At 42.3% G+C, this 72089-nt stretch overlaps 2 protein-coding genes across 2 annotated transcripts; both read left to right on the top strand.

Moving 5' to 3' along the window:
* Positions 1-534: 534 nt before the first annotated feature.
* On the top strand, positions 535-12482 carry LOC140905823 (natural killer cells antigen CD94). The gene is made up of 6 exons (XM_073329323.1): positions 535-628; positions 1828-1920; positions 3228-3407; positions 8806-8957; positions 11328-11434; positions 12362-12482. The coding sequence occupies exons 1-6, from the start codon at positions 535-537 to the stop codon at positions 12480-12482; spliced, it is 747 nt and encodes a 248-aa protein (XP_073185424.1).
* Positions 12483-21713: 9231 nt separating this feature from the next.
* Positions 21714-40020, top strand: LOC140906823 (natural killer cells antigen CD94). The gene is made up of 5 exons (XM_073331601.1): positions 21714-21840; positions 26301-26399; positions 28712-28863; positions 39231-39334; positions 39846-40020. The coding sequence occupies exons 1-5, from the start codon at positions 21714-21716 to the stop codon at positions 40018-40020; spliced, it is 657 nt and encodes a 218-aa protein (XP_073187702.1).
* The last annotated feature ends 32069 nt before the right edge of the window (positions 40021-72089 follow it).

The raw sequence follows: 72089 nt of genomic DNA, 5'->3' as shown, positions 1-72089 counted from the left end.
AACCCATCTGAGCTATTTTGGGTCTGCAGGGTGAGCAGGAGTAAAAACTGTGAAACCTTTTTTTGGTAATAAAAACAGCAGATAAATACACACAACAGAATGAATTGGTTGGGTAACTGCCATTTTTACACATTTTTTGAGAGTGCGATCATCCTTTACAGTTGTGTTTTTTGGTGGGGTGTTGCAGGGAATCCGGTTGCTTTTTTTCAGTATACATAAGGTTTGTTTGGCTTTAGCTATTGATATGTTCTAACAACTTTTCTTTGCAGCTTAACTAAATTTTCTGGAAGCAGATAAAAATGATAAGAAGTACCTACTGAACTCCCTGCTTAATATGAAATTTTAACTCATCCCAATATTCTGGCTTCCATAGACCAATCTATTAGGCCATAATAAGGATTGTGATTTATTTATTTGTTTGCTTTCTGTGGCAGAAATACACAACTCTGTCAGGTCAATTCCTCATTCAACCCCATCACCCACCTCAGTCCACCAAAGAAGAGTCTAAATTTTCTATCCTATATCCCCCCCAGAATGAGCGAGCAGGAGGTGACCTACTCAGAACTGAAATTTCACACTCCTACTCAACAGCAAAGCAGACAGAGAGCTGTGATCACCAAGAACAAAGGTACCTTGCATCACAAGCTATTACTCTATACATGCTGGAGTGTTAATTAGGACCATATTAAGACATAGGCACTAGAGGCCCATGCCTAGGACCCCATCTCCTGGAGTCATGTGATTACAGTAGAATCCCAGCTTTAATTAAAAAAAAATTCTAGCTCTTATGTTTGTGAAAAAAGAAAAAGGCTTAAAAATGTGAATTGGCCATAACCAATGCACTTACACCTGCCTGAATCCTCAAAGAACTTGAAACAATGGCTCTGAGAAGTGTGAGCTGCCCTATTCATTTCAATGGGGTGTTAACTTCAAGGCCCACTGCTCTTGGAAGATACACTTCAACCCCACCCCTGCCGCGGAGTCTACATGTGCCAGAAAAGAAAGAGTGAAGTAGGGCTGGCTGGACAGCCCATCTAAGCAGATGCACTAGTTGCTGGGGTGAACATTGGGAACTCCCTCTGCAGCCACATTTTACCCTTCTAAAGAGAAGGGGGTCTTTGCTGGTGACCTGTCTGTCTGAGAAGGGATTGGATTGTCCTGCCACTGCTACTCCAAATGGGCAGTGACACATGGGGGTGGGAAGATGGAGCTGGAGAGGAGACCTTTGTTGTGATATGGCCATACTGACCATAGTCAAAGTTCTTCATCCACTATCTGTCCATTGTTTCTAGTGGGGTATTTCAGGAGTTGGAAAGTTCTATGTTTGCTCTCTATTGTGCTTGCTAATGTCATGTTACTGGGAGACTTGGGATCCAAAATCAGTAAATAATCATGCAGATGGAGAGTTCACAGACTCACCAGTCAAAAAAGAAGTCTGTTTTCCCCAATCACTTATTGGTTGTCAGAATTATTGAGCATCTAATCAAAAGAAGCTCTTATTTTGCAGGTTGCTGTATTTCACATCCACCTCAATGCTTCACAGCATAAGCCAGCTGCTGGGGGTTAGGAAGAAACTTCCTGTATGGGCAGCCTATTCCATAGTTGTCCATTATTCGGAACTTACACTGTACTCTGAAGAACTGATATGGGCCACTCCTGAAGACAAGACAGTGGACTAGATGGACTATTGGTCTGATATTCTGTGGGAATTGCTGGGTGGGTTCTGGCTTTGAGAATCTGCCACAGACTGGAGAAGCCCCAATCTGACCCCTGAGTCTCAGGAGAGGGACTCAGTTTGCCTGTCTTTGTTCCTGCTCTCTCTGTTAGATTCGTCTTCTCCTCTGTGGAGGCCCTTTGCAGTAATCTTTGGAATCCTCTGCCTGGCTTTGCTGGTAACATCAGGGGTCTTGGGTGCTCTGGGTAAGTACTATAGAGAAGACACTAAAACCCAAGTTTTCAAAGCGGTCACTGATTTTGAGGGCCTCAGTTTTTGAGTGACCAATTTGATACACCTTGAGCCTGATATTTCAGTTGTCCTGAAACTCATCTCTCCCATTACTTTATTACACTGGTAATGAAATAGATTTTAATCTCTGGGTCATAAATTCAAATCCAGGTCACTCAGAGATTAAAAGCACAAATTGTTGCCATCTGCTGGCAATTGGATGTGAAATGAATTATTTATTATTAGCATTGCAGTAGCACCTAGAGGCCCCACTTCATTTTGCTAGGTGCTATACAACTATATAACAAAAAGACAGCCTCTGCCCCAACAAGCTTACAGTCCAACTATAAGACTATACACAACAGGTGGATACCAGTGACCAGGTGTCCATCTCATCAACCAGCACCAGAGCTGGAGGTGATCATCTCCATGCTTCACAGTCTCTGCAGGAAGACTAAAATGTGAATACGTCTTGGAAACAACTCATCTCTCATACCAAATGGTGTTCTCTCCAAAACAAAGAGGAGGCACGTCCATGGGGCAATGCAGTGAAGCCGGCAGTGTCGGTACTTTACCAGTGCCATGGATAAGCAGTGATGACCCCTGCAGTTCAGGTTGGCAGTTTATCATCTTTCAGTAACACTACATTTACAGAAGGCCAATTCAGACAAAGCTACTAAACCTAGAGTGGCACAGGGGTCCCTGGAGATCCCATCTAAGAGACAGAAAATATTATTGTGCTAATCACTGCTCATGCTCTGCTACTCCATACTGTGTAGTATGAAAATCTTTGTGGTGACAGAACTCTGTAGTAACAATTTGAGCCCCCATGGAACTGGGATGGCTCCCCCTTTATCATGGCCCTTATTGGGGCACATTGTTGCTTGTCAGCCTTGCCTACTTAAAAGGAAACTTTTATCCAGTATTCCCTTAACTCTCTCCACAAATAGACATAGCATGTCTGAAATCATTTCCTATTCTCCCCATAAATGACAAGGTATGGAAGTTTGGGGTAGATATGTCAGGGAAGATCGCACACTGAGCATTGGCCTTTCCATTCAGGGCATCCAAGCATATGGCTTCACAGGAGACCCCAGATTTTCTTGAACAGGCCTTGAACATTAAAAAGATTTTTAAAATGAAAGAAGAATCTTATTAGTGTATTTTTTTAAATTATTTCTTTAACATCAAAAATAATTGGAACTGGAAATAATAAACTTATATCTCTTTGTTCTTCTATCTTGCAAGCCATTGGGATGTTATTTTCTCTTTTTCCATCTAGTTTGCAGATGGCAGCAAAACTTCAGCCAGCAGCAGGGAATTCTGGAAAATCTTACCTGCCAGCAAATTATCTTGGAACACCAAACTCATGAGCTACAGGAAATCCTAGAAAACCTCACAAGGGAGAGAGATTATCTTCAAACCGAGAATATTAATTTCTTGAAGACTTTGCAGTCAAAAGGTACAGGACCTTGCCTTTGGCAGACAACTGTGTTTCTTGTATTTAGCTTTAGTCTTGGTAATTTTCAACAGAACTTCTGAAATGGCATGAAAAAAGTGGAAAAATTAGTTATTTTTTGTTTCTAAATTTCCCTCATTTTTTGAAATTCAATTTTTTAAAAAAATCAACTAGCGCTAATGAGTATGTTTTCTAACCAGAGAAATATAACCCAAATCACCCAACCCCCCAGTCTCTGCTGGACTTGGTGGTGGTGATCAGGAGCCAGTTACAGCTCCTAATCCTGGTGCTGGTTTTACACAGGCCCCAGTCCTGGGGGTGTTAAGGGCATCTTGGATTCTGTGGCCCCTCCCACTCTCTCTTAAAATACATACCCCATGCCAGGGCTTGAACATGGTGTTTGCCAGCAGAGGATCCCTCACTCAAAGGATATCCCTAGAAGCCAGTTTCCACCCTCTTGGACTACCAGAGTGGCAAAAGAGAGCAGCGTCTACACCATGATCTGATTCTAATAGCTTCCAGCACTTCTGTAGTCCCCGTGGTGACATTTTAAATTAATTAGAATGCTTTACTTTTGTATAGGAACAAGGAAAGTTTGTCAATGTGCTCCTTGTGTTCACTTTCTTCAAGGAAAGGGCCAAACAGTTGATAACATACATAAGGGCCTACATTTTCTGTTGGCATAACTCTATTGAAGTCTATGGTATTTTGCCAGCAGAGACTTATCCCATTATGTGTTGCAGGAAGAAAGTTGGATGAAAATGAAGAAAAATCTGGGTTGCTTTTTTAAAATATTATAAAAAACTCTTGAATTAATTATTCCATTAATATTTTTCTACCTACTCCATACAGGAACCTTAAATCCTATCTCAACACAGAATATGATTCTTAATCAACGTCAGCTGCTAATGAACAGAGAGATTGAGGAGAATTAACTCACCAGCTGTTCACCTCTGGAGAGTAGCATTCAAATGGTGGATTTCTAGTCACAAGCAATATGAGTTTGTTGCAAATAGTTTCTCAGTCATTATGGCCCTTATTAAACAAAGCACTTGAACATGTGGGTCAGTCCCATTAATTTCAGTGCAATGTATGCATGTGCTTAGGAGCTTTGCTGCATTGGGGCCAAAATAACTAAGGGTATGTCTATACTTAAAATGCTACAGCTGCGCCACTGTAGTTCTTCAATTAAGACACTGCCTATGCCAACGAGAGGCGTTCTCCCCTCAGTGGAGGTAATCCACCTCCCAGAGAGATGGTAGCTAGGTTCTTCCACTGACCTTTAACTATGCTGTTCAGGGATGTGGATTTTTAATACCCCTGAGTGACATAGTTAAACTGACTTAATTTTCTAATTGTAGATTGGGCATAAGAATGTTGTAACATGTTCAGCTTTCCTGAACTGGGGACTCTTAATGTAGCAAGCCTCTGTGTGCTTCAGTCAGCTATTTGCACATGCAATTCCAGCAAATTCAACATTTTCCAGAGTAAACTGATTTTTGGGGAATTTTCCATCACGCATTTCAATGGATAATTTCAAACCAGCTCTACAATTTGCCTTATATAATCTTAGCATACTGACCAGTTCACAGTTTGTCTCTCTCACTAGAAAGGGAATGAAAACTTGAAAGGGCAGCCTGGTGTTCTGGGGGAGTGGGCAATTTAAACTTCCACTTCCTCTGCTTCAGCCCCTCACTCCTCCCCTTCCAGCACACCCAACTGCTTCTCTTCACTTCCCATAACCACAGGATGCCTCCTCTTTGTTCTCCTGTCACAGAGTAGCTGGTCCCGGTCACTAGACCAGGCGTAGTGCCCCTGTGTCACAGTAGGTGAGCCTAATCCAGCCAATTAGAAGGGGCTGGGGTGCATCTGGGACTATAAAGGTTGACTAACGGCCAAGCAGAGGAGAGAGTGATTGGGCTAGGCAGTGCCTATGGATGGAAAGCCAGGGTAGAGTAGCACTAGCTCCTGCGGTGAGTCCCAAAGTAAAGGACTAAGTGCTCAGGGAGCCACCCCTGAGTCCACTGCTCTAAGAAGGGAACTGAGCTGACTAGAGCTGGGAAGCTGCCTGGTGCAAGCTGCTGGAGACTCGGGGAGGGGTGGCCCAAAAGCCTGAGAACAAAGAGTGAGTTAAAAGATGATTTTCTGTTTGTTTACTCACTCGTGCAAGAGAACAAACCTGCTTGAAAGAGACCTGGCATAGCTGAACATACTTGTCTGATAGCTGGAGGGGGTGGGAGAAGTTTCTCATGGTTACATCCTCCCATTAACTTTCCACCCCTTTACTTATGCATTATGGGGTAGGGACTGTTTTTGTATTTAAGCAGTGTTGTAGGGAGCACTGTGATGCTGGAGGGAGTGTCTTTCACATGGGCTAGGAAAACAAGAAATCCTGAGATCTCCTGCAACAAAACCAGACCCATTTCCCCCAAACCTGATAAACAGGAAGATTGTTCTAGTATCCTGCCAGGTTAACATTTGGCTAAAAAATATTGACTAACTACCTTGTGCCTAATTAGGTACAGTTTACTCTTTACAGTCTGACATAAGCAAATTCTCATTCTCAAATATAGCACAGCTGTGTTCTTTAACAGTTATTTCAACTCATTGTCCCTTTATAAAAATGTAATGAGCAGTTTGGGGTCTTTGTTTGGAAATTGCTATGTAAACATCAGCTGTCATTATTACTAACCTAATATGTCAGGTACAGTGCTTTATTTTCAGGTCATCTGTGGTGAGATGGTCTGTCTGTAACATAACAAGATTGACAGGTTGGGAGGACACTGTCCATACTGTAAACATGAACCACCACTGTAAGAGAGTAGCAAACATCTTGAGAGTGCTGTCTGCATGTTACATCAAGTACATGAGGACATATGGTGTCTAGACTGTACCTGTTCCTGGTGTATAGTGTGCTAAGCAATTTTCCAAGGAAAATGACACAATCTTAGCTAAGTACTAATAACTAGTATGATATGGCTGTGAAAAAAGCTAATTCCGTCTTGGGATGCATCAGGAGAGGTATTTCCAGTAGGGATAAGGAGGTTTTAGTACCGTTATACAAGGCACTGGTGAGACCTCACCTGGAATACTGTGTGCAGTTCTGGTCTCCCATGTTTAAGAAGGATGAATTCAAACTGGAACAGGTACAGAGAAAGGCTAGTAGGATGACCCGAGGAATGGAAAATTTGTCTTATGAAAGGAGACTTAAGGAGCTTGGCTTGTTTAGCCTAACTAAAAGAAGGTTGAGGGGAGATATGATTGCTCTCTATAAATATATCAGAGGGATAAATACCAGAGAGGGAGAGGAATTATTTAAGCTCAGTACCAATGTGGACACAAGAACAAATGGATATAAACTGGCCACCAGGAAGTTTAGACTTGAAATTAGATGAAGGTTTCTAACCAGCAGAGGAGTGAAGTTTTGGAATAGCCTTCCAAGGGAAGCAGTGGGGGCAAAAGATCTATCTGGCTTTAAGATTAAACTCGATAAGTTTATGGAGGAGATGGTATGATGGGATAACATGGTTTTGGTAATTAAATATTCATGGTAAATAGGCCCAATGGCCTGTGATGGGATATTAGATGGGGTGGGATCTGAGTTACCCAGGAAAGAATTTTCTGTAGTATCTGGCTAGTGAATCTTGCCCATATGCTCAGGGTTTAGCTGATTGCCATATTTGGGAAGGAATTTTTCTCCAGGGCAGATTGGAAGAGGACTGGAGGATTTTCGCCTTCCTCTGTAGCATGGGGCACGGGTCACTTGCTGGAGGATTCTCTGCTCCTTGAAGTCTTTAAACCACGATTTGAGGACTTCAATAGCTCAGACATAGGTGAGAGATTTTTGCAGGAGTGGTGGGTGAAATTCTGTGGCCTGCATTGTGCAGGAGGTCAGACTAGATGATCATAATGATCCCTTCTGACCTAAATATCTATGAACTAAAGCTGATAAAAAAATTCCCTCCACCATTTTGTGGTGGATAATTGCCTCTCTTTTTAACTGTTTGCAGTAATGTTGCTGCGTTGGTCCCAAGATATTACAATGACAAGGTGGGTGAGGTAACATCTTTTACATAGTGGCACATGAGTCTTTCATTTGGAGAGGCTACACGCAGGAGAGCCAGAAGCTCCCTAGAAGTGGGGGGCCCACTGGCGCCCAGACTGTGGCCCTGTCCCCCTCTGCCCTTCCCACAAGACATGCCCAGGCTTCTTCCTCCCCCCGAAGACCCACTCGCTCAGGGAGCAACAAAGAACTGGGGGCAGGTGGGTGTGTCAGAGGAACCAGCAACAACTACAGAAGGGAGGAGATCCCATAGGGGGAATATGGGGAGGAGCAGAGAACAGCCAGGATGCAGGACATGACCAAACTATGGGGGTGAAGACAGAGAACTGCACTGGGGGTGTGTGGAAAGGCAGGTAGAGGGACAAGAAGGCCCATCAGCCCAGTGCATGCTGATGTAGGAAGGGGAAGGACCTCTGAGGGGGAGCACATGTGCCCAGGTCCACACACACATGGGCAGGAGGGGAAACACTGCAGCTGAAGGGTGGGGGAAAGCAGGTGGGCAGTGCAGCACTGGGGGTGCAGGGAGGGCTTCATGCTACTCAATCCTCCCCCCAGCAGAGGAGGGGCAGATCGGGGGGATAGGGATATGGTGCTGGTGTCGTCCCCACCCCCACCCCTTCTAGGTAGCTTCCAGCGCTCCTGCTCCCAGGGTGCAGAGGAGACAGGCCAATACACCTCCAAAGGGAGGTAACCCGCATCTGGCATTTGCCCCCTGCATGGCCAGCCTTTTTTATTTTGCGGAGGTTTAACCTCTTATATGTGCTGCCCATAATCTTTTATTGGACCAGTTCCTTCTGGTGAAAGATACAAGGTTTCAAGCTGCAATGAGCTGCTTTTTAAGATGACGAAGAAGAAGCTGTGTAGCTCGAAAGCTTCTCTCTTTCACCAACAGAAGTTGGTCCAATAAAAGATTTTACCTCACCTAGCTTCTTTCTCTGTTAACAGTTTTCTCAGAATTACAGATTTATTTGAAATGTTTCATTTTTTATGAAAAATTATAAACATTCTTTTTTTAATGTGCAATCATTTCCCTTGTTATCTTGCTATCTCTTCATTTACCCACTCATTGTCCCTTTTAATATTTTTGACACTACAAATGTGGGAGAGAAGGGGAAGGCGGGAGGGAGAATAAAAATATTCTCAGGAAACTTTGAAAAATGATTTTTAAAATTTCTAAGGAAAATAAATTGGTATATTTGACTATTTATACTAGACATTGTAGAGTCAGAGGATGAAATATCAGTATCAGCTCTCAGGTGGATTTGTTGGAAAGAGAACCTAATGTCTAACTGACTCTCACTCAGTTCTGACCCTCTGCACATATATTTTCTCATGAAGGAGACAAGTGCATCATTTGTCCAAAGAACTGGATACAGCATGGGAAGGACTGTTATGAACTTTCATCTGGTATAAAATCTTGGTCTGTGTGTAAAGAATATTGCTCTTCCCTGGGCTCCAGACTGCTGAAGATAGACAGCAAGGAAGAGCTGGTAGAGTCTATTTCATTTCTTTTGAATTCCTGTATATCCCAAACTACAAATAACTGATTTGTCAAAGATAGGAGAGGAAGAGGTTATATTGATGTGTCTGACTGCTATATTATTTTATGGTGAAAATACATACCAAATCTACAAATTTGACTAATACAAACAATAAAATTGTCAAAGGAAAAGGCGTACTTGTGGCACCTTAGTGACTAACAAATTTATTTGAGCATAAGCTTTCGTGAGCTACAGCTTATGCTCAGATAAATTTGTTAGTCTCTACGGTGCCACAAGTACTCCTTTTCTTTTTGCGGATACAGACTAACACAGCTGCTATTCTCAAACCTGTCAATAAAATTGTTCTAACCCCTCAGGGCTATTAACTTATCACTCTCCATTCATCCCTCCTTGATAGCCTTGGAAAATAAGATTTGTCTTGATAACAGTACCTTTTCTACTCATGATATGGACATTGGCATAATATGAGTCCCTCATCCATATCAGCTATATCCTCAGTTCCGAAGGGGCCCTTAGCTAACTTTGTATATTGGAGAAGTGGAAAGAATTTAGAATCATCACTGATTTAAGCAGTTAAAGGAATTGAGAGTATGGCTTCACTGCAGTTTTAACACAAGTTATCTACACTTGAGTTATTTCTCTTGAGTTAGCCTAACTGGAGCGAGAGCAGACACAGTGTGAAATTACACTGGAGCTGCTGTGTTCACACTAGCACTGAACTCCCCTATATGTACCACCAAGACTTCTGGGGGTGTATCCCATGATTCTTAGCACTGCAGTATGCTGAGTTGCTCTGAGTTCTTTCCCAGTGAATTGTGGGAGAACTTGTCTGTTCTTTCTAGGCACATGGGGAAAATTGTTCTCTAATGCCTTCCCACTAGGAAGTGGGAGCTAGCCTGCATCCACATTAGAGTCATCATGTTGGCAGCAGATGAGTTGTATTAACTCAAGCTTTAGCCTATGCACCCTGGCAGACCAGACAACTCAAGTTAAAAGCACTGCAATTAAGGATTCTTGTTTGTGGATGGGACTGGGCAGAGCTTTGTAATTTGGGGGTTAATATGTTTTGCTATGCTAGAGAGCCAGAAGGGTGGAGGAATATTTGCAGGGGTTTACACTCACACTGCCTTTGTGGTTAGTAGAGCTGGCTCATTCATTCCAAAGTGTGCTTTGATTAAGCCTGCTTTGAAAGTGGAGTAGATTAAAGTGCACTAGGCAATTTTGAGTGCATGGCAGCAGGTTCCACATGGACACTTTCTGCTCAGCAGGCTAGTGCGGGATAGGTTTTACACCCCAGCTTGCAGTGAACTAAGTGTTTGTATATACAAGCCCACATTATCTCTGGCAATGTGTTAGCAATCTAGGTATCTGTTTCAATTATGATCTGACCCCTCAGAGTTAGTTGGCTATTAATGGTACACCCATAGTGTACACTGCTCCTAAGGGAGGGAATGCCTCACGTCCCTCAACTCTCTGGAGCATAGATTTGGTTACCAAAGGGCTCCCATGCACCCCCCTACGTTGGAATCACTGTACCTTTATTGTATTCTTTCATGGAGAGGAGGGGAGGTATACTAGGGAAAAGTGTCTTTATAAAACAACCCCCCCCACACACATTATGGCCCCTTTTCTGGGTGTAAGGAATTCTGTGATTGGCCAGCTGGCAGTCGGACCTACATAGAACATTAACCATATTCCTTTCCTTCAAATCCATATAACTATAGGAAGGGCAGAAGCAGGGGACTGAGTTGTGTTCTTTTTATTAAGAGATGGTAAAAAATTATTTCCAAATTTTTGAATAAAACTATTTTATTTTAAAAAATTCATTTTCATTTTTCTGTGAAAGAAAATGATTTAGTTTTAAATTGAAATGCTAGTTTGATTTTTTTTTAACCACAACAAAAATCATTTTTCAGTGTCTTAGTTTTATAGGTTTTCTGCTCCCCCCCCCACCTCAATCTATTTTCCAACTTGAAAAGTGGGGAGTAAAACAAAAAAAATGGGTGGTACTGTAGGGGGGAGGTTTTTCATTGCTTCTCCCCCTCACTTTCTCTCTCACTCTCACTTCTTCCCCACTTCTTACATGGGGAGGAAAAGAAGGAAAAATAAGAAAGTGCTGAGGGGAAAAGAGTAGAGATGGGGAGAGGGGAGATAATCTGGAAACCAATAATCAAAAAACAAACTTTTCAGGTTTCAAAAACTAAAATGGAAAATGAAAAAAAAATGAAGCTAGTATTGAAGAATCTGTGGGAAACATTTTGATTTTGATGAAACTGTATATATAATGGAAAAAATTATCCGTCAAATTTCTGCCAGTTCTATCATATTTTTGTCTCTCTCTTTTTTTCTCCTCCGTAGGACTTCATAAAACCACTGACAAGTTTTCGTTACTGGATGGGATTATTGTATAATGACACCAAAGGTTACTGGCAATGGGAAGATGGTACTGCTCTCACCACTGATGTGTAAGACTTTGCTACTATTTCCCTGTGTATTTATTGCAGAATTTTTACAGGGCGCAAACACCAAGGGGAGAGCCATTTCTGAAGTCTGACCTCAGAAGTGTGTGTGTGTGTGTGATTCACTGGATCAGGACTACAATGTAGCATAAATCATCCTGCCTCCCAGTTTGTGCCTAGTAGCAGAGAAGGGTGGAATATGTCCTGGACGGAACTGGCTGAAAGAAAAATTTTAAATCTAAAATGGCATTTTAAAACAATTTTTGTTGTAAAACACTTGTCTTTGAAAATGTTTGCTTTTTCTGATACTTTTAATCTCAACTTCCCATGGAAATAGGGGGTTTTTTGCTTACGCTTTTTTTAATGTCCCATTCACTGATAATTTTTTGAAGAAGCATTCTGATAACTTCACCAACAATTTGGAAAACCCCCAAATGGATTGGCTTTGAGCCCTGTAAAATGGAAACAACTTTGACTTTTTTCCTGATTTCTCCCTCCCTTCCCCAACTGTAGTCCTGAGGTTCAGGAAACAACAGGTGTGTGTTTGTTTTGTTTTTTCATCTGCCAATAATTTCTAAGGAAAAAAAATTGTAGGTACAATTCCACTTAATAACTTTCTACATTTTTTTTTCTGAGCTGAACACTGAAAGGTTGTGCAGGTCAGGTCTGTGAAGTGTTTGGAAAAAACACTGTTGAATACCAGGGCCTAAATAACTGTGGATGCTGGAGGTCAGGAATAAGGGGCATTAGCATCCCTCTGCCCTGTACTTCACTCTAGTCAACATAACTAGTTTACTGTTCTCATAACCTCACTTCCATATTTTTGAAAAGCTACTCTGCTCATCACAATTATACCTGTGTTATCATGGTAACTATTTATGGTTTTTGATATGTGACTTGTTTGGCTGACAGTAAAATGTCTCTCCATCCCAGGTTTCCAAATCTGAGAAGTTACCACGGTCCATATTGTGCAACACTGAAAAATGGAAAAGCCTTGGGCTATTCTTGTGAAGGCCTAAACTTCTGTGTGTGTGAAAAGGGTCTGTTTAGCTAAAGTCTTCTGTAATGGCACAAGAATGAACATATGAGGTGCTATTTTGGAGTATCCAGTTGCTACTGTTGCCTATATTTATAAGGCTCCATCTTGTATGGAGCTGAGTATGGAGTCCAACTTAAGTCATCCAACTCTGACATAAGTTATTTAAGTTTTGAGCATTGTGGTCCTGTTTCAGCAGAGCACAAAACAGGACAGGGTCCCTACTAAGCTGTTAAAATTCTCTGTGCTCAGAAAGTGCTTGTAAGCTATTATAGAAGGAGATGGCTCCTCTTTCAGTGGGAGGAACAATAATCACACTCCACTTCACCAACCAGCCTTCTGTTCTTGGCCCTTGCTGCTGCTACTGTTCATCTGCTCCAAAATCCAGACCAGCCTGCAGAATGTGACACTGCTGTAGAGCCAGCTTGAGGCTACTGTCCCCAGGATTCACCCATCTCACATGGAGAACTCTCTTATCTCCTGTTGCCAATATATCATTTTTATACAAAAACTTTTTTTTTGCTTCTAATTCTGATTTTTTTTCTTGTCCTGTACCAAGAATATATTTTTTTTACCTATTATGTCCATATTTGAAGACTTACTATTAAACAACTGAAACAATGTTCTAATTCTTTGGTAATTACTACTTTGGCTTTGAGAGGTCCTCTTTAACTCCCCGTCCCCAATATCATTATGCCACCTAACAACAATCAGAAAGGAAACCATGGAGCAGATTTAGATCACTTCTTACTAGAGACCTTACTCTGATGTAGTGGTTCTCAACCCATGGCCTGTGGGCCACTTGCAACCCAATCAGCACACAGCTGCAGCCCATGTGACATCCTCAGGACCATAGAGGTTGTGTGTGTGTGAAGGTTCCTTCTCCACTCTGAACTCTAGGGTACAGATGTGAGGACCTGCATGAAAACCCCCCTAAGCTTATTTTTACCAGTTTAGGTTAAAATTTCTCCAAGGTTCAAACTATTTTACCTTTATTACTTTATTGCTGCTACCACCAAGCATCTAACAAATATATAACAGGGAAAGAGCCCACTTGGAAACGTCTTTCCCCCCAAGCCCTACATCCCCTTTCCTGGGGAAGGCTTGATAAAAATCCTCACCAATTTGCATAGGTGAACATAGACCCAAACCCTGGGATCTTAAGAACAATGAAAAAAAAAACAATCAGGTTCTTAAAAGAAGAAATTTAATTAAAGAAAAAGTAAAAGAATTACCTCTGTAAAATCAGAATGGTAAATACCTTACAGGGTAATCAGATTCAAAACATAGAGAATCCCTCTAGGCAAATTCTTAAGTTACAAAAAGACACAAAAACAGGAATATACATTCCATTCAGCACAACTTATTTTATCAGCCATTTAAACAAAACAGAATATAACACATATCTAACTAGATTGTTTATTAACCCTTTACAGAGTTCTGACCTGCATTCCTGTTCTGGTCCTGGCAAGAAGAAAAACACACAGACAGAGAGAACCCTTTTTTTTCCACCCCCCTCCAGCTTTGAAAGTATATGGTCTCCTCATTGGTCATTTTGGTCAGGTGCCAGCGAGGTTACCTTTAGCTTCTTAACCCTATACAGGTGAAAGGTTTTTTTTCGTCTGGCCAGGAGGGCTTTAAAGGTGGTTAGCCTTCCCTTTATAGTTATGACAGTGTGTTTGCGTGTATATGTATGTATGTGTGTATATATATGTGTGTGTGTGTGTGTGTGTGTGTGTATATATAGTGTGTGGATATGGCCCATGTAACACAGAGAGAGCTGTATATGCAGCCCACAATGGTAAATAGCCTGAGAACAACTGCTCTGATGAAATTGGAAGAGAGCTCTTACTGGAGAATGTGGTCTCTTACCCAGCCCTTCCTTTGGCTACAAATGGAGAGAAGAATCCATCAAGGCAGAGTTCCCCAGGATAACTTTAAAGAAGTCCCAGTGTAAGCCATGATTGCTGAATGTGGTGCTATCCCCCTCTGGTAGTGGCTAGACCAGCTGGAGATTGATGATCCTGCTATGGCCTGGACAAACAGAGCTGAGTCTTTTAGGTTAGACACTAGAGGCTCATGGATTAAGATCCACCCATCCTAGATTTGATTCTTACTGCTAATGATCCACCCAAAGGAATCATTCAAATAAACAAAAAATGTATGTACTTGTCTCAGACCATGGCCATATAAGTACATGTGTGCAGCAGTACCATTTAATTGTTTCATTCGAGCCAGTAAGTTTCCCCTGACTCCTTGGACAAAGATGAGTTGAATGAAAGAGAGTGGGGGGAAAACAAGGAAAGTAAAGCATGTACAGGGGTGAACTGATTGCTATTGGTTTATTTCATATAGATCCTGGCTTGGATTTCCTCCACACCTTGAGTGGAAAACAGGCAAATGTTTCCAGGAATTGAAAGAACAGAATTCTGTCCAAGCCTTAAAAAGCCAGCACTCAACCCAGAAAACCTCTGCAACAATCACCATGTCTCAGATCTTCCAGTGTGAGACCAGCATCATTACCCCCATTTTATAGACAGGAAACTGAGGCACACATGTCCAGATCCACAAAGGGACTTAGGTGTTGTGATGCTGAGCACCATAGCACCAAACTTTAAGGTGTCTAGAAAAACCACAGAAACAACACTAGGATCCATAAAGCCTGAGCCAGGCAACGAGGCTCCCTGTACAATGAATAGGGAGAGACAGACACCTTAGAATGCAATCTATGGAAGACAGCATGGTAGGCAGGGAGCAGCCTAAGCTCCCCAATGGGAGATGTTGATAAGAGGGGTGTGTGCTAAGTTCTGTCCCTCTCACAGAGATAGATGCTTAAATTCTGGCTTCAGAGAGGTGCCTATCTCTGCTAGCGATCCACACAGGGCCGGCTCCAGGCACCAGAGTTCCAAGCAGGTGCTTGGGGCAGCAGTTAGAAAGGGGCAGCAGTTCCTCCGGCCGTGGCGGCTATTCGGCGGCAGCTTCTGTGTTCTGCCCACCGCAGCGGCAAATCAGTGGCAGCTTCTTCCTTTTGCCGCCCGTGGCGGCAGTTTTTTTCACTGCTTGGGGCAGCAAAAACTGTAGAGCCAGCCCTGGATCCACACATAGGAACCCCTCTCCTGGAGTCAGGTGGCTTAGGTGCCTAGGTAATTTCTCGTTAAAATGAGTCAGGTGCCTGCCTCATTTCACACCAAATGGTTAGAGGAAAAGACCTTATAACTTTTAGCCCAAGGATCAGAGTGCTCACTGGGATGTGGGAGATCCACATTCAATCCCTCCCTTTGATGAAGTGGGAGAAAAGTTCTGAACAGGTGGTCTCCCAGTTCTGGGGCAAGTGCTCTGACCAGAGCTGTGGAATATGCTGATATAGAGCTCCCTCGTTATCTCCTGTTGAAGCTGTTCCAACTTTGTCTAAATAGTGAAGATACCACTGGGCCAACACAAGAGTGTGAGAATGACTGTAGTCCTGTGGTAAGGGGACTCACATAGGGGGTGAGAGACACTGGGTCCAATCCCCCTGCTCCAATTGCTTGTTCATTATTTTGCCACAGTTAAAGAGCTTCAACACAAGAGAATGAGGTGTAGGAGCAGATTTTTGGTAGCCCAGAGCCCAGTAACATGTTTAAACTACTGCCAGCAGCTGGAATACCAATTGTTATGCTTATTGCTGAAAGCAGCTAAGAGGAGGCCTTTCTGAAACCTTAGCACAACTAACAGACCAGAAGGGGAGGGGGAAGTGAGTGACCTAGAGGAGTAAACATGTCCCTGTGCCCTCCTGACTTGAGTTGTTTTCCCAAAGCATGTGGTTTTTCAAGATGGAAAGTCTAGCAATAGTTAGCTATTGCTATGTAGTTGGTTAACTGATAGAAAATTCCCTGCCTGACAGATGGGAAACTGCCCACCTGACAGGCTGGACATCTCCACACTTAACTTAGGTTCTATTCAGCCATTTTGATAATGAACAAGCTATGCGATACTAACAAGTTGGATATAAAAAGAGGAGGAAATCTGAGCTTGATGGACAATTGAATACCTCTCAAGTTCCCCGGCAGACAACCGGCTGGCCTCTGGACGCCTGCAGTTATCCACCTGAGACCTCCTCAAGAGCCTGGGTAAATATGAATCTGGGATTTCTGGAGTGTTTTACTAATCTGTTGTGGATGTGTATAAGTGATTGAGACTAAGTAAAATATAGCTTTAAGGGAGAGCACTCTTGTATTGTCCTGTTTGTGCCAGCCATCTATTGGTGGGATGGCCGGGTGTGTCTCCATTGATTTATTTACTGACACCGCCTCGCAGAAAGTTACCAAGAGCTTTGGGTTGAAAGAACCCCAGGTAACAGAGGGACCTTCCTCCACATCAGAATATCCCATAACTCAGTGGTTGGAGTACTCTCTTGGGAAATGGGAGATCCCTTCCTCAGGTCCTTTTCCCCCCACCTCTGCAGAGATGGGGCCAGGTTTCACCAGTATCCTAAATCAGTACTTTAACCACTGGTCTAAAAGTTAGGAGGCACACAGCACCACTACCTCCTCCTCTAGCCGTACTATGAATGGGTCCTGGTCCAGTAAGTAGCCTATGAAAACAGGTGAGATCTATAGAGGATTTGGACACCATTCCATAAAGACTGAGAAAGGTAAATCCTCCCAAAGGATGTATGTGTGAATGCATACTTATATTTTTCATATGAGCTTGTGATAATAAGTACTGGAACTTGGGGAACTCCCCCCCCCCGCCCCCCGAAAGTGTTGTCTTTGAACAAGGAATGTTGATGATATTCATGATTGTTTCAAGGGTTATAAACACAGTTGCCAACTTTCACATGGTAAATAAGCACCCCGACCTTCACAATAAGCCAAAAATCAAGCTAAATCCTTTTCAAAACAAGGCCAAAACAAACCAATCCCTAAGAACCCCAACACTCTATGTGATTAGATTCCCCCCAGCGTACAGTCTGGGACTATGGTGGGTCTGCTGTGCACCCCTGACTCTCTTCCCCCCTTGCCCCTGCTTTTCTCTTGCCTTTGTTTGACTTGTAGGTTGTTGCTTCTTCTTTTTGATCGGCTTCCAGCAAGCAGAGACAAGGGGGGGCAAGCAGAAGCTAAAAGCCAAAAAGAGCCACCAAGCAACTCACAAGCCAATTAAACCAAAACCAAGCCCAATTTCTGTGTTTTTTTCATGGGTTTGGCATGTCTGGTTATAAATAAACTTATGTATGTAAAGAGTGAGAGAGAGAGAGAGAGAGAGATTTAGTAAAGGTTTTTCTTTAGTGATTTTTTGTTACTCTCCTTCTATTGGAGATTTGACTCTATAACAGGGGTCGCCAACCTTTGGCACATGGCCCATCAGGGTAATCCGCTGGCGGGCCCCTAGACATTTTGTTTATGTTGACCATCCACAGTACCTCTGTACCTCCCACTGACCACTGTTCACTGTTCCAGCCGATGGGAGCTGCGGGAAGTGGCAGCGAGCACATCCCTGCCCGGGGCTGAAGCTCTTTCCCCAGTCTCCAGATTATATGAATTTTTGCTTATCCGATCTGGCTCCAGTCCCAGTCCCAATTAGATCAGACAAATGGCGATCCACTGGAGTTAATATGTTTTTATTTTTTCATAAAATGTAAAAACTAAAGATTCTCTGTAAAAATACAAACTCTGCATTTTCCCATGGCAAATGGGTCACTAGGATCCCTGTTTATCATTTTTGCTAACTTAATATATCAGTTAACATAGTGCTTCACTTATGGGGAAAACATCTTGGGCAGAATTTGCCAAACTTCTGATATGCTATGAACATGTACTATTTCTCTGAGAGAGCAGCAATACTGTAGCCTGGATGCCCCGTATGCATGTTCCCATGTACTTATGGTGCCTGCGTCCATGTGCATTTCTTGCAAGGACTCTGGTGTGGGGTCTGTCAGGATGTTAACTAATTAATTAGCCCTGCATCGGGCAGTGTCAGCTTCATCCTTACCCATAGCATCCAGAATACAACAAAACAAAACTTCAAACATTACTCTTGGGGTATAAAGAAAATGACCCACTCTCAGCTCTTCACTAGTTATAATTATGTTGCAAATGGCAAAGTCAAAAAGTAAAATATGAGAAATGAAGAGTTCTACAAGCAGGTCTCAGGAGGGTTTGTGGATCAGAAGACCCAGGTCTCAAATTGCATCACACTCAACAACACAGAAATCTGATCTACCTGATATACCTAAATAGGTATTTTCTTCTGAAGCAAAAGAGTGCACACTTTACCCAAAGAACTGGATACAGCATGGAAAGGACTGTTACCAAATAAAACCTTGGCTTGCACATAAAGCGTACTGCTTTTCCCTTGGTTCCAGACTTCTGAAGATAGACAGCAAGGAAGAGCTTGTAGAGTCTATTATTCTTTTCCTTTTGTTTCTGTATATCCTAAACTGCAAATACTGACTACTCCTTCACACATGGACCCAAGGTACAAGTAGCCTATCAGTTTAAGGGGATTTCTTACTCTTTTATAGTTAGAACAGGTTGGGAATATTTCAGCATAAGTTTTCCATGGCAACCGAAACTTATTATTTTTCATAAAACTTTTCATAAAAGTTTTTCATATCTAGGAAGGAACATCTGATGAGAGAGAGCATGAGTTTCCCCAGAATCGCCAATAGCCCAGTGGTTACCTGGGTTATGTGAGATCCAGATTCAAGTCCCTGATTTGTCTGATTCAGAAAAGGGACTTGAACCTGTCTCCTGGATCAGAAGTGAGTATCCTCATAACCAGGCTATAGCCTATTATGGGGGAAGGGGGACAGTGCGAGCATATATGTGTGATTAATCACAGTTTAAATCACACTGTTAAACAATAGAACACCAATTGAAATGTATTAAATATTTTGGATGTTTTTTCTACATTTTCATATGTATTGTATTCTAAAAACATAAGAACGGCCATACTGGGTCAGACCAAAGGTCCATCTAGCCTAATAGCCTGTCTTCCGACAGTGGCCAATGCCAGGTGCCCCAGAGGAAATGAACAGAACAGGTAATCACCAAGTGATCCATCCCTGTCACCCATTCCCAGCTTCTCGCAAACAGAGGCTAGGGACACCATCCCTGTCCAACCCCACTAATAGCCATTGATGGACCTATCCTTCATTAACTTATCTAGTTCATTTTTGAACCCTGTTTTAGACTTGGCCTCCACAACATCCTCTGGCAAGGAGTTCCAAAGGTTGACTGTGTTGTAATTCTGTGTTGTAAATGAAATCTAAGTGTATATTATTTTTATTACAAATATTTGCACTGTAAAAATGATAAACAAAAGAAATAGTATTTTCCAATTCACCTCATACAAGTACTGCAGTGCAATCTCTTTGTCATGCAATTGCAACTTACAAATATATTTTTTTTACATAACTGCACTCCAAAACAAAAGAACGTAAAACTTCAGAGCCTACAAGTCCACTCTTGTTCAGCCAATTGCTAAGACAAACAAGCGTGTTTACATTTACAGGAGATAATGCTGCCCTCTTCTTATTTACAATGTCACCAGAAAGTGAGAACAGGAATTACATGGCACTTTTGTAGCTGGCATTGCAAGGTATTTACGTGCCAGAAATGCTAAATATTCATATGCCCCTTCATGCTTTGGCCGCCATTCCAAAGGACATGCTTCCATGCTGATGACGCTCTTTAAAAAAAAATCTGTTAATTAAAGTTGTGACTGAACCAGGGCCGGCTCTACCTTTTTGCCTCCCCAAGCAGCGAAGCAAAAAAAAAAAGAAGCGGCCAATGAAGATGAAAAAATAAACCGAAGTGCCACCACTGATGTGCCGCCGAGGAAGGGAAAATGAAAATGCTGCCGCCGAAGTGCTGCCGAGAATCCGAGTGCTGCCCCAAGAATGGTTGGACTGCTGCCCCTCCTGATTTGCCGCTCCAGGCACCTGCTTCCTTAGCTGGTGCCTAGAGCCTTCCCTGGATTGAACTCCTTGGGGGAGAACTGTATTTCACTCTGTTTTACCCGCATCTTGCCATATATTTCATGTTACAGCAGTCTCGGATGATGTCCCAGCACATGTTGTTCGTTGTAAGAACACTCTCACTGCAGATTTGACAAAACGCAAAGAAGATACCTGTGTGAGATTTCTAAAGATAGCTACAGCACTTGACCAAACATTTAAGAATCTGAAGTGCCTTCCAAAACCTGAGAGGGATGAGGTGTGGCGCATGCTTTCAGAAGTCTTAAAAGAGCAATCCTCCGATGTGTAAACTACAGAACCCGAACCACCAAAAAAGAAAATCAACCTTCTGTTGGTGACGTCTGACTCAGATAATGAAAATGAACATGTGTTGGTCCACACTGCTTTGGATCGTTATTGAGTAGAATCTGTCATCAGCATGGACGCATGTCCCCTGGAATGGTGGTTGAAGCATGAAGGGACATATGAATCTTTAGCGCATTTGGCATGCAAATATCTTACAACGCCGGCTACAACAGTGCCATGAGAATGCCTGTTCTCACTTTCAGGTGACATTGTAAACAAGAAGAGGGCAGCATCATATCCTGCAAATGTAAACAAATTTGTTTGTCTGAGCGATTGGCTGAACAAGAAGTAGGACTGAGTGGAGTTGCAGGCTCTAAAATTTTACATTGTTTTATTTTTGAATGCAGTTTTTTGTTCATAATTCTACATTTGTAAGTTCAACTTTCACGATAAAGAGATCGCACTATAGTCCTTGTATGAGGTGAGTTGAAGAATACAATTTCTTTTGTTTTTTACAGTGCAAATACTTGTAATCAAAAATAAATATAAAGTGAACAGTTTAACTGTGTTGTAACTGAAATCAATATATATGAAAATGTATAAATCATCAAAAATATTTAAATAAATGGTATTCTATTATTGTTTAACAATGAGATTAATAGCACAATTAAGCGTGATTACTTTTTTAAATCGCTCGACAGCTTTACTGCTGATCAAGTACTATGGTGGTGAGCACAGCATTAAACTTGGAGAAAGAGAAATTACATGCAATTCTTAAGAAAAACAGAGGTTGGATTTTAGACCTGTTAATCTTAACAGTGTAACTAACTTTAAAAGAAAAAAAGTCCCTTTGCTCTAACTCTTTGCTAAGAGAAGGACATCTCAAATGACCAGCCTGAACTTCCCATGTATGGTTTCAGTTTCTATCTTCAAACACCATAGCATTTCCTCTGTAGGTCACTGCTGGTCCTGATCTAACAGGCAATTGTACTGTGTGTCTGTCCATGGTATTATACTCAGAAGGTGATGGCAGCAAAGAAGTGGATATGGAGGATGAGGATGGATACACCATTTTAAATTTTCATTCTAGGAATCCAGCCTTCACCCATGAACCTTCAGGAACAAACAAAGGTATCGCACATCCTAAAGCTCCTGATGCTTCTGGTGTTAAGATATTCGCTAGGGATTTTAGTGAAATGATAGCAATGCTATATTTAAGCTTGAGACTAGTCAACTGTTTAACAACCAATTTTTCTAAATGCTCTAGAGTCAGAACGCGTACTCAGATTGCCTTGATATTTGCTGAGCCTTACAAGGGCTGTGCATAGGGCTATTGATCCAAATTTGGGGGCATTTGGGGAAGGGGTTTCTGAGATTTGACAGGTTTCAGAGTAACAGCCGTGTTAGTCTGTATTTGCAAAAAGAAAAGGAGTACTTGTGGCACCTTAGAGACTAACCAATTTATTTGAGCATGAGCTTTCGTGAGCTACAGCTCACTTCATCGGATGCCCAGCAGGACAGTGGGCTGGGAGGAGGTATTGTTTCATATTCTCTGTGTGTATATAAAGTCTGCTGCAGTTTCCACGGTATGCATCCGATGAAATGAGCTGTAGCTCACAAAAGCTCATGCTCAAATAAATTGGTTAGTCTCTAAGGTGCCACAAGTACTCCTTTTCTTTTTGAGATTTGACATTCCTTTAAAATGCCATGCCACAGCACCATTTTATAGTTCTTATAACTTTTTTTGCATGCTGCTGCAACTTCTTCCCAATTGTGTGCCCTCTAAGTGTTTTGTTGCACTCTGGCCTTTAAACAGCCCCAGTAACCAGTCTGGGAGTAAAGAATTAGGCCTGGTCTATGCCCAAAGGTATGGCTGGCATAACAAGATCAGTTAGAAATGTGGAAAAATCACAACCCTGTTATTAGGGATATACTGGCTGTCATAAATATAAAGGGAAGGGTAAACCCCTTTAAAATCCCTCCTGGCCAAAGGAAAAATCCTCTTACCCGTAAAGGGTTAAGAAGCTAAAGTTACCTCGCTGGCACCTGACTAAAATGACCAATGAGGAGTCAAGATACTTTCAAAAGCTGGGAGAAGGGAGAAAAACAAAGGGTCTGTGTCTGTCTGTGTGATGCTTTGGCCGGGGACAGAACAGGAATGGAGTCTTAGAACTTAATAAGTAATCTAGCTAGGTATGTGTTAGATTATGATTTCTTTAAATGGCTGAGAAAATAACTGTGCTGAATAGAATGACTATTCCTGTCTGTGTGTCTTTTTTGTAACTTAAGGTTTTGCCTAGAGGGATTCTCTATGTTTTGAATCTAATTACCCTGTAAGATGTCTACCATCCTGATTTTACAGAGGTGATTCCTTTATTTCTATTAAAAGTCGTCTTGTAAGAAAACTGAATGCTTTTTCATTGTTCTAAGATCCAAGGGTTTGGGTCTGTGGTCACCTATGCAAATTGGTGAGGATTTTTACCAAACCTTCCCCAGGAAGTGGGGTGCAAGGGTTGGGAAGATTTTTGGGGAAAAGACGTGTCCAAACTACGTTTCTCAGTAAACCCAGATAAAGTTTGGTGGTGGCAGTGGAAATCCAAGGGTAAAATAATTTTGTACCTTGGGGAAGTTTTAACCTAAGCTGGTAAAATTAAGTTTAGGAGGTTTTCATGCAGGTCCCCACATCTGTACCCTAGAGTACAAGGAACCTTGACACTGGCAAAAAGTCCTTATGCCAGTAGGGTTGCCACCTCTCTGAGATACAGAAAAACCAGCCACTGGCCACCCCTGCATCAACAAAAGGGGTTCTAGTGCTGGCTATAACTAATTATTTCTAAAAGGTTTTAGAGAACCATTTTGTACACACAAAATTACAGTGTATTTTTATGGGTTTTTTTTCTTACCTTATCCTAACACAAATCCTCATTCTCGACTATGGGGGTGTGAATTGTAGAGTGCTCCATCATGTCCTAAGTGTGTGGGGGGGAGAGGGAAGGAGGGGGGGAGACCCAAAACACAAAACAAACAAAAAAAGGGCACATGAAATCTTTTAACTGACAAGACAATACAAAATCAGGGCAGCGTGATCACCCTATATGCCGGTCCAGATTATTCCATTCAGGAAACAGGTATACATTCTGAAAAAAAGCACTCTTTTACTGGTTTAGGCTCCATCTACACTAAGAGGATTTGCTGGTATAGCTGTACCAGGAAACCTTTTCTAGTGTAGACAAGGATTCAGACGTTGGAAAGATCACATCAGTGCTTCAGGAAAGAAACTGAAATGTAAAGTAAACTAGTGTCACCATACGCACAATCCGATTGCTCAGAAACAACACAAAGCTCAGATCTAGAACTGGAAGTTGAGAAAATGGAGATTCCTAAGTCCGAGTTTGTATGATGAGATGTAGAATGAAATGAAGGTGTCCTTCTTGAACAATCTTATATATCATAGTAAAATTAGTGCTTTGTGATCTATGTCATCTGAAATGTTCAGGGCTGATTGGCTCTTTGGTTGGAGATTTGAGTTGTGTAGTTAATGAGGTGATCTGTTACAAGACATTCTTTCTCTTAGGAGCACTCCTGTTTTGCCTCAATGCATAAATCACATTGGATTTGTGTTTAAAAAAAAAAATCTACTCTCAAGCTCCAATTAAACTAGCTGAATGAACATGATAATCTAAACCAGGTTGCATTGTTTGGTAGGGCCATGATTTTCATGATAAAAATCTTTAAAATATCTTGGGTTTTTCACTTCAAAAAAGGAATGATGGTCTCTGTCACCTTAGTTAACCTGGTTCTAAGCAAGCTCTCTGTATGTATCATGAAGTATAGGGGAATAACTTAAAAAAACAACAGCCTGGTTTTAAACTACAGCATTGGTTAAATATTAAATACAAGTTTGAAAACTTTGTATCTTTTACTCATTTCCATGAATATTTTCTATTTACCGCAATAGACAACCAGCCCTATTTACATGTTTTGCTATATTGTGTCCCAAACTATCTGTAAGAGCTATGTATCACTTTTTTAATGAAGAAAAAGCTTCATAATAATTAAAATATTGTTAATCATAAATTTTCCCTTATTGTCTCTCAAGTACAATTATTACTTTCTTATTTTTGGCCATGACAAAACCAAGACTGTGTATTTTTGGCCATGTCAAGTAACCAATGTTAAATGTAAGGACTGTCAACAAATAGTATGTTGATCATCTGAAACTTTTTTACTCCAGGAGAATTTCTACTTTTTGTCAAGAATCCCAAGCCTGAAAACTTTCAGCTAAAAACAGGAAAAACAAAACAAAATAATTAGTTTTGAAATGGATAACCCATGTTAGAATATTTTGGTTTGTTAAACCAAATCAAAATGTTTCAACACTCTCAGATTGAAAATTTCTGTTTTCAGCCAATAATATTACACCAGATTTTTCAGGTGAATATTTTTGGTTTTCAGTAGATCTGGGCAGTTTTCCCATGAGTTTTCAAGATGTTGAAATTTTTCCTCTCCCAAAACAAGATGACAAAGTAAAAATCTGAAAACATTTCTTCAACTGAGAATCCAGAAAAAAAATCTAATTTGTTCAAATGTAACATTTTATTTGAATAATCTTGAAACGTTTTGTTTTCACTTTGACTTTTTTAAAAATGTTTCACCTTTTTTAGTATACAATAAATATATTTCCAGTCATTTTTAATTGGAAAAAATGAATCTATTTGTTTAGAAAATGTCAAAATGTCCTATTTTGAGAATTTCAAAACTTTTTTCAGATGTATTTGTTTAGTTAGATTCATCAGAACTGACCCTTTCTTGTAAACAGGTTCAATTAAATGACAGTTTCTAATGGAAAAAAATGTTTCATTGGCTGATATTAGAACTGGTCGGGAATTTTCCAGTCTCCCCATGATGTTTCAGTTTTTGAGTGTTCTGTTTTTTGATACAAAGGTTGAAGTTTTTCATGGAAAATAAGAACTTTACATCTATTCAGTAGAAAACCCAAATTTCCATCTTTAAAAAAAATATGCATTTTTCAATCTCCCATACGCATTTGGCTAATGGCCCAAATTTCTTTTTACTATAACTGTACTGAAGACAACGGCATTAAACCAAAGAGAAGAGTGGTGCAGAAGATAGCCCAGGAGACTAGGGTTATATTCCCAGCTCTGCCACTGACCTGATGTATGACCTTGGGCAAATCACTTCAGCTGTTTCCCCTCTCATCCTTTGTTAAATTTAGATTCTACTATCTTCAGGGCATGGACTGTCTCCTACTTTGTGTTTGTACAGGGCCTAGCATGGTTGGGCTCTGATTTTAGTTGGGGGCCTCCTGTTGCTGCTTTAGCACAAACAATAATAAATGGTATGTTGTGACTGGCCTGTTTACTTCTAATCATGAGACTGGGTAGGAAGCACCCTGATGGGGAGAGGCTGAGCAACATAGCCAAATTTCATAGGGAGTGGGGTTGGTAGGTACTGATATTTGGTCATTGGCAATTATTTGGCCTCCTAGTTTAGACAGATACAACCCAAATATACTCCAGAGTGACACTAGATTCTTGTCTTTCTGTTCACATCTCACTTTTCTTTGTTAGAATCCATCCCTTTGCATTCCAAATGGCGATGCACAGCACTGATTTTGGGGATCCTCTGCCTGCTATTGCTGGTAACTGCAGGGATCTTGGGTATCCAGGGTAAGTATTTACAAGGAAAAAGTCTAAGGGGAAGATTCTGCACTCACCAGCACTGATGCAAATTTGGAGTTAACGCCACTGAGTACAGGAGAGAGATTCTGGATTTACTCCAGTGTAACTGAGAGCCATTCTCCTTATAAAACTATTTAATATAGTTCAGTGCTACATAGAAATGCACATGCAGAGGGGTGACTTTCACCCTAAATAAATATGGTTATATTTTATTATACAATGATCCTCTGGGACCCACACAAAGGGAGTGGAAACTACCTCTATCTGCCCAGCTGGGAATTCCACTAGCATAGGTTAGTGTCCATCATAGCTCGTCTTTGCAATCCGCATGAAGGGGTGTGTCATGGGCAGGTGAGCTGTTCCTAGATGGCAGATGTTCCCTTATGGGCCCTTCCCAACTGAAGGAGTTTAGACAACCCCTGCAGGCTGCATAGCTGGCATAAAGCTAGCTGGAGAACTGGGCAGCTGTAACCAGCTCCTGGGCAGCAGATGGCATTGGCAGAGAATATTGGCCCAGGTAGAGTGGTTAATTAAAATATTTCATAATAAATAACACATTTTGATTTTAAGAATGCTGCAGTTTTAAAGTCCTTTTGGCAGCAAAAAGAATATGAAATAAACTTCTGTTTCTCATTCCTCTATAATGCTAAAGTTTGCATACTGACTGTATTTTTAAGAGCAATATTGTATTTTCTTATTCTGCGTTTAAGTGACCCAGGCATCACATTTACCAAGTGCACCACTGAAAAATCTCTCACGGCAGCTAGAATTACTCCAAGCCAAAAATGCAAACCTCTCAGAGATTCTCCAGCAGTTGACACATGGAAGAGGTAACCATTGTGGTGGGACCAGACTAACCTGAGATCTTCCTTGATCAAATAGCTGTTTTTTAGACTAAGGAAATGCAGTAGAGCTAATCTATCTAGACTTCATCAAAACAAGATGGGTGAGGTAATATCTTTTTCACTGGACCAGTTTCCTCAGTGAGAGAGAGAAGATCTGTTAACACTTTGTTACACCCTTTCACTCTGTGGGGACAGCAAGGACTCAGTACATCAGGGGGCATATGCATTTTCTGGGAGGAAGCAATCACTTATCTTTCTTATCCATCAATGTTTGGAGAATTATGGAGCAGCACTGGCAAATTCCCAAGGAAATCCTTTCTAGTAATATTGAGATAAAAGAAGATCTGAAAGTTGGGTAAAGGTGGGGAACGTTGTAAACATAAAATCTACAGCGAGAATTCTTGGAGAAAATCAAGAATGTGACTGGTCTGGCCAATATGGGTTCTGAACCACCGGAGAAGCCTCAGTCCACCAGGACTTGTTGACCACATTACCTTACCTGATACCCATACATCCATGAAACAGCAAAGTTGGGAAGCTCATTATAATTTGATATTATTCTTGCACTAGATTTTGTAAATCCACTGACAACTTTTCACTGCATAAGATTATCCCATGACAAAATCTGCATGCCCTGCATGTGGGGAGGCAGCACAATGTTGTCTACAGACCTAGAAGTCCCTGGCACATTTAGAAACTTTGATGCGGTGTCTAACCTTGAAGGTACATTGGATTTCCCAAAATACTGATATCAAAAATATTTCTATTAATGTGAGTCAGAGGTCTAGTATATCCAATTATCCCTCATCTCTCTCAGTTCCCTGTGTCAGTAGGGACTGAAAAATAATCTGTGCTATATAGATAAAATTCTACTGCTGCTTCTAGATTTCCCATGACTTCATTTATTATTCCTTTGGGACATTTACATCTTTCTCCACAATTGTTCTTTTAATAGTAAAATGACTTGGCATGGCCACATTCCACAACTCTTAGATTCCCGAGTGCTTAGATACCATTGGGAAACTAAGATAGTGATATAGATATGAGTGCTACATTTAGGAATGAACAATCAAATGGGGGAATAACTGGCTTGGCAGTAGTACCACCGGAAAGGATTTAGCAGTTATAAATTATGTCTACACTGTGATAAAAGACCTACTGGACGGCTGTGGCTGGCCCAGGTGAACTGACTCAAACTCATGGAGCTTGGGCTGAGGGGCTGTACAATTTCAGTGCAGACATTTGGGCTCCTGGATGGCAATGGGAACATATAAGTCTAATTCTAACAAAGAGAAGTCAGTTGTACGCACCCATACCCACCCACCCATGCATATTTGGTGGGATATGAGGCCTCATGGTAGAGCAGTGGTGACACAGAACAGTCAGTACGTTACACAATATTCAGTATTAATCAGCATCAGCCATGAGCACAGAAATATTTATTCTCTTTTCAAGGCCACAAATGCAGCCTTTGCCCAGAGAATTGGTTCTTGTATGGGGAAGTCTGTTACCACCTCTCAACTGAATGGAAAACGTGGCAAGGAAGTAAAGATTATTGTTCTTCTCATGACTCCAGACTTATTAAGATAGAAAACAAGGAAGAACTGGTAATGTCTTTTCCTTCTTCACTTACTGTAGATACAAAACCAGGAATGAATGTGGCAATGGGTGTAGGTTTTATATTGCATGTTCATATTGCCACTGATAAAATGACACCACTAATGCATTATATTATTGGTCAGTATCAAGGGAAACTTGGCAGACAATGCATTAAATTAGAGAAGGTAATAAAAGACGTTTAAAAACTGACTGAAGGAATCAATGGCAATGTTATGTGAAAGGTCCTGAAGACCAGTGCTTTCCACTGCCACATAACAGAGGTGGGTATCTCACTCTCCTATGACCACCAAAGGCCAAGAGTGCTCAAGCCCTGTGGCTGCTTTCTATCATTAACCAGAGGAAACACATCCAGTCATCAGGTATCCATAGGTAGAAGGGCTGTAGCTGTAATGTGAACTCTTGAATTCTTTGCATCAATCTTCACGGTTGAGGATGTGAGGGAGATTCCCAAACCTGAGCCATTCTTTTTAGGTGACATATCTGAGGAACTGTCCCAGATTGAGGTTTCATTAGAGGAGGTTTTGGAACAAATTGATAAAGTAAGCAGTAATAAGTCCCCAGGACCAGATGGCATTCACCAGGGGTGACGCTAGAGAGGGGCACGTTCCAGAGGGGGCTGGGGGGAAGCTGTCCCTGTCCTGTCCCACCCACCAGCTGTGCTCAGGTATGTGCCTGCCTGCTTGAGCTCGCTGGAGTCGCTCTTCCTGCTGCTGCTGGGGAGCTTCATTCTTGCAGTGACGGGGCAAAATGGGAGGGCTCAAAGGAGGGAGGAAGGAGCGCAAGGAGGCGGGGGGAGGCCTCCGGGGACACTGGGGATGATCACGTAGTTTTCACAGGGATCACGGAGGGGATGAGGAGGCAGCATAGGCTAGGGCTGGGAGTCTGGTGGGGGGGTGGGCAAAGAAGGAGCCATGTGGCTGGCCTGGATGGGCATCTGGGCGGGGTGGGGGAGCAGCAGGGCCAGGGTCTAGAGATGGGGGGTGAGTGTTTGGGGGAGGCAACAACCCATGGGGGATGGGGGATTTCTGTGGGAGAGAGAGGTTTCTTGGCCTGGATTCCTCCAGCCACCCTATAAGTTAGATGGAGATCCCTGATGTGCTTTTAGCAATGCACAGGATTCCTTTAAAGCCGTAAGGGTAGGAAACAGGTATTTTACTTTAAATAGGGCCCTACCTGAGTTCCATATATTGCATGAGTGCAGAGTCAGACTCATTTCATGAAAGGAAACCAAACTTTTCATATGATCTGGGCCAGCCTACTAGTAGCTGGTAAGCACTTAAAACTCCAGTGCATCTTCCAAATGTTTCTTGTGTGTTGATATGAAATTCAAAGGAGGGGGAGAATGATCTTGTGGTTAAAATACTGGCTTCTCTTTATAGGACCTAAATATTATTATTATTTTGCCACAGACCTCCTTTATGCAACTTAATTTATCTCTGCCTTAGTTTCCCTATCTGTAAAATGGGGATAATTCTAAGTTAAGAAGGGCATGTGATAATGAACATGTCTGTGAAACTTTGGAATAATGTGCTATAGAAGAACAGAGTATTTATTAAAATATTAGATATGATACTTTAAAGAATGGGTGCTTAAGTTAGACACATACAGCATTATCTTGCATCACTGAACTCAAGGATACCATTGCCATTGATCTCAATGGGAACAGGATCAGAGCCCTGGATCCTTATTGAGGTTCCTAAGTAAGTGGCTCAGTTTTCCAAAACACCCATAAGTTTCATTTTTGAAAAATTGGGTCACGTATTTTGGAGACTGTCAAGGTTCCTTCCCCACTCTGAACTCTAAGGTACAGATGTGGGGACCTGCATGAAAGACCCCCTACGCTTATTCTTACTGGCTTAGGTTAAAAACTTCCTTAAGGTACAAACTTTGCCTTGTCCTTGAACCCTATGCTGCCACCACCAAGCGTGTTAAACAAAGAACAGGGAAAGAGCCCACTTGGAGACATCTTCCCCCCAAAATATCCCCCCCTCCCAAGCCCTACACCCTCTTTCCTGGGGAAGGCTTGATAAAACTCCTCACCAATTTGCATTGGTGAACACAGACCCAAACCCTTGGATCTTAAGAACAAGGAAAAAGCAATCAGGTTCTTAAAAGAAGAATTTCAATTAAAGAAAAAGTAAAAGAACCACCTCTGTAAAATCAGGATGGTAAATACCTTACAGGGTAATCACATTTAAAACATAGAGAATCCCTCTAGGCAAAACCTTAAGTTACAAAAAGACACAAAAACAAGAATATACATTCCATTCAGCACAGCTATTTTACCAGCCATTAAACAAAAGGAAATCTAACGCATTTCTAGCTAGGTTACTTACTTACTAACTTAAGGAGTTATGAAGAGCATTCCTGATCTGTTCCCAGCAAAGCATCACACAGACAGACAGACCCGTTGTTTCCTGCCCCCCTCCAGCTTTGAAAGTATCTTGTCTCCTCATTGGTCATTTTGATCAGGTGCCAGCGAGGTTATCTTAGCTTCTTAACCCTTTAGAGGTGAAAGGGTTTTGCCTCTGGCCAGGAGGGATTTTATAGTTCTCTATACAGAAAGGTGGTTACCCTTCTCTTTATATTTATGACAGAGACTAACTGGGGCAAATATTTAAACGGGGGGGGAGTCTTGGTCCATGTGTCTGGAGGTTATTGCCTTCTTTGAGGCAACAATTATTGCTCTTCAGGCATTTAAAACAATATCTGCAGCCAACACTTGTAGAACATTTAAAAGCAATTGTTATGCAAGGGTATGGAACTGAGTAACTGACGTGAGTGATATCAAGGTAACTTGGTGCAAGTTACTCATTCTTCCTTGACTATGAGTACATTTTGCATTTGAGTCATGCTTGCAAAATTGTTGTGAAAATTTACAGCGGAGACACAAATTCTACTAACCTGAATTTACAATATTTTAATGAAAGCAATATTTTACTTGCTTGTCTCCCCCCCCCCCCCCGCCCCAGCATTTATTTACCAGGCATGTGTGGAATTTTTAAGGGCAGGCTCAAGTCAGACTATGGGAAATGCTTCAGGAATGAGTGCTGATTAAGTTAGCAGTTCCAGAGTTTTGTGATTGCTAATGTGGCACTCCCTAAATTAGTAGATTAGGGCCCAATCCTTCAAACATTTCCACACAGGTGGAACGTTATTTACACCATTAGTCTTACTGAAATCAATTAGAGTAGCGATGTGGAATGCAGATAATGTTGGTACATTGATTACTTGTGTGAGTACTATTTGCAGTGTTTTTATAATATGGTTTCAATTCAAGGACCCAATTCTGCACTTAATGAAGGAGCAAAATCTTTGGCAGAAGCCATGAAGAAGACTCTGCTGTCTTCCTTTTTAACTGTGATATAGCAAGGTTTCTCCTGAGAGAAGTAACTGCTTTGCCTGCTAGTTCATAACTACACTTAAATGCCCTTATTAGAACCTAATTAAATTGTATAAAGTAGGTACACTATCACTTTTGATCTAATATGTATTTAAACACCCATATTTTAGCCAAGCTTTATTCCAAAGATTTTTTTCATAATTCATGAAGTAATTTCATCTAGTCATATACCTAAGTGCATTCTGTATTAACAGGAAAAGGAGCAGAACATTACTGCAGCCAGCTCAGGAAAGACCTGCACTCACTGTACAGCCACAGAGGTTAAAAAGCAAACAAAATATTAGGATACATATGCAATGGAGACTAAATGGAGAGTATAATATTGTCAATGTATAAAACAATGGTACGACCTCATCTGGAATACTGTGCATAGATCAGATTGGATAAGGATAAAGCAGAAATAGAGGGAGTTCAGGCATGGGTACTGAGATTGATCCGAGGCATGGATAAGCTCTCATTTGCAAAGATATTGAAAAGACTGGCATGTTTACCAGAGAGATGTGCTAGGATTTTCAGAAGAGCCCCAGGACTTAGGTGCCCAACTCCCATTGAACTTCAATGGTATTTCAGTGTCTAACTTTCCTAAAAAGAACAGGAGTACTTGTGGCACCATAGAGACTAACAAATTTATTAGAGCATAAGCTTTCGTGGGCTACAGCCCACTTCATCGGATGCAACTTTCCTAGGCTCCTTTGAAAATCCTAGCCGAGATGAATGAGAGAGGACCCGATAAATGTGTAGAAAACAATGACTGATACAGAGATGGTAAACTGGGCACTTCTGTTCACCCTGTCTCATACTGTGGGAACAAGGGGATATTAAATGTAATCGAAAGGCAAATTCAAATCTTGTAAAGGAAATTATATCTTCACACAATGCAAAACTAGCTTGTGGAACTCACTGCGATCACATTGAGGCTAGAAGCTGAGAAGGAGTCCAAAAAGGATTAGACATTTATGGATAGTAAGAATATCCAAGTTATAAGAGTAATTATACGTTAAATGAAATACCCCGAGGAATTCTGGAAGGGATATAACCCCTTAACATGCTGTAGGGCATAAGCTAACCTCTACTATTGGGCAATAGGAGTAAACTTTCCCTGGGGCACCTTACACCATAACTAATTACTGCACGGTTTCTTGAACCTTGTTCTGAAGCGTCTGGTACTGGTCACTGTTGATGACAGAATGCTGAACTTGGTTGACCACTGGTCTGATCCAGTCTGGTAATTTGGCAATTCCTATATTTCTGTGTTCCTGTTATTAGAAACAAGTATGACAGATTTTTGGAGACCATCTAGATTTAAAATAGAGAGTGTTCAGTTTTATATGTATATATTTATATATACACATTTAAAATAGCCATTAAATTAACCCTATGCAATATGAATTCTCTAACCAACTTACATATTAAAAATAAAGCAAAACTAAAAACAAAATAAAAATATTAAAATCTTAGTAAACTAAGCAGCATCTGTTGTTCATCTTGTTAAACTGCCATCTTCACAATAAATCCTGAGTTTCACTGTTTATATGAATGCTGGAGGCAGGGTCAGAAAAGGTGGGTAAATATGCATTTATTTTGTGGATTTCTAATAGTGCACTACAGTGCTGCATTTAATTGTATGTTACCAGCTGCCTCATCATTCTGTTTATTTTTACTTTTTCTGCAAATGAAATATTCCTTTTATTACAAGTCAAAAACTCAGGAGTTAACAGGATATTCATGGTTAACACCAGGCTATGTCTTTATATATAGTTCAAGTATGTTGCTCATTTGAGCCTTTTAAGGTATGGGTCCTCAACCTCATTATAGACCAGGGGTTCCCAAACTTGGTTCGCGGCTTGTTCAGAGAAAACCCCTGGCGGGCCACAAGTCGCTTGGTTTACCTAAGAGTCCGCAGGTACGGCTGCTCGCAGCTCCCAGTGGCTGCGGTTCACCGTTCCCGGCCAATGGGAGCTGTGGGAAGTGGTGGTCCGGCCTGCGCATACCTGTGGATGCTCAGGTAAACAAAGCATTTGGCGGCCCACCAGGGGCTACCCTGAACAAGTCACACACCAAGTTTGGGAACCCCTGTTATAGACTCACCCCACTAGTATGAAGAAATATAGGCCTATAATGTTTAACTATTGTTTGATGCACTCTTATGTTCTGTGTATGACAGAGCCATAAGAGTGAATCAAACACTTATGCTACACAAACAGAGTTCTCTTGTGCATCTAGCTATCCCTTCCAATTTACAGGAGGATAGACTAAACATGAGAGTTCCTTCAGGCCTGAGCTCAATAGAACCTCCCAGTTTCTTGATTAATCTCAGGTTTCAGAGTAACAGCCGTGTTAGTCTGTATTCACAAAAAGAAAAGGAGTACTTGTGGCAACTTAGAGACTAACCAATTTATTTGAGCATAAGCTTTCATGAGCTACAGCTCACTTCATCAGATGCATACTGTGGAAAGTGTAGCAGATCTTTTTATATACACACAAAGCATGAAAAAATACCTCCTCCCACCTCATTCTCCTGCTGGTAATAGCTTATCTAAAGTGATCACTCTCCTTACAATGTGTATGATAATCAAGTTGGGCCATTTCCAGCAAAAATCCAGGTTTTCTCACCCCCCCTCCCCCCACACACACACATACAAACCCACTCTCCTGCTGGTAATAGCTTATCTAAAGTGACCACTCTCCTCACAATGTGTATGATAATCAAGGTGGGCCATTTCCAGCACAAATCCAGGGTTTAACAAGAACGTCTGAGGAGGGGGTGGGGTAGGAAAAAACAAGGGGAAATAGGTTACCTTGCATAATGACTTAGCCATTCCCAGTCTCTATTCAAGCCTAAGTTAATTGTATCCAATTTTGCAAATGAATTCCAATTCAACAGTTTCTCACTGGAGTCCTGATTTGATTTGGTATTTTTGTTGTAATATAGCAACTTTCATGTCTGTAATCGCGTGACCAGAGAGATTGAAGTGTTCTCCGACTGGTTTATGAATGAATTCTTGACATCTGATTTGTGTCCATTTATTCTTTTACGTAGAGACTGTCCAGTTTGACCAATGTACATGGCAGAGGGGCATTGCTGGCACATGATGGCATATATCACATTGGTGGATGTGCAGGTGAACGGGCCTCTGATAGTGTGGCTGATGTTATTAGGCCCTGTGATGGTGTCCCCTGAATAGATATGTGGGCACAGTTGGCAACGGGCTTTGTTGCAAGGATAGGTTCCTGGGTTAGTGGTTCTGTTGTGTGGTATGTGGCTGCTGGTGAGTATTTGCTTCAGGTTGGGGGGCTGTCTGTAGGCAAGGACTGGCCTGTCTCCCAAGATTTGTGATAGTGTTGGGTCATCCTTCAGGATAGGTTGTAGATCCTTAATAATGCGTTGTAGGAGTTTTAGTTGGGGGCTGAAGGTGACGGCTAGTGGCGTTCTGTTATTTTCTTTGTTAGGCCTGTCCTGTAGTAGGAGACTTCTGGGAACTCTTCTGGCTCTATCAATCTGTTTCTTCACTTCCGCAGGTGGGTATTGTAGTTGTAAGAATGCTTGATAGAGATCTTGTAGGTGTTTGTCTCTGTCTGAGGGGTTGGAGCAAATGCGGTTGTATCACAGAGCTTGGCTGTAGACAATGGATCGTGTGGTGTGGTCAGGGTGAAAGCTGGAGGCATGTAGGTAGGAATAGCGGTCAGTAGGTTTCCGGTATAGGGTGGTGTTTATGTGACCATCGTTTATTAGCACCGTAGTGTCCAGGAAGTGGATCTCTTGTGTGGACTGGACCAGGCTGAGGTCCTGGATTTGTGCTGGAAATGGCCCATCTTGATTATCATACACATTGTAAGGAGAGAGATCACTTTAGATAAGCTATTACCAGCAGGAGAGTGGGGTGGGAGGAGGTATTTTTTCATGCTTTGTGTGTATGTAAAAAGATCTTCTACACTTTCCACAGTATGCATCCGATGAAGTGAGCTGTAGCTCACGAAAGCTTATGCTCAAATAAATTGGTTAGTCTCTAAGGTGCCACAAGTACTCCTTTTGATTAATCTCAGGAGCTCTAAAGAATATTTTTCCAGTCCTAGGTGGTGTTCCATGAATGCCTGTCAGTTTTATTTTGCTCTTGTCAAAGCATCTGTTATAGGGGTACAAATATGTAGTAATTGTTCCAACTTAAAAATAAACTATACAAATTCCTCCTCCTACTAAGAGCAGGGAGTATCTCTGCAGACATTTTTCTACCAGATGCTGTTTTTAGGTGTTTCTATATCTGAGGGAGAACGCAATTTCCCAAATAGGGAGAGAAAGGAATAAATTACGTTTGTGTCCCCTGCTTGTGTATGGACCAGATCACTTTCAGCAATTCTGGAAACATACTTTCTCCTGGGGTCTTCCTGGAGCACAAACTGCTTGATCGATAATGATTTGTCAAGTTTTCAATATATATGAAAGATCTAAGGTTGGCTGTAGAGTAATATTTCTTGAAAGCAGGGTTGCAAAAGTGCTTACACTTTTTTTTAAGATGGCCACCATCCAAGTCCTGCTTTACACCAGGCCTGTGACAGTCAGTCTGGAATTCCCTACAGGTCTAGGAGTCCTGCATTCCTCTCCAGGTGGGCAGAAATGTAGGATCACAGCTAAATCCACAATGTCAACTTAAAAAACACATTTTTGTCTGAAAACTTTGTACCTACTATAGTGACCAGCTAACAAGTAAGATTACGAAAACCAAAAGAGATTAAGGGGTATGTGGGGGAGAGGGGAGAGAAGAGTCTCCTCTACTTTTTTTTTCAGTTTGTTTATTTTATGTATAGATAGCATTTTGGGTATAGTCAGTTTCACAGTGTCCCCATAAGGTCGTTTAGCGCTAAATTTGGGCCATGCTGCAAGCACCATGTATGAGGCAATGCAATACCACCATAACCTTTAAATTGTGCCCCTTTACTATCAGCAGTTACTAGTCACCTATGGTATTCACCCAAGAGTTCTGAAGGAACTCAAATGTGAAACTGCAGGACTACTAACTATAGTCAGTAACCTATCATTTAAATCAGCTTCTGTACCAAATGACTGGAGGATGGCTAATGTGATGGCCAACTTTTAAAAAAGGCTCCAGATGAGCCTGACTTCAGTACCTGGCAAACTGGTTGAAAATATAGTAAGGAACAAAATTGTCAGACACATAAATGCACATAATTTGTTGGGGAATAGTCAACATGGTTTTTGTTAAGGGAAATCATGCCTCACCAATCTACTAGAATTCTTTGAGGGGGTCAACAAGCATCTGGACCGGGGGATCCAGTGGATATGGTGTATTTAGATTTTCAGAAAACCTTTGACAAGGTCCCTCACCAAAGGCTATTAAGCAAAGTAAGCAGTCATGGGATAAGAGGCAAGGTTCTCTCATGGACTGGTAACAGGTTAAAAGATAGGAAACAAAGGGTAGGAATAAATGGTCAGTTTTCAGAATGGAGAGAGGTAAATAGTGGTGTCCCCCAGGGGTCTGTACTGGGCCCAGTCCTATTCAACATATTCATAAATGATCTGGAAAAAGGTGTAAACAGTGATGTGGCAAAATTTGCAGATGATACAAAACTACTCAAGATAGTTAAGTCCCAGGCAGACTGCAAAAAGCTACAAAAGGATCTCTCAAAACTGGGTGACTGGGCAACAAAATGGCAGATGAAATTCAATGCTGAGGCCAATGGGAACTGCTGGAAGTAATGCACATTGGAAAACATAATCCCAATGATACATATAAACTGATGGGGTCTAAATTAGCTGTTACCACTCAAGAAAGAGATCTTGGAGTCATTGTGGATAGTTCTCTGAAAACATTCACTCAATCTGCAGCGGCAGCTGAAAAAGTGAACAGAATGTTGGGAATCATTAAGAAAGGGATAGATAATAAGACAGAAAATATCATAATGCCTCTATATCAGTGGTTCCCAAACTTGTTCTGCCGCTTGTGCAGGGAAAGCCCCTGCCGGGCCAGGCCAGTTTGTTTACCTGCTGTGTCCGCAGGTTCGGCCGATCACGGTTCCCAGTCGTCACGGTGCGCTGCTCCAGGCCAATGGGAGCTGCAGGAAGTGGCGCGGGCCGAGGGACGTACTGGAGCTTTCCCTGCACAAGCGGTGGAAGAAGTTTGGGAACCACTGCTCTATATAAATGCAGGGTCTGCCCACATCTCAAAAAAGATATGCTGGAATTGGAAAAGGTTCAGAGAAGGGCAACAAAAATGATTAGGGGTATGTAACGGCTGCCATATTAGGAGAGACTCGTAAGACTGGGACTTTTCAGCTTGGAAAAGAGACAAGTAAGGGGGGATATGATAGAGGTCTATAAAATCATGACTGGTGTGAGAAAGTAAATAAGGAAGTGTTATTTACTCATAACACAAGAACTAGAAGTCACCAAATGAAAAAAATAGGCAGCAGGTTGAAAATAAACAAAAGGATGTATTTTTTCACACAATGCACAGTCGACCTGTGGATCTCCTCTCCTTGCCAGAGGACATTTGTGAAGGCCAAGACTATAACAGGGTTCAAAAAAGAACTAGATAAATTCATGGAGGATAGGTCCATCAATGGCTATTAGCCAGGGTGGGCAAGGATGGTATCCCTAGCCTCTGTTTGCCAGAAGCTGGGAATGGGTGATAGGGGATGAATCATTTAATGAATACCTGTCCTGTTTATTCCCTCTGGGGCACTTGGCTGTGGCCACTGTCGGAAGAGAGGATAGTGGGCTAGATGGACCTTTGGTCTGACCCAGTATGGCCTTTTTTATGTTCTTCAGCAAGTAGGTGTGTCTTAAAATGGTGGGGGGGAACATGATTTCTAATAAATCTATTGGAAAATTTCTTGAGGAAAAAAATAGGAGTGTTTGGTTGGTTAGACATTTTAACACAGGAAATGGCATAGGATGGAATTGAAGTGAAATAATTAGTATTTGTTCCCATATAGGATTTCATAGTATCATTGTCATGTCGCATGTGGATTGGATTATCCCGTAATGCAGTCAATGGGACCTGGGTGTGGGAGGATGGTGCAGCACTTCCCACTGACTTGTAAGTCTCTAGCACATTTACAAAGTTCATCTCTCTCTCTGTTTCTTACCCTATTTGGTACATAGATGTGAGGGGTGGGGGTAGGGATTGAGGGGCGAATAAAGAGAGGAAATTCTGCTGCCCAAGATCAGAAATTTCTAACCTTTCACAAGGAACAGTGAGTTTGGTGATCATTCATCCAAGTCCCAATGTATTAACACCAGAAAATGACTACACCATTTGACATGGCTTAGCAATGTATGCACAAGGAGTACCCTGGGCTGGAGTGCAAGAGGGTCCACAGTTTAGAACTGATTTTCAAAGGCAGAGCTGTGGGGGGGGTAACTTTCCCAACACAGCATATTCTATAGCTGATGCTCACCATGCTATTAGTCCCTCACTTTCATAAACATCAACCTCAACCTCACATGGCTAAACAGCTCCCAGCTCCAAATGATCCCAATGTTAACACTCTGATTCTTACTTCATCACCAAGTGATTTGCACAACTAAGTGTAAACTGTGTCTTTCAGGTTTCAAGTCAGTGAAAAGTACTATGAAGGGGACTGTGTGGTTTTGGAAGATGGTAAAGCCCAGTCCTATGGTTGCATACATCATAATCGTTGTGTTTGTAAGAAAAAAGTGCTTAGTTGGAATCTGTTTAACCAGCACAAGAAGAAACCTAGAAAAGATGGAATCATAGTCTAGCAAGTCCTCTGCAGAAAGAGAAATCTTGGAATAATCAATGTCCCTAAATTTTGATTGAGACACTAATTTACAACAGCTGAGGATCTTGCCCGATGTTTACTATTAGTATAATTTACCTTTATTTCTTCCTTCTTTACTTTGGTCACAGAAAAACTGTTGATGAGTTTGTTATGGAAGGAAACAGGACTTGGCCATTCAAAGTGGGGAACAGTTTATGGGGATAAATATCACTTATTTGGAACATTAACCAGCCAGTCAGGGTGGTCAGTTCAAGTGGCTGAGGAATCTTTTAGATTAATGAGAGCAAACGTGTCAAGTGGTTAGAGCAATGGAAAGGGTTCCATTTCCTGCTCTGCCACTTTCTCATGGCCTTAAGAAAATGATTTAATTCTGTGCTTCATCTTCAAAATGGGGATACATTATATGAATGCTAAACGCTGTATAAACATACCACAGAAAGGGACCTGCTGGCTCAAAAGGATCTAGCTAAGATTGGATTTCCCCTTCAGGGAATAGGGAACATATAATATAAACCCCTTCATTACCTCTCCCTCTGGAGAGGAGGGGTGCCAGCATTGGGACAGATCTCCTTTTAGAGAGGAGGAAGTGGTTAAGGAGCTCCTGTCTGGAACAATTCTTTTCACCCCATCAGGTAGTGCGGTTGCTGCTTCTAAATGAAGATAGGTCACAGCCAATTTGCCTCACCAGGTGGAAAGAATTATTTAACTCATGTGACTAAACCCGGCCTCTGGATAGTCAAAGGGGGACTGCGAAGGCTCCTGCAGTGATCCCTGTGGAAGGGAGTTGGGACTTGGTAGTAAGGCTCAGCTGGAAGTTTTGTTTTCCTTTCTGGAAGAAGGCAGGCCAGGCCATGAATCTTCTTCAGCAGCTCAGAGGAAGAGAGAGTATTTCAGGGAAGAGGGGTTGTGTCCATCTTATGGTTGGGTGGTAGACTTTTTGGGTTTATTTGGAATTTTATGTTAATAAAACCAGACCCCAGGAAGGGGTTGTTGGACTTGTGAAAGCCTCTTTTTGAGTTATTGAGGAAACTAAAACGGGATACCACAGAGCTACCCCTGGCCTCCAGGGGTTGTTTGGGAGGCCAACCCTGCTACACTCCTCTGATTGAAGGGAAGACTGGGAGCCCCAGCAACTCCCCATTCAGGCACCAGCTCCTCCTGTCACTCACACTTCACATTCCCAGGTCTGGTGAGTCCTCACTGCACAACCCAAGGAGAAGGAAGCATCACTATCCCAATCCAGTGAACTGTGGAGAATGCCCTCTGCTTTCAGCACAGTGCCATGTAGTCCACTAGGTGAGCCCACTGGCCCACAAGGGGAATGCAGCCACAACTAAAGTCCTCCTCCTCCCCAATTCCTTTAGGATGAAGTTCTCTTTTCTTAAAAAATATCTGAAGGTAAGTGAGGTAACCAAGAGCTCTGACCCACCTTCTCTCCTGGGATTCCTAAATGGAGGGACCACTCTCTTACTGCCCTCAAGCACCTAATTTAATTCACTTTTTGCCAAAGCTAAAGTATAAATGCACATAGTAATCTATTAGTCTTCTCCCCTCAAACTCCACTGGCAATTTAAGCCTCAGATGTTCATTCATTTCATGATTAAGTTTCCCTTTTCCCAACACAATACAATAGCTGTGGGACTGTCCACACCCTGACTTGATTACCACCATGGGGTACAACCCAAAGAGAGCGTCTAGTCTTGTGCTGCTGCAGAATCATTTGCATTCTCCTCTCAGAACTGCTTCCTGGACCAAATGCCAGCACTCACCCAGTCATTGCAGTAACTTTGTTACAAATGTTTCAGTATGTGAATATATAAGGATGGTAATTTCTGAACCCCTTTTGCCTGATTGTGACAGTCAACATCATAAAGTCATGACTTAATTGTCCACAATTATTTACCATCCCAGAATCTTAAAATTATTTCTGTCCAGCAGAAGCTTTCCTGAGCTTCAGAGGATTTCCACTGAGCACCCAAGAGGCTGAGCAATCAGTTTTTAAGAAGATGACATTCAAAAATGCTCTTTAAAAAACCGAAAAAAATGGTCTCTATCTAGAAGTATGTAATACCTAGTGGCTTGTTTCCACTAAGTCAACTGGAGTACTTTAATGGGAACAGAAACAAGCTTTAAATCAAGGAAATAGCACTGGATAAGTTTAATGAGTTTACAAATATGTGTTGTGAATCACGTTTAATTTGTTTTGAAGTATATAAAGTGAAATTTTACATTTCAAGAGTGTCATTAGCAGATTGCATGAGTCAAGGGTAAACAAGCAGGTATGTTGTCTTAACTGGATATTTCCATAGCTTTCAATGCTTAGCTTTTTTAACTGTAATATTCTGATTATATAGTATGTGCAAAAGGTTATATAAGTCATTTGAACAACTTTAAGTGTAACAACACTTTTGGGTCAGATATTGGAAGAAAGGTGATAAGATGCATGTACTGAATTCACAGATGTTGGTTGATCCCAGTACACTGACAGGCTACTGCAGACCATTGGACTGTGGGACAAAACCTTTTAATACAAACGTCCTGCCATGCCCCACATACTACATTGATAGTTTTATAGTTCTATAGATTGTAATTAGAGCTGTCCACCTTGTCAGTGCAATAAATGAAATTCACTATTTCTATGCTATAACCCACAAGAAATAATTAGGAGGTGGTGACCTACATAGAACTGAAATGCCATAATGCTTCTGAGCAGAAGAGGAGACCAAGGACTATGAAACCCCACGGCAAAGGTACCATGTGCTACATGCTGCTGACTCCATATTTACTGGTGTTTAACTGTCCATAGTCTAACACCTTCCTTGAACTGTATGAGAACATTAAAAGCCAAACTCCACATAAAGAATCATGTCTTAAATACCCCAAATCAAGGCATAAAATGGCTAGGATGCCACAAGCATTATCCACCTGGCTTCCTTTTACATTCTTTATATTAAGATATAAAATTAATTACTTAGAAATAAATTCAGAGCAGTGCTATGTATCCATGTAATACAGGGAATTGGGCCAGACTGTTCTCAGCCCCTGTATGAATGATTGAGGGGAAAGGAGCATTGGCCACCCCAAAGTGGATGGAGGGGGAATACAACTATGGCCTTATCTAGCCACCTCCCCCCTGACTCAGCACTTGACATAAGCAAACTAAGCAACTGTTTAGGGCCCCCAGCAGCTCCATGGAGCCCCCATTCACTTTTTGTTATAAAAACTTTCCTGTTTTAATATTAGGGGGCACAAAATATTCCTGCTTACAGCCAACAATGGACTAACACCATCACTGCCTCCCCCACTAGGTAACACAAGAGAGCAGCTCCGCCATCCTATAAGATGGTGCAGTGAGTGCTCTCCCCTTGCACACTTGAGAGTTCGGGGCGGGACTGTTCCCCAAGAGACACAATCCCCACCCTGACCTCCTGCTGGGAAGGCTCCACACTGTCCCAACACAAGGCAGTTCCTAAAAGGCACAGCTGAGCCCTTAATGTTGTTTTAAGGTGTCCTTGAAGGTGGAACTCCCAAGAGGGAAGGGGGAGCCCTTTTTATTCTTCCTAGAACTCTTTGTTCTGCGCCTCCTTTCCCTTACCCCATCTTTATGAGTGTACGCAATGCTTGCAGTGAATGAATTTAATGCTTCCCCTCTTTTATAAACAGCTGCATAGAAGCAGTTTGGTCCATTGCGCAGGGCTTCAAAGAGACAGGAGTGTTGGGTTTTAATCACTCCCTTGGTAAGCCTGGGAAAAGCACTTCACCTCTCTCTGTTTCAATTTCCCCATCTGTAAAATGGGGATAATACTTTCCCACCTTTTGAACATGCTACAGTTGAAAAGTTCCATGTAAGTGCTAAGGTGGAAGGAATATACCTTAACGGTGTTCTGCTAGGACCCCAGAACACAGTTCTTTTGCCATCAGGTCCCACATAAAACAGTCTGCCTCCTTACTAAGGCTTTGTTAAGGCTAGATCTTGCTATCCAGGAATCCTGACCTATATAACTTTGAACAAGGCAAGAGTTTTCATTCCATAGTTCAAGAGCACTGATGATCTCTTCTGACATGGCCAAATATGTGTGAGGGTAGGGGGAGGTAAATGAATACTTGTGTGTGATTGAGCTGCATTTCATTAACACAGAGAACACAAATGGCATATGCCTAGTTTGGGGTTTAAAAGCCTTTCCCTCTGCAATTCTGTACTTCTCCCCTCTCTGTCTCTCAGATTCTTCTGCTCCAGCTCCTGCATGGGGGCTCATAGCAGGGTGCCATAAACATAAAGGGAAGGGTAACAACCTTCCTATATATAGTACTATAAAATCCCTTCTGGCCAGAGGCACAAAATCCTTTTACCTGTAAAGGGTTAAGAAGCTCAGGTAACCTGGCTGGCACCTGACCAAAAGGACCAATAAGGGGACAAGATACTTTCAAATTCGGGGCGGGGGGGGGAGTTTTTAGTCTGTCTGTTCTTTGTGCTTGCTGGACACAGATCAAGGAAGCAAGCAATCCAACTCCATTAGAATCAGATTGTGTTAACTTATTTTTGTTTTGGCTTGTGATTTTCTCTGTGCTGAGAGAAAGTTGTATTCCTGGTTTTCTTTTTGTAACTTTAAAGTCTGGCCCAGGGGGAAATCCTCTGTGTTTTTTAATCTGATTGCCCTGTAAGATTATATTCCATTCTAATTTTACAGAGGTGATTCTTTTACCTTTTTTCTTTCTAATAAAGTTCTGTTTCTTTTAGAATCTGATTGGGGTTTTTTTGTGTGTGTCCTAAAAAAACCCAAGGTTGGTCTGTGCTCATCTTGTTTATTCTCAAGCCTCCCCAGGAAAAGGGGTGATGGGGCTTTGGGGGATATTAGGGAGGAGTAGGAACTCCAAGTGGTCCTTTCCCTGAGTTTGTATAAATCACTTGGTGGTGGCAGTGTACCCTCCAAGGGCAAAGAATTTGTGCCTTGGGGAAGTTTTAACCTAAGCTGGTAGAAATAAGCATAGAGGGTCTTTCATACAGGTCCCCACATCTGTATCCTAGAGTTCAGAGTCAGGAGGGAACCCTGAAACAGGGATTTTAGGGATCTTCTGTTTGGCTTTGCTCATAGCAGTGAGGGTCTTGGCTGCCAACTGTCAGTCTGAGCAAAGTAGATATTGAGAGACAAGCTCTGTGCTGGCATATTCCTTGAGTGCAGGAGAGTAAATCTCATGGGCTGTAAATCAGTGAAGAAGTGCATATGATTAGCTCCTCTGAAAATCAGGCCACTTATTTAGATACCTAATTATGTCTTTATGGGGCAGGGCATGGACACCAGATTAATTCTTTTACATTCTCACCCCCCCCCCCCACACACACACACCCAAACCCATGGTGAAAACAGCTCTTCCACTGGCTTGTCCTCCATGCTCTGGAAACAACCCTTTGCAGAGTCTCCAGGGTCAACTGCAGCTGACAAGCTTCTGGCATAACAACCCCAACTGGCCACATCACCTAAGAGCCAGAAGGGGTGTAGGGGCCTCCCGAACAAATATGAAACACAGACTTTCTGGTGGACCCCTACAGAATCATGAATTTGGGGTCTAAATCACTGGCTCCAGCCTCATGGGCCCAAACACATCCCCTGATGTGAGCATTCCTCTGGGCTGATACTCTCATCAAATTTCCTGTCCATAGTGTAAGGTGTTTCTTGTCTTCCTTGTGAAGATTCCAGATCTTTGCACTTTCTTCCTAAGTATCTGATTTTTCTGCTTTGGAGTCTAACTTGGAAAATGGGATTTTTCTGCTTTGTGGTCAGTGCAAACATTACCTGTGTTCAACCCAGATGTTGGAAATAAGGATGTTTTCAATTGCTATATTTTGTGACTCTTTAGAGAGTCAAGATTTTCAGTGTTTGGGGGGGGGGCGTATTAAGTTCAAAATGTTAATTTTAAGATGACTTTTAACAAGAAAAAATATTTGACATGTTACATATAACATAACATGTTATTCTAATACTATAATAGACATTGTGCCCGATGGCATAACTGCGGGTAGAACTTGGCCTTTTATGTCCCTAAAAGGCATAATATATTGATTTGTAAAACTGCATTGCAATTTACTTTTTAGGGGTATATCATATTGTTATATTATTTTGGCTTTAAGTTTTTCAGATCTCCCTTGTACTATGTAGACAGCATGATAACCTCACTCAGCACCAGGAAATTACCCATGGTAAGAATGGAAGCCTGTTGCAGTGCTTAACTATCCTGACAGTCAGAAAGTTTTTCCTAATATCTACCCCAAATCTCCCTTGCTGCAGATTAAATTGATTACTTCTTGCCCTATCTTCTGTGAACATGGAGAGCAGTCGATCACAAGCCTCTTTATAACAGCCCTTAACATATCTGAAGACTGTTATCTGGTCGCCCCTCAGTCTTCTTTTCTCTAGATCAGGGGTTGGCAACCTTCAGCACGCGGCCCATCAGGGTAACCCGCTGGCAGGCTGCAAGACATTTTGCTTACATTGACCATCCGCAGGCACGGCTCCCTGCAGCTCTTAGTGACTGCGGTTCACTGTTCCCGGCCAATGGGAGATGTGGGACGTGGTAGCCAGCACATCCCTGTGGCCCGCTGCTTCCTGCAGCTCCCATTGGCCAGGAACGGCGAACCGGAGCCACTGGGAGCTGCGCGAGGGCATGCTTGCAGACAGTCAACATAAACAGAATGTCTCGTGGCCCACCACCAGATTACCCTGATGGGCCGCATGCCAAAGGTTGCCAACCCCTGCTCTAGACTAAGCATGCCCAGTCCTTTCAACCTTTCCTCATAGGTCACATTATCATTTTTGGTGCTTTCCTCCGGACTCCCTCCAATATGTCCACTTCTTTCCTAAATGTGCCACCCAGAAATGGACTCCGCCCTGGAGCTTAGGCCTCACCAGTGCTGAATACAGAGGGATGGTTACTTCTGGTGTCTTACATACAACACTCCTGTTAATACACCCAAAAATATTAGACTTTTTTCTAACTCCATCACAGTGTTGGCTCATATTTGTTCCCCTTTTTAAAGATCAGTACTATGTTTGCCCGTCTCCAGTCCTCTGGACTCCCCCTGGAGTTCTGAAAGATATTTCCTAATGGTTCCAAGATTGCTTCAGCTAGTTCCTTAAGTACTCTAAGATGAATTTCCTCAGGCCCTGCTCACGGGAATACATCTAACTTATCTATTATTTATCCTGTTCTTTCCCTGTTTTGGCTTGTGTTTGTTTCCCCTTGCTGTTAATATTAATTGTGTTTAAGTATTTGGTACAAATTATCTATTTAGTGAAGACAGAGGCAAAATAGGCATTAAACACCTCAGCCTTCTTGATATTGTCTGCTATTAGATGTCCTTTATGCTAAGTCGAGGACCTACACTTTCCTTCATCTTTCTCTTGCACCTAATGTATTTACAGAAACACTTTTTATTAACTTTTATGTCCTTTGCTAGGTATAATTCATTTTGTGCCTTGACCTCTCTGTTTTTGTTCCTACATGCTTGTGCCATTGTTTTGTACTCATCCTTCACGGTTTCTCCATGTTCTATTTTTTGTACAATTTCTTTTTTATATTCAGTTTGTTAAAGAGCTCTTGATGGGGCCATATTTGCTTCTTCCTATCTTTCCTTCTGTAACGGGGTCTACAAAACCCATACAGAGAACAGGCAGAAGGGGGAGGGGAGCCTCTCCTTCCTAAGGGGAAGCAGCCTGATCACACCCCCATGCAGCTGCCACAACTGCCAGTCATGGAGGCACAGACCCACAGCTGCAAACAATAGGGAAAACAGGGCCTGCTATAAAAGGAGAGAGCTCAGAGAAGGAAGGGAGGCAGAAAGGCCTGGGATAGCAAAGGAGTAACACCCCTGCAGCAGGCTGCCTCCAGAAATGTATCTCAAAGGGACTGAAACAGACCATTCATCCTAATTAGAGGCCAGGGGCTAACCAAAGAAAGTCAGGGGGCAACAGAGATTCATGAAAGACCACAGCAAGGACTGGTGACACCTTCACATCATGATAATTTGCTCTTGTGCTTTTAATATTGTCTCTTTGAGAAACTGCCAGCTTTCCTAGACTCCCTTTTCCCTTAGATTTTCTTCCCATGGGGTATTACCTACCAGTTCTCTGAATTTGTTAAAGTTGACTTTTTAAAAATCCATTGTCCTTATTCTGTTCCTTACAATCCTGAAATCTATCATTTCATGATTCCTTTCACACAAGTTATTTTCCACCTTCAGATTCACAACTAATTCCTCCCAGTTAGTCAGACATTTTAGATTTTACTCTATCTTCCTGGTTACTTTCTCCACTTTCTGAAACAACAAGTTGCCCCCAATTGTTAGGATATACATATACGTAAAGGCCTGTACTTGAAGAATTTAGGTATATGTTTATCATTTAGCTAGTTATATAGCTCTATAACTATAAAAGAAAGAATAAAAATCACTCTCTACCTGTGTAAGGGCTTTCTCTCACTGTGACAGTCTGAGGCCCTGTTCTTAAGCTAAGGCCTCAATTTTAAATAATGGTAAGACAAACAGCTGTCAAAGATGGTCCTGCCTCAGTATAATGTGGATGACTTCTTGACAATATTCTTGACTATATTTCTGTGATTCTATTATTCTGTGAGTTAGCCTTGGCTCAAGGAAGGTGTGCTGCATAGGATTCCAGGAGCTGACCCTCAATTCTTGTCTTACCTCGTCTGCTGACTGGTGTTATTAATAAAGGCCGTTCACTTCAGAACTTTTACTGTTCTTCAAGGACTCCCACTCAAACAAATATCATTCCCTGAAGAGGATGGCAGACCTGGGATTAGAATATCTGGAGGAATGGAATATAAAGTTACAGGGAATATACATGAGGGTTAAAGCTTACTTCATGACACATGGAAGCCCAAGAGAGATTCTTCAACTGCTAGAATCCATGTTATGGTTGGGATGAATTCTGGTGAGCTTATTAGCATGTGTGTAGATTCTTTTATTCTTTTTCATGTTCTCTTTCTAATGCTTTTACCTTAAGAATAAAATAGGCTTGCATAGAAAGAACTGTGTGGTACTTATACCTGTTAATAATCACTGTTATCAGTCGCTGAAGAGAAAGCAAGCAGGTGTTCTTGGGCTGCGTGTCTCTTCTGGGGAATAACACAGTAAAGCCAGGAAACTGTGCAGCCTGGAAATACCCTGGTGAGAAGGGACTGACACATAGGTCTCCACCAAAAAAAGCAATGGCTGAGGGGCTGCAAGCCTGAGAGCAGGTGCCCTTGTTGGACCACTGAGGGAGAAATACAGGTCCTGTTGCCTTGAACTGTAGCAGTGGCATCATATGGGACTACACAGACTATAGAAGATTTTAAGGGATCTTAGAATGGAACTGAAGAAGAGGAAAATCCAAGTGATCTCAGAGACCCTACTGGTCCAGTGAATGTGAGAAGGCAGCAAGCAGAAAATACTGGAAGTGAACTGTTGGCTGCACAACTGGGTCACATTCCAGAGGAGGATGGGATTGTATCAGTGGATGGCTGCATCACAGATGTAGGGGGGCTAGTCTTGGTTGGAGACTAGTTGGAAGGGCATGAAATTGCTAACTAAGGTGGAAGGTACTCAAGGTGCAAAAGCAGTAGAAACTCAAAGCAAAAAGACCCAAACCCTGTGGAGCCAGTAGAACCATCTCTGTTCAGGGATGATTCCGCATTGACAGCTACTTTTTTAGAAATGTCAGTTAGCTGGTCTTAATCCATTTATCATGTGTTTCATTGGCACTATATAGTGCTAGTTTTCTATCCCAATGTTATCAGGTAGTAAGACAAACACCTGAAAAGAGCCTGGTCCACATACCTTTGACTCTCTTGGCCTGCATGCCTAAGTCACTTGGTTGTTTTTGAAAATTTATCTACAGTGTTTAAATATATAATCATCTACGATTTATTCTGCATGTCTCCAACCTCACTGAGTGTGAATCATAGAATCATAGAATATCAGGGTTGGAAGGGACCCCTGAAGGTCATCTAGTCCAACCCCCTGCTCGAAGCAGGACCAATTCCCAGTTAAATCATTCCAGCCAGGGCTTTGTCAAGCCTGACCTTAAAAACCTCTAAGGAAGGAGATTCTACCACCTCCCTAGGTAACGCATTCCAGTGTTTCACCACCCTCTTAGTGAAAAAGTTTTTCCTAATATCCAATCTAAACCTCCCCCACTGCAACTTGAGACCATTACTCCTCGTTCTGTCATCTGCTACCATTGAGAACAGTCTAGAGCCATCCTCTTTGGAACCCCCTTTCAGGTAGTTGAAAGCAGCTATCAAATCCCCCCTCATTCTTCTCTTCTGCAGGCTAAACAATCCCAGCTCCCTCAGCCTCTCCTCATAAGTCATGTGTTCTAGACCCCTAATAATTTTTGTTGCCCTTCGCTGGACTCTCTCCAATTTATCCACATCCTTCTTGTAGCGTGGGGCCCAAAACTGGACACAGTACTCCAGTACTTCATTTATGAAGATATTGAATAAAACCGGCCCCAGGACCGACCCTTGAGGCACTCCACTTGATACCGGCTGCCAACTAGACATGGAGCCATTGATCACTACCCGTTGAGCCCGACAATTTAGCCAGCTTTCTACCCACCTTATAGTGCATTCATCCAGCCCATACTTCCTTAACTTGCTGACAAGAATACTATGGGAGACCGTGTCAAAAGCTTTGCTAAAGTCAAGAAACAATACATCCACTGCTTTCCCTTCATCCACAGAACCAGTAATCTCATCATAAAAGGCGATTAGATTAGTCAGGCATGACCTTCCCTTGGTGAATCCATGCTGGCTGTTCCTGATCACTTTCCTCTCATGCAAGTGCTTCAGGATTGATTCTTTGAGGACCTGCTCCATGATTTTTCCAGGGACTGAGGTGAGGCTGACTGGCCTGTAGTTCCCAGGATCTTCCTTCTTCCCTTTTTTAAAGATTGGCACTACATTAGCCTTTTTCCAGTCATCCGGGACTTCCCCGGTTCGCCACGAGTTTTCAAAGATAATGGCCAGTGGCTCTGCAATCACAGCCGCCAATTCCTTCAGCACTCTCGGATGCAACTCGTCCGGCCCCATGGACTTGTGCACGTCCAGCTTTTCTAAATAGTCCCTAACCGCCTCTATCTCCACAGAGGGCTGGCCATCTCTTCCGCATTTTGTGATGCCCAGCGCAGCAGTCTGGGAGCTGACCTTGTTAGTGAAAACAGAGGCAAAAAAAGCATTGAGTACATTAGCTTTTTCCACATCCTCTGTCACTAGGTTGCCTCCCTCATTCAGCAAGGAAGAGATGTCCTGCTCCTCTGGCAGCTTTCCTGCTACTGAGCTAGGAAACTGGCCTTTTATAGTCCAACTTCCTGCCCTGTCCTTCTGCCTCTGGCGAGGCGGCCGCAGGGGGCATGGTTCTGCCCACCAGGGGGTGATTTTGAGTCTTTCCCCTTCTAACAGGGCGGGAGGCCGCGCCTCCTCACTACACCCTCCTCTGGACTTTCTCCAAATTGTTCACATCTTTCCAGAAGTGTGGTGCCCAGAAATGGACACAATATTCCAGTTGAGGCCTTATCAGTGCTGAGTAGAGTGAAGAATTACTTTGTCTTGCTTTCAGTACTCCAGCTAATACATCCCAGATTGACATTGGGTTTTTTTGCAACAGTATTACATTGACTCATATTTAGTCTGTGATCCACTATAACCCTTAGATCCTTTTCTTCAATACTTCTTCCTAGGCAGTCATTTTCCATTTTTGCATTTGTGCAACTGGTTATTTCTTCCTAAGTTAAGTACTTTCCTTTTGTCCTTATTGAATTTCATTGTGTTTATTTCAGACCATTTCTCCAGTCAACATCATTTTGAATTCTAATCCTGTTCTCCAAAGCACTTGCAACCTCTCCCAACTTAGAATCATAGAATCATAGACTATCAGGGTTAGAAGGGACCTCAGGAGGTCATCTCGTCCAACCCCCTGCTCAAAGCAGGACTAAATCATCTAAATCATCCCAGCCAGGGCTTTGTCAAGTGAAGAGTGAGGGGGGATTTGATAGCAGCCTACAGCTACCTGAAGGGGGGTTCCAAAGAGGATGGAGCTTGGCTGTTCTCAGTGGTGGCAGATGATAGAACAAGGAGCAAGGGTTTCAAGTTGCAGTAGGGAAGGTCTAGGCTGGATATTAGAAAACACTATTTCACTAGGAGGGTGGTGAAGCACTGGAATGGGTTGCCTAGGGAGGTGGTGGAATCTCCATCCTTAGAGGTTTTTGAGGCCCGGCTTGACAAAGCCCTGGCTGGGATTATTTAGTTGGTGTTGGTCCTGCTTTGAGTAGGGGGTTGTACTATCTAACCTCCTGAGGTCTCTTCCAACCCTGATATTCTATGATTCTATTATTCTATGCTGAAGAAAACCAGCCCCAGGACTGACCCCTGGGGCACTCCGCTTGATACCGGCTGCAAACTAGACATCGAGCCGTTGATCACTCCCCATTGAGACCAACAATCTAGCCAGCTTTCTATCCACCTTATAGTCCATTCATCCAATCCATACTTTTTAACTTGCTGGCAAGAATACTGTGGGATATATCACATCCACTTTTTCCCCCATATCCACAGAGCCAGTTATTTCATTGTAGAAGGCAACCAGGTTGGTCAGGCATGACTTGCCCTTGGTGAATCCATGTTGACTGTTCCTGATCACTGTCCTCTCCTCCAAGTGCTTCAAAACGGTTTCCTTGAGGACCTTCTCCATGATTCTTCCAGGGACTGAGGTAAGGCTGACCAGTCTGTAGTTCCCTGGGTTCTCCTTCTTTCCTTTTTTAAAGATGGGCACTGTATTTGCCTTTTTCCAATTGTCCAGGACCTCCCCTGATCACCACAAGTTTTCAAAGATAATGGCCAATGGCTCTGCAATCACATCACCCAATTCCCTCAACACCCTCGGATGCATTAGATCTGGACTCATGGATTTGTGCATGTCCAGCTTTTATAAATAGTTGTTAACCTGTTCTTTCACCCCTGAGGGCATTTTCACCTCTTCCCCATACTGTGTTGCCCAGGACAGCAGTGTGGGAGCTGACCTTGTCTGTGAAGACCGAGGCAAAAAAAGCATTGAGTACTTCAGCTTTTTCCACATCATCTGTCACTAGGTTGCCTCCCCCATTCATTAAGGATCCCACCCTTTACCTGACCTTTTTCTTGTTGCTAACATACCTGTAGAAACCCTTCTTGTTACCCTTCACATCACTTGCTAGCTGCAACTCCAGTTGTGTTTTGGTCTTCCTGATTACACCTCTGCATGCTCAAGCAATGTTTTTATACTCCTCCTTAATCATCTGTCCAAATTTCCATTTCTTGTAGGCTTCCTTTTTGTTTTTAAGCTCACAGAAGATTTCACTGTTAAACCAAACTCATCTCCTGCCATATTTGCTATTCTTTCTGCACATTGGGATGGATTGTTCCTGTGCCCTCAATAAGGCTTCTTTAAAATACAGCCAGCTCTCCTGGACTCCTTCCCCCTCATATTAGCTTCCCAGGGGATCCTGCCCATAAGTTCCCTAAGGTAGTCAAAGTCTGCTTTTCTGAAGTCCAGGGTCCATATTTTGCTACTCTCCCTTCTTCCTTTTCATAAACATCAAAGTATTGAATGAAAGATTTGTATTCGGTCAGGTATTGCAGGGATTCAGGCACCTTCTTAAAGTGGATCCATCTGAAAAGTTGTTTTCCATTTTTCAATATTTTACTGATTTTAGAGATCATATTTCTAAATGGAAGATTTTTTAAGTGTGACCACTGTACTTAATGTCTGCACTAATGATCTGGAAGAGAGTGTAAGCAACGTGTTAATAAAAATTTAAAATTATTCTAAATTGTTCTGAATCCTAGAAAAGTCAGGGAAACAATTCAAAAGAACAGAGAGATGTTAGCAATGCGTATGAATAATAACCAAATGAAATCTATCATATGCATCACCTTATACAACAATCACAGCTCAGATCAGCTGCATTCAGCAGGCTAATGGTACCTAGAGATAAACTCTTGGGCCCTCTATGCATGCCAATTTCTGTAAAGGGTCCTCAGCTCTAAGTTGTTTCCCTTTTAATTCTGCTAGAGCCTGAGTTTACTGACCATAGGAGCATGGTGCAGAACTCGTTTTATCACTCTTGTGTTAGCTTGAGAGGAGTCTTCTGCAAGAATGGGCTTCAGAGAGTGTTTCTGAATCATTTCTATCAAACTATTGTGAGGAATAAAACTGCTTGAAAATGGGAGAAACCTTGCTAAAATTTTCATAATAAATTTGTCATGTTTTGGTTCACACAAAAATATGAAAATTAGAAGATTTTCAACTACATCTATAAATAAATATATAAATAAATTGCATTAATTTTACAAGTACATTTTCTTGAAAAAATTGTCCCTGTTTTTCATAGAAAACTTGCAAAATTTGACATTTTTTTTATTGGCTCCAGAAATTATTTACTTAAGGGAGAAACAGTCTATTGGTAACTCGAGCTGCAAGTAGGATATTTTTATGATTTTTATTTTCATAGAGTTTGCAGTGTTATCAGTTAGAACTTAATAAACAATTCTTTGATGTTGCTCAAGAAGAAAGAAAAATATAAATCATTCCCTGTGATGGGGTGTGCCAGGACCATTGTGGCACCCTGGTGGTAGCCTCATGATCCTACCGCACCCTGCCCCAGGAAAGGAGCAGCAAAGGTGGGTCCTCCAGACCTACCTTGAGGCGCTACATAGAAGCAGCCAATCAGAGCCCAGCGGGCTCAGATAAAAGGAACTGCAGGGCCCAAGCAGGTCACTCCTCAGGGTAAGCAGGGAGGAAAGGGAGCATCTACTACAAGCATCTACTACATGCTTGTGGCTTCCACCACTGGCCGTCTGCTGCTTGCTTGTGCATTAAAAATTGGGATGGGGGTAGAGGGTAATAGGTGCCTATATAAGAAAAAGCCCCCAAAATCGGGACTGTCCCTACAAAATCAGGACATCTGGTGACCCTACTCTCAATGGGGGACAGAACAAAGCAGCTCTGCCAAGGAACCTCTGGCAGAGGCTTGCAGAGTACCCGCAGGAAAGTTTCCTAAAGATCTCTCTGGTGGATTCCTGTGAAATCTCGGTGTGTATCAACACCCTGCTCCACTGTACTGCCTAGCTGCACGGGGATATGCCCAACACACAGAAACACAGCCAGCTTTGTACATTTCTCTGCCCTCAACCCACCTCTGCACTTCAGAAAGCAAAAACCGCTTACCGGGGTCTCCTCTCCTACTTCTTGCTTGCTGGAAAGTGACTGCCGAGGCTGGCTAGATACCTCCGGAGCGGAGAACATCTCCTGACTGCATGCAGTACCGGATGACCCCGCCATGGGCTCCACATTGTCTTCTGCCTCCATCTCTTCATCAATGACTTCCTCTTCTGGGTTAGGTGCAGTTTCCATCAGCTCCAGCCCCACTGAAGTATCCATGGTGCTCTTGGCCATGGAGGTGGGGCCACCGAGGTCAGCATTCAATGCCTTATACAAATGGCAGGTCTGGGGTGCAGCATCGGAGTGACAGTTTGTCTCCCACACTTTCTGGTACGTGTGCCTCAGCTCCTTCACCTTTGCTCTGCACTGCATCATGTCCCGATCATAGCCCTTTTCCCACAAGCTGTGTGCAATCTGGCCATAGGTATTGAAATTCCTATGGCTGGAGCACTCTGGAGTTGGGGGGGCTGGGGCCACGTGCAGCCAACTTCCTGAACTCCGGAGCTGGGGGGTGGGGAGGGGTGGGGCTCCACACCACTTGCCATCCCATGCTCCGGGGATGGAGCCGTGCACCGCCCGCCTTCCCGTACCTCCTTTGGTGCTGGGAGGCTAGCCGTGGGACTGGGCCAGTGGCCATGGTGGATGGGGGCGGCTCTGGGCTCCGGTGTGGTGGGGGCTTGGCTCTGGCACGGCTTTGGGCAGAAGGGGCAGGGCTGGGGGTAGCCTCCCTCAGCCAGAAGTTCACATGGCCCCCATGCTGCCATGGTCATCTGGAAGGATGCAATGTGAGCTCTCACACCGAGCAAACAGAAAGCGGGATTTCAAAAATTCCCAGGGCTTCAAAGGGGGAGGGGCAGAAGGTGTTTACCTGGCTGCAGAGCAGTGGAATTGAAACTCCTGACCAGAGCGGTCAAGATGGGCATTGTGGGATGCCTTCTGGAGGTCAATTAAAGTGATAAAATCAAGTGTGGTGTCTACCCTGGCTCTTGGCGACAAAACTTTTGGATAAAAACCCTTACAACTCTTTTTGAGGTGGTTTTATTATGCTTCTGAAACTGAGTTCCATCGCCGAAAGTGGCTTTGCGGTGTGTACACCTCCACTGTTTTGTCGCCAAAAGCTGCCTTTTGCAAAAAAAAACTTGGCAGTGTAGACAACCCCAACACTCAACTCTCCTTAGTCCCAGAATCCCTTACTCACAAAAGAAAATCCTCTCTTCTCACAATCCTCTGTTTCAAACTGTGTCCATCCTGCACATCTGGAGGATGGTGTGGATTGCACTCTCAGCAAATTTGCGGATGATACTAAACTGGGAGGAGTGGTAGATATGCTGGAGGGGAGGGATAGGATACAGAAGGACCTAGACCAATTGGAGGATTGGGCCAAAAGAAATCTGATGAGGTTCAATAAGGATAAGTGCAGGGTCCTGCACTTAGGATGGAAGAATCCAATGCACCGCTACAGACTAGGGACCGAATGGCTAGGCAGCAGTTCTGCGGAAAAGGACCTAGGGGTGACAGTGGACGAGAAGCTGGATATGAGTCAGCAGTGTGCCCTTGTTGCCAAGAAGGCCAATGGCATTTTGGGATGTATAAGTAGGGGCATAGTGAGCAGATCGAGGGACGTGATCGTTCCCCTCTATTCGACATTGGTGAGGCCTCATCTGGAGTACTGTGTCCAGTTTTGGGCCCCACACTTCAAGAAGGATGTGGATAAATTGGAGAGAGTCCAGCGAAGGGCAACAAAAATGATTAGGGGACTGGAACACATGAGTTATGAGGAGAGGCTGAGGGAGCTGGGATTGTTTAGCCTGCAGAAGAGAAGAATGAGGGGGGATTTGGTAGCTGCTTTCAACTACCTGAAAGGGGGTTCCAAAGAGGATGGCTCTAGACTGTTCTCAATGGTAGCAGATGACAGAACGAGGAGTAATGGTCTCAAGTTGCAGTGGGGGAGGTTTAGATTGGATATTAGGAAAAACTTTTTCACTAAGAGGGTGGTGAAACACTGGAATGCGTTACCTAGGGAGGTGGTAGAATCTCCTTCCTTAGAGGTTTTTAAGGTCAGGCTTGACAAAGCCCTGGCTGGGATGATTTAACTGGGAATTGGTCCTGCTTTGAGCAGGGGGTTGGACTAGATGACCTTCTGGGGTCCCTTCCAACCCTGATATTCTATGATTCTATTCTATGATTCTATGATTCTATGCTGCCAGAGCCCGGAGCTGAAGGAGATGGCTGCCCGACCAGAGGACCAGAAGAGTTACTTGAATTGCCAGAGACCAGCAATGTTGACGAACTGCCAGGGCTGCCATTGGCTGTTTACCCTGGAACCCAGATGCCCCAGGCTGGGGAGGGTAGGAAAGAGCCCAGGGATGCCGAATAGGGTTCAGCTGCAGAGTTTTTGTGAACTGGCCAGCATGTTCTGGGTGGATCCCCCTGACCTAGTGGCGAACTAATAGGGCCCTGGGCTGGGATGCAGTGGAGTGGGAGGGCCTGTGTCCCCCTACGCTGGGCACCCCACCTGTGAAGGGTGGCCACCTCCCCACTAATAGGCCAAGAGGCCTGAATTGCTCAGGCTCCTGCCGGAGCTAGGGTGCCAGGCGCATTTGCTGTCGCTTCCAGTTGGGAGCTAATTCCTCGCCCTGAACTGCTGGGCTGTATCGCATGGACTCAGCCTGAGCTATAAACTGTGAATTGCCCTGATTGAGGGATTGGGGCGGAAAGACTAATTAAGCCCTAGGCTGATTGTTGGCCAGGCCTGCTAACTGCTTACTGCCCTGATTGAGACATTGGGCAGAGGGGCTAACTGCTACTTGGATTAATCACCAGGTGGGTTCGCTAGCTGTGAGCGGCACCCTGCCTGAGAAACAGCACGGAGGCGTGGCCTCCTGCCCTTTCAGAAGGGGAGAGACATGCGCCCTTCCTTATACAGGGCAACAAAAATGATTAAAGATCTAGAAAACATGACCTATGAGGAAAGATTGAAAAAAACTGGTTTTGTTTAGTCTTCAGAAGAGAAGGTATCATAAGTCTTCAAGTACACAAAAGGTTTTATAAATAGAAGGGTGACAAATTGTTCTCCTTAACGACTGAGGATAGCACAAGAAACAATGGGCTTAAGTTGCGACACAGATTTAGGTTAGACATTAGGAAAATCTTCTTAACTGTAAGGGTAGTTAAGCACTGGAACAAGTTACCTAGGGAGGTTGTGGAATCTTTGTCTTTGGAAATTTTTAAGAACAGGTCAGACAAACACCTGCTAGGGATGGTCTAGATAATACTTAGTCCTGACTCAGTGCAAGGGACTGGACTAGATGACCCATCAAGGTCCCTTTCAATAATAACTGTTTTGGGTTCAAAACTCTTTTGGGTTCAAAATGACTTTTTGTTTTTAAGTTTAAGTTAATTGTAGTAAAAATAAAAAATAAACATCTTAAAATGTCTAAATGAAAGATTTCCTTCGACCTGATGTTTTTTCAGGTTTTTGGTTTGCATAATAATAGAGATTTTGACTTTTCATCCTGATTGGGGTGGGAAATATTGAAAATTCTCACAAGACAGGAAAAGGTTCCCTGCCTAGCTTCACTCTTAATTGGGTTACAGAGCATCCCTCTCTACATTTGGGCATTAGGGATTCAGCATGCTGGACCATTGCTTTGGATGGAGGTAGGTGGGCTATGAGGGCCTATGAGGGCTCCCTATGAGGGCTATGAGGGCTCCTGAATGGCCCCTTTGTTGTAATCCAGGTTTTGTCTCTGCCCAGATACAAGTGTTGGTTTTATCTGAATGCAGCATTTGTTTCTGGGATTAATTCCTGCCTCATCAAAAGCTGAGGAAGGAAACTGGAGTTGGGCCTTGTGTGAGGCAAGTAGGGTTCTCTTAGGCATGTGGCATGTGGCTTGGGATTTGGGACCCACTTAGTGAACCTGGGATGCCCCCACCACAACAGTGTGTGTGCCTCTTCCATACCAGGCTGTTTTAAGCAATGGAAAAACCTCCACACACTTAAGTGTGGACAGCATTCTCTCCTCTCACACTGAGTACTTTCCTCAGAATTAGAGCTAGGGTCTCCCCACTGGCTTTTACCATGCAGGAGGGATGTGGCACTGCATAGGTACTGCTATGGGTTTGAGAGCTAGAAATACGAGGCTTGGCCTTGGCAAAATAGCGGTGCACCAGGTAGTAGCTAACACCAACCAAGCACAATCCTGAATGGAGAGGATGGTACAAGAACACCCACAGTTCTCAAGTAATTGCCTAAACACATTCCTAAGAAATGGTAGGAGATGGTCTGGCACACCGAGCTCTCGTAAGACATGGAGGGAATGACAGGATAATGAATGAGGATGTTTTGTTCAAACTGTCAGGTGTAGGGGTGGTGGCTAACCATGTCTGGAGTGTAAGACATAGGAAGGGCATCTTTGTCCGGCCAAGGGGACAGCCTCCTGGTGCGCTGACTGAGCAGGTACCTCGTCATGGGCGTACATGTGTTAGTGTACCTGTAGCTCCTATGGGGTGCTAGTACCAGGTTAAGAACATAAGAACGGCCACACTGGGTCAGACCAAAGGTCCATCTAGCCTAGTATCCTGTCTTCCAACAGTGGCCAATGCCAGGTGCCCCAGAAGGAATGAACAGAACAGGGAATCATCAAACAGAATCAATCATAATTTTTTGTCAACAATGAACCTGGCCAAGTGCCTTTGCCACCGAACTGAGCCTGTGGTCTTTCTTATGAATAACATCAAAGTCTGATGAATTAACATGCTGCAGTGTCCGCCAGTGCAGCTGACATCAGAGCTCCAAAAAAAGCAACACTGGCAGTCGTAACAACATTCCACAGCACTAGCAACAACAGGCAGCAAATGATAGCTCCGTTTCAGGTTGCAAACAATTTGGTTACACTTTGGTACCCTTTCCTGTTATGTGAGTCTCTCTGGCTATCCTCATATTAAAGGGTCAATAGCAGCCAACACAGGAAATATGAATGTCTACTGAAGGCACCAGCTTATACCACACAGGAAGCATCAGGCTCACATTGTTAGTGAGAAACCCTGCACCTGACCAGAGAACTCAGAGCATGGAAACATTTAGAGTTAAAGACAAGTCAGCTAAGAAGAGTAAAATTCTAATGTTTTTCTTCCAGATTAACTTATGTTTGCAAAGTTAATTTGTGTGAACGTATACAGATGCTAGAAAAATAAAAAAAGGTCAAAATCCCTCAATTTCTTGGGCCTTTGTGCAGTTTTTTCTCTTCTTCCTTAGATTCTCAGCCTTCATAGAGAAACACACAGCAAACAAACTCACCAGGAACCCCACTAACGTAGTTCATATCTTTTTCCATAGTGCAGCACTTTCACAGAACAAATGACGTTGGTAACCTGTTTACCTCACCTTGCAGGAAACCGGCTGTGGTCAAACATCAACAACTGAGAGTAACAGCTCAGTTATGCATATACAACATCTCACAAACTTCAGGCTGTTTTAACTTGCACCAGGCTGTTTCCAGACTAGAGAACTGAACTGTTTGTTACTGAATGACTAGGCTAGGCTGGTTGAAGTGCATCCTCTCTAGACATGCTAATTCATGTTAAGAACCATTTCAGATTTGCCCTGCATCCACAATAGCTCTGTTATAAACCTTTTCAATTACAATGGTTTCTTGGCACCTCACCCAACAAAACACCCAGAAGAAGTGGATTTTGGGAGACTTTTGAAATGCCACCATTGGGGACTGATTGAATCATTCCAGGTCACACTGACACTAAAGCAATTCAAACTAAACTGGGTTAAGAGAACTACATACATTTAACACTGCTGAAAGCAAGTCTACTCTAAAAGGTATTTGTCATGCCTTTGCTGTGCTTTTGTGAGTGGACACAAGGTAGTAAACACAGTGGGGGAGCACAGGGTTCCTACCATGGTACTTTTCCCCAATATAGACAAGGTAAGGTGAGTGGATCATGAGCAGCACGGCCATCTTGTAGAGCAATGAGATCTTTGTCCCAAGCACAGGGTGCTGGAATTAGAGTATCGAACAAATTCCTCACAGTGGATCCTGAAAGCTCAGCTTAGGCCTATGGGCCTTTCCAGATACTTTTGTCAGAGAAACTGTGTTTTCACCACTAGAAAGATGGAATTCTTGCTAATAGGCAGGTTGTCCTTATTCTTTGTTGTCTTTATGCTTTTTGTCTTAGTGAGGTTATAGACATGCATAATAAATCATAGGTGATTATATATTTAAACACTGTAGGTAAAATTTTCAAAAGCACCTAAGAGATTTAGGCACTTAGGCCAAGAGCCTCGAAGGTATTTAGATGCCTAACTCTCTTTGAGGATCTGGGTGAGGCTTTTTTAAGGTTTTTGATTTACTACCCCATAACAGTGGGATGAAGACAAGGCTAACTGATATTTCTCAAAAAGTAATTGTCAATGGGGAATAATTTCCCTTAACAAGAATGGTTCCAATGGGGTTCTACAGGGTTTGGTTCTCTATTTACTCTTCTTAATCTGAAATTGCTGGTGATGATTGCCTGTCATTTTAGGACAGTTCAAGAATCTCTCTTGGGCATCTGTGTGTTATGAAGCAAACCCTAACACTCAAATATATTCTCTATAGCTTTATATTCCAATCCTCCAGATATTTTAATACCAGGTCTACCACCCTCTTGAGGGAATGATATTTGTTTTTCTTCTGAGGTTGAGTGGGAGTCCTTGCAGAATAATAAAAGCTCTGAAGTGCACAGGTTTATTAATAAAACCAGTCAGCAGATGAGGTAAAACAAGAATTCACAGTCAGCTCCTTGGATCCTACACAGCACAGCTTCCCTGGGCCAAGGCTAAATCACAGAATAATAGAATCACAGAAACGTAGTGCTGGAGGTGACCTCAGGAAGTCATCCCCCTATACCACGGCAGGACAAAGTACACCTACACCAGCATTTTTTTCAGCTGCATCACATTGTTTCCTCATATTCAGTCTGTGATCCAGAATAACCCCGCTCTCCTAAATTCTGTAAATTGCAGTGCCCTGTGGGTACGTATCCCATCATTCCCAGCACAAAACTGAGAAATAGTGGGTTCTGGAGATTTTGAAAGGCCACTGTTGTACATTTGTAATTATTGTGAGGGATCCTTGATCTATTTCAGCCAGTCCTGTCCACAGTCATTCTAAAATGATCCAGACTGAACTGGTTGGGACTACACAGTACTTATCTCTGTTGGAAGGAAGCCTATTACCAACAGCATCTGACATAAATGTAAATCATTGGGTTCACTTTGGTAAGTGGACATGAGGTGTGTATCTAGTGAGCTAGGAAGACCATAGTGTTCTTGGCATGGTACATTTCTCTAATGGGGACAAAAGGAAACTGACTGTGTCATGAGGCACAAGGACAGCTTGTCCCCAAGCACAGTGTACTGGAGTTGAGGAGGTGAAGTGATAGAGAATCACTTTTGACCATGCCCAGTCCAGGGAATACAAAGGTGGGATCACATCTTCCAATTGTGCACTCTGTGTAACATCATCTTTAATTATCCAGTGATGTCAATGAGAACTTCTACCCTGTGACTATAACAGCTCACAGCAGGGTTTCACTGTTGCTATCATCTTGTTCATAATGTACTTGTAGATTTGCTTACTCCTTTGAGAAGCTGGGGGGGGGCAAGTGGGTGGGACAGTTGGTTTTGCCTTTTCTGTTTTTGCCCCAAGGACATGGATATTGATTCCACAGGATATCCATTTCAGTCCATTCCACATACTTTTAAAGAACACCTTCAAGCTATTTTCTCCAAAAGGAATTTTTAATCTGACTAATGATATCTTCATATCTGAATTTATTCATCATGGCTTTTTTTTCTGTGATTGAATGAAATATAATAAAGTAAAAAGAAATCATACAAGGTGGCAACTAAATCAGATTTTTTTCAATGTTCAACAATTTATTGAAAAAAAAATTATTTTAATCAGATAATGGACTAATTACCATTTTACAATAAATTATCACTGAACTGGAAAAAGAAAAAAGAGAGCAGCTTTGCCTGTTGGGAGGGCTCTGATTGGCTGTGGGTATCCAAAAGACGAGCGATTTATCAGACTTATTTTTGTTATGAGAGGCCAATCCCAGCTCCCTTTAACACAGACTCATGAACAACATATGATCTCAGCAAAGCATATTATAACTTTACAATTTAAACACAGCCTTTGAAGAGGAGAAGATGACAGGGTTAGTATTTATTGCGGGATATTTTTCGCTGGGTTTGGGATGCCCAGATTTTATGATTTTCATGATCTATCTTGTCCGGATACATCAGACTCTGGCACATGAACTGGCAGCTCACAAATGTAGCGCTTTGTATCTTTGCAGTCATCAGAGAAGAGTTCTCTGCCTCTGACGACTGCACAGTCACCATCAACGTATCCTTTCTTTACTGCAAACCTATGACAGAAAAATGTTATTTCCAGCCATTCTAGTTATATCTATATCACTACCTTATATTTTCAAGGGCAAAAATGTCTAATCTGAACACTGTGGTAGATGGCATCAACAAATAATTTTAATAATAATGAAACAATTGTGGAGAAGCAGAGGGAACATTATTAACATCAATTATTAAATTTGGCATTTATGAATGCAATGAATAACTGCACTGAATAGAGTCAGGAGTAGTGCATCACATGCTGTGCAAACTTTTCACTTAACTGCCAGTGCACCTTAGACACTACACACAACCTCTTCTCTACATCTTTTTTTTTTTTTGGTCCTGCTCCGCTCAGGAGTTCCAATGCACTTTATTCTTTATCTGCAGCACCCCTTTCCCTTCAACTGTTGGTGTTTCATCACCTATGGAGTTTGGGCAATACTTCTCAACTTCTCTGGCAACATCTTCTGCTGACTTGGGCCTTCAAAGCATTCTAAAAATATATTTCAGTGATGACATGTTGCTCCTTACTATTTCATTCTGGGTTTTTCTCCCTTATAACACTGTGAATGCACTTCTTGGAAATGAGAAGTTTCTAGCTGTGTCTGGAACTTACTGGTCAGTGGAGATAGCTGTGCCATTCCCCCACATCCAGGGTCTGTCAGTCTTGTCACGTAATAATCCTATCCAGTGAGAAGTTGCCAGGGGGGTTATGAAATTCTGTAGAAGGGCGAAGACATTTCATGCAATTACATTCCTTTCCCTGCCCATTTCATGGTTGTATGCATATCAGATATCTGCTCATTTCATTACTGTATGGATATCAGGTAGAGTGATGTGGTTAACAGGTCCCTATATGCTGAGGCAGCCTCATGGTTGAGCAACTCTGCTGGCCAGACTGATCACATTCCTCGTCATCTCCAAGAATGTTTGCTATAGATTTTCTAGAAATTATGAAAGAATTCTTTGTGGATTAATCTCTATTGACTCTCTTGTCTGGAGGACAATACCTCCCCTCGATCGCCCGGAGCGACTTATGAGTTTTTTTTTTTTACCACAGGAATAACTGTACCTTGCATAAGAGAAGTACAGGGTACATTGGGGTTTTGCCTTCAACATGGGCATTTTAATTGAATTTAGGGTTCAGATATGGCTCTAATGCTGGGAGAGAAGAGGAGGAGCAAGGTAATTAGCCTTCAAGAAAAAAAATCTTAAAATGCCAAATGAAGCCTAATCTAATTTTCTGTAATCTTCTTTTCACAGGCAAATCTTTATTGGCAGTTCTGACTATGCCACTCTCCAAAAGAGGAAGATACTCTACCAGCTCTTGTTTGCTTTCTATCTGAAGAAGTCTGGAGCCATGAGAAGAGCAGACCTTTTGACTCTCCAGCCATGGTTTGTATTCAGTAGAAAAGTGGTAACATTTCTCTCCATGGGGAAACCAATTTGCTGGGCAAAGAGCAAACTTCCATCCTTAAAAAGAAAATACAATTTATGTTCCCTCTATCGCTGTTACCCTTGACTTCCCTCCCCAATTCCCTCTGCTTGATTGTTTCATCCACTTATTGTGTTTTGTCTGTATTAAGTTTGTCATCTCTCTCATGTAGGAACTGTCTCTTATGGTGTGCTTGTACACCATCTAATATAATGAAGGCCCATACCTGATTGGGGCCTCTAGATGTTCCTTTATTAGAAGCATTAAGTTAAAATTGTAATAATAGATTTTCTGTTGTAATCTGATTTTCAGTCAAGTGCTTCACAAACTATCTGGAGACTCACAAGCACTGACATGGTTGCTGGCATGTTGAAATTGGCATGAGGATTCTTGTGCCATAGCCAATAGACTAATTGTTATTGTACCTATATCACTTTCCTTTTATATACAAATCATGTTTGTTTGTTTTTCCCCCAGGGGGATTTTTTGGATTCTATACATCAAGTGCATCTGCTATTGTAATGGATTGGCTGTTTCTTTGTCAGTAATGATTGAGCAAGATTCTTGCACAATGGATAAAATTCAGTGATGATATGCACGTGGGGCTTCTTCACACAGAGTTAGACTGCATTTATCACTCAGTTACTGATGTGCAGGTGTTAGGAAATCTAAGATGGTGAAACCTACATGCTGAGAAACACCAGAGATGGAACACGTTAAAGTGGGAGGTTGACTAGTTTATCTTACAGCTTCTTAACAGATGACTACAGTGGCAACAGATGAGGAAGAAAAAACAGCTGGTCTGCGAGGAGAAGACTTGCTGCTGGCCACCTCAGGCAGTAGACAGTGCTCAGCCCCCCCAGCCAGGTCCCTCATCCATCATGGTCAAGAACCAATATGAGGTACTGGCAGCAGGAGGTGAAGAGCAGACCCCAATGGCTTAGGAAGAAAAAACACCTGCCCTCAAGGCTGAGAAATTCATGGCCAACACATGCAAAAGGAGGAGGCATTGGATGGTGGTGACCAGGGACTCTCTTCTCGTGGGAACAGAGGCATCCATCTGCTGATCTGACATGATGTCCTGGGAAATGTTCTGCCTTCCTGGAGCTCGTGTCCAACATGTTACAGAAAGGTTGCCAAGGCTCATCCATCTTTCTGACAACTTCGCCATGCTGCTTCATCCACATGGGCACTAATGATACTGACAGGTATGACCCTGAGCAGATCTGCAGTGACTACAGGGCTCTGGGAGAAAGGGTGAAGGAGTGAGGGGTGCAGGTTGTGTTCTTGTCCATCCTCCCTGTTGAGGGTAAGGGGACAAGCAGGGATGCATACATCCTGGAGATAAATGAATGGCTGTGAAACTCAATCGGAAGGCTTTGACTTCCTCAACTATGGGATGCTGTTCCACAAAGAATGTCTCCTGGGAAGAGATGGGGTCCACCTGACCAAGAAGGGGACAAGCATCTTTGTATTGGGACTAGCCAACAAAATGAGGAGGACTTCAAACTAGGTTCAAAGGGGGCAGGTGACAAAAGGCCACAGGTGGGTATAAAAAAGAGTGACCTTAACATAAGGCTAAATATTTGGAAGGGGAGGGATGGAATGTTACAACAGAATCATCACAAGAGCAATAAAAGGTATAAAAATGGGGGGATTGGATCAACATTTTAAATATCTGTACACAAATGTACATGAATGGATGGGCGAGGTTCTGTGGCCTGCAACGTGCAGGAGGTCAGACTAGATGATCATGAAGGTCTCTTCTGACCTCAAAGTATGTGAGTCTATAAATGTAAGGAGTATGGGGAATAACTAATGAGAACGGGAAATATTAGTATGTATTAGTATTATACCTAAATTGGCATCACAGAGACTTGGTGGGATAAATTTCATGACTGGAATATTGGTATAGAGGGTAACAGCTTGTTCAGGAAAGACAGGCAGGAAAAAAAAGGAAAGAGGTGTCTCATTATACATCAAGAGTATATTCACTTGTTTTGAGGTCCAGAAGAAGGTGAGAGGTAGATAAATTGAAAGTCTCTGGGTGAAGATAAAAGGGGAAAAAACACAAGAATCGCACAGTAGGGGTCTACTATAGACCACCAGGTAAGGAAGAGGAGTGGAGAAGGCATTTCCAGAACAAATAACAGAAATATCCAAAACAAATAAGCTGGTGGTCATGAGAAACCTTAACTACTCGGCATCCACTGGAAAAGTAATATGGCAAAACACAGACTGTCCTTGGAATGTATTAGGGACAACTTTTTATTTCAGAAGGTGGAAGCAGCCATTTTAGATTTGATTCTGACTAACAAGGAGGAACTGGTTGCAAATGTTACTGGCCCAGTGGATAGGAAGGACGCTATAGAGGTGCAATATCTTGATTTTAGTAAGGCTTTTGACACAGTCTCACAAGACAGTCTCATAAGCAAACTAGAGTAATGTGGTTTATATGAAACAAGACAGTAAGACAGTACTCACACAGGAGTACTCACACAGTCTCACAAGACAGTCTCATAAGCAAACTAGAGTAATGTGGTTTATATGAAACAAGACGGCTGCAAGACAGTACTCACACAGGAGTTATCAATGGTTCACTGGCCTGGGTCTAGCATTATTCAATATTTTCATTAGTGAATTAGATAATGGAGTGGAGAGTAGATTTGTAAATGACTAAATTTGTAGATGACTGCAACCTGGGAAGGTTTGCAGGCACACTGGAGGACAGGATTAGAATTCAAATTGACCTTAACAAATTGGAGACCTAGACTGAAATCAGGAAGATGAAATTCAATAACGACAAGTGCAAAGTACTGCACTTAGGAAGAAAAAAAATCAAATAATCAAATGTGCAAATGCAAAATGGAGAATAACTGACCGGGAAGTAGTACTGCTGAAAAGGATCTGGGGGGTTATAGTGGATCACAGATTGAATCAGAGTCAACAGTGTGACACAGTTGCAAAAAAGAGTAATATCATTCTTGGAGGTATTAACAGGAGTGTTGTATGTGGGATACAGGAAGTTACTGTGCTGATTTACTAGGCACTGGTGAGCCATCAGCTGGAGTCTTGAGTCCATTTCGGGGGGGCCACACTTTTAAAAAGGATGTGGAGATATTGAAGAGAGTCCAGAGGAGAGCAAGAAAAATGATCAAAGGTTTAGAAAAGATTGAAAAGACTGGGCATGTTAAACCTAGAGAAAGGAAAACTGACTTGGGACCTGATAACAGTCTTGAGGTATGCTAAGGGCTGTTATAAAAAGGGTTGTGATCAACCGATTTCCATGTTCACTGAAGATAGGGCAAGGACTCATCAATTTAGTCTGCACTAAGGGAGATTTAGGTTAGACATTAGGAAAAATTCTAAGGGTAGCTCTGGAATATGCTTCCAAGGGAGGTTGTGGAATCCCTCTCCTTGGAGGTTCTTAAGAGCAGGTTGGACAAATGCTTTTCAGGGGGGATGGTCTAAGTTTATTTGATCCAGCCTCAGTGCAGGTGGCTGGAATAAATGACCTCTCAAAGTCCCTTCCAGCTCTATATTTCTATGATTCTATTATTATTGTTCTCTCATGTTAATTATTTTTCTTGCTATACTCCTTTCCGGTTGCCTTTCAACATGTGAGTTAAACCAACTTCGCCTCCTTTACATTTCTTCAAGACTCACTTCTGACTTTTGCAGTGAGTGCAAATGGTTGGTAAATAAGAATAAAAAGAATTGGAATCTAGTTAACGCAAAATGTTATAATCTGCTATTCATCAGTCTAGCAACAATGTTGGGGATTTAATTTGAAATGATTTCAGTCCAAAGTTACAGCACATACAAGAAAAAATGTTGCCCTTTTGAAGGCAATCTTTCCTGTTCAAAACCTTTGGCAGGTTTCCGTTCTTACCTGGGATAATTTCCTGAAACTGGTTCAGGTTTTCCTGCTGTCTACAGGGTATTTGGGAGATCCAAAAAACTGAAAGCCAAAGTAATATAACAATACGATGTACCCCTTAAAAGTAAATTGCAGCACAGTTTTACAGATCAATATATTGTGCCTTATAGGAACACAAAGGGCCAAGTTCTACCCTCAGTTATGCCATCGGGGAGAATGTCTGTTATATGTAACATGTCAGATATTTTTTCTTTTTAAAAATAATCTTAAAAATTAACATTGTGAACTTAAAAAAACCCATTAAAACCTGTGGGGTTGAAAATCTTGACTCTCTAAAGAGTCACAGAATATCGAATTGAAAACATCCTGATTTCCAACATCTGGGTTGAACATTGGTAATGTTTTCAGTGACCATAAACAGAAAAATCCCATTTTCCAAGTTAGATCCAAAAAAATCTGATTCTTAGGAAGAAAGTGGTAAGTAAAAACCCCTGGAATCTTTGGAAGGAAGACTAGGAAGACCCTACACTGTGGATAGGAAATTCGATGAGAGTTTCAGCCCCTGGAGTTTCAGAGGAATTCTTACATCAGGGGATATGCATTGGCCCATGAGGCTGAAGTCAGTGGTTTAGACCCCAAATTCATTATTCTGCAGGGTTCCACGAGAAAGTTTGTGCTTCATATTGGTTCTGGAGGCCCTGTAACCCTTCCGGCTCTTGCGTGATGTGGCCAATTGGAGTTGTTATGCCAGAGGCCTGTCAACTCCAGTTGGCCCTGCAAATTCTGGCACTTTAATAAGTAAAAAGTACTTGTAACAATAAACATTTTAAAATAAAAAAAACTTTGTGACTAAAACTTTTGATGCTGTAAAGATGCAGAGAAAAACTGAATTAACTGCACAAGGGAGAGAAAACACTTTCAATTTCAACTCATGTTTTTTTTCTCTGAATTCTTCCATCAGTTGGTGATGGCTGATAAGGAGAAATAAGAGAGTCAGTCCATCCTTTCTATCATTCAAGTGAAGAACAAAGCTCCCATTTTCTTCAATGGTGCAAGGCCTGGACCAAAGAAATTGACAGGGCAATAATCATACATATGCTCACCTACTGTCCAGGAGTGCATAGGGGGGCAAAATTAATACAAAAACTGTGATTTCACTGGATTTGAACTAATTATGAACAAGGTGGGGTGCTGCCTTGCAAGGTGTTGGATCCTAAAGAGCAGTGCAATTTTGGTATAGGTGAAAGTAAGTGCTCTGAATTCAGTGGATCTTGTCCAGATGCATAGAGGAACTCTCCTTGTGCAATACCTTCATCAGGCATAGAATCACTGAAAGATCAGCAGCTGGGCTCTGCTTGCCATGTCACCTGCATTCTGGGACAATTTGTGACCTTCCTCTGTTTTCTGACTCTACAAAACACCAGTGAAATATGACTCCTTTTTGCAGGACCACAAGCTTTCAGTATGTTTGGAATACCACAAACATTCACTATACAAGGCTATACTATACAAGGCTATATACATATACTATACAAGGCTTTTATGTTTTTGGTGGGGGATTTGTATATAGGTAATTACTTCAAACCATTATACTGAGTCTTAGTGTCTTCTCTGTAAATACTTACTCTGGGAACCCAAGACCCTTGCAGTCACCAGCAAAGCCAGGCAGAGGATGCCAAGAATCACTGCAATGCACCACAGTGGAGGAGATGAAGACTCTAATAGAAGGACAAGAGACAAAGTCAGTCATAATGAGCCCTCATCCAGGGAACTGAGTCACACTGGGATTAATCTTGATAGGTCCAGGCTCCCAAAACCCAAACCCACACAACCAGAACTGAAAACAGGAATATAGCAATTGCCATAGAAGATGAGACCAAGGTCCACCTAATCTTGAATCAGGCATCCAAGAGGAGGCAGTGACAGAAGCTTCAGAGGAAGGGTCAAGAAATGCCCTAATGGACAATAATGCAGTACCATGCCATAGTGGAAGATATTTCTTGTCCTGAAGGCTTATGCCCTGCAGCATAATGCTGGATGTAGAAAAAGCCTAGCAGCATCAGAGTAGCCAATGCAATAACTTCTAGCAGCCAGTGAGAGATTGGACCAGAGAGCCATTCTCATTTGCTGCCAGTTTGGTGATGCCTGCGCCCTGCATGATCACTGTCTTCAGGAGGTACCCAGGCTTGTTATCAGCTTCCAGTTACATGACATGGCAAACACACTCGAGAAAAAATAAGCGCATTCTGATTCACCAGATATGACATCAGTGGCAGTGGAAAGTTAGTGGAAGTAGAGGTTTGGCATTGGACAGTAAAAAAAACTATTGGATGTGCTCAGTCAGCAGTTTGTATTCTACAGTACCTTTTCTCTCAGAAGTTTTAGCTCTTCATCTCCCCTGCTGCTTGGAAGGAACAGGAAATTCAATTTCTGAGTCAACTTCTGCTTGCTCCATGCTGGTGTGCAAAGATAGACAGTTTATATTCTGCCTTCGTGGCACAAGGTGGATGATAAGGTCCAATAAATAACTGACATGACTGAGATATGTATTTATCATAACAAGTGAAGGGTATCGTGACTTGTTTTATGGCATAATAGGTTGAACTAAAAAAGCCAGTCTGAGCCTTAGCTAAATTAGAAGTAAAATTATAATTAGGCATTAATAATTTGTAACTTTAGGGAAAGATTTAAAATAACAAACAAACAATTTCAACTGCAGAGAGAAGATTCTCCAGACAACTAAAGTACAGTTGAACTATGAAAAATGACTGTGGAAACATGGCTGCTTCCTATGCAGCATACATGATCCTCGCCGATATTAAAAATCTTAACTGTTAATCTTGAAGAATTATTAGTCCTCTGAGATGTAAATAATCATGCCTTCACATATATATCAGGTAAGTTAAGCATGTATAAGAAATGACATCCAAACATGTTTCTTTTGGCAAGAGAGGTTTCTTTGTTTAAAAACCCTGTATAATGACACTGATGTGGGAACTTAATTAGGAATGAAACTGTGCATTCCACCAGCTTCAATGAAAAGACCCAGACCCAACTCTTGATCTTAC

The sequence above is a fragment of the Lepidochelys kempii genome, chromosome 1 (assembly GCF_965140285.1).
Source record: "Lepidochelys kempii isolate rLepKem1 chromosome 1, rLepKem1.hap1, whole genome shotgun sequence".
Classification (NCBI taxonomy): domain Eukaryota; kingdom Metazoa; phylum Chordata; order Testudines; family Cheloniidae; genus Lepidochelys; species Lepidochelys kempii.
This window is presented reverse-complemented; position numbering and strand designations above follow the sequence as displayed.

Coding starts and splice junctions, on each gene's coding strand:
- LOC140905823 (XM_073329323.1), top strand. CDS start 535: ATGAGCGAGCAGGAGGTGACCTACTCAGAACTGAAATTTCACACTCCT. Junction 629..1,827: donor TGTGATCACCAAGAACAAAG/GTACCTTGCATC, acceptor TCTCTCTGTTAG/ATTCGTCTTCTCCTCTGTGG. Junction 8,958..11,327: donor TAGACAGCAAGGAAGAGCTG/GTAGAGTCTATT, acceptor TCTCCTCCGTAG/GACTTCATAAAACCACTGAC.
- LOC140906823 (XM_073331601.1), top strand. CDS start 21,714: ATGGTATTATACTCAGAAGGTGATGGCAGCAAAGAAGTGGATATGGAG. Junction 21,841..26,300: donor ACCTTCAGGAACAAACAAAG/GTATCGCACATC, acceptor TTTCTTTGTTAG/AATCCATCCCTTTGCATTCC. Junction 39,335..39,845: donor GCAGCACTTCCCACTGACTT/GTAAGTCTCTAG, acceptor TGTGTCTTTCAG/GTTTCAAGTCAGTGAAAAGT.